We start from the raw sequence: 70,981 nt of genomic DNA on the forward strand, positions 1-70,981 counted from the left end.
CTGCTGACAAGGGTTTGGTCAATATATCAGTAATCTACTCTTGGTCTAGGATATGGACCACATGTAGTTCATTACTTTTGATCTTGTCTCGAATAAACTGTATATCAAGTTGGAAGTGCTTAATTTTGTCATGTAACACTGGATTGGAAACAAGCATTACAGTGCTTAAATTGTTACAGAAAATAGTTAAAAATGTCTGAAGTTGAACTTTCAATTCGAGTAACAAATTCCTGATCCAAACTGTCTCTGCTACACACGCTGTAAGACTTCAAAATTCAGTCTCTATTGAGCTCCTACTGACAGTGATTTACTTCCTACAACACCAAGACACAAAATTAGATCCTAAAAAAAATACAAAACCCAGTGACTGACCTGCAGTCTTCAAGGTCTGATGCCTAATCAGCATCAACGAATCTATACAATCTGAAGTCTGTATTCTTATGAAAGAGTAACCTTTGTTGTTTAGTACCTTGAAGATATCGAAGAACTCTCTTTAGAGCCTTCCAATGTGCAAACAAGAGTTTATGCATAAATTGGCTAAACTTGATGTCATCTACATAGCATAAAAGATATATGACATGATTAGAAATGTATTTCAAAAACAAAGAGGTATCTGATTTTACAGTGATAAAACCAAATGTTTCTAGAGTTTTGTTCAACTTTAAGAACCATTCTCGTGGTGCTTACTTTAGACCATATAGGGATCGATTTAATTTGTACATTAAGATTTTAAAATTGACTTCAAAATTCCTGGGCTGCTGCATATAAATAATTTGAGATAAATCTCCATTTAAAAATACGTTATTAAAATTAAATTGTCGAATAACCTAACCTTTGGATAAGGTTAAGCTTAGCACAATTATCACAGTAGTAGGCCTAATTATTGGACTAAAAACCTGGTCAAAATTAAAATCTTCACTTTGTTCAAAATTTTGTGCAACTAATCGTGCTTTATTTGTATTTTTGCACAGATCCATCAGGGTTCTTTTTAGTAGTGAAAATCCATTTAGAACCTATTATTTTAGCATGAGGTGGTGGCAACACTAGGTTTCAGGTATTAGTTCTCATAAGGGCAATATATTCTTATTTCATAGCCTCATACCAGTGTGGTATAGTGAGAGTAGTAGCTACAGTTTTTGGTGGTCTTTCTTCAGATTTCTCATCACTATGTTTAGTTAGAAAAATTTTGGATTTAGACTTGCCTGTCTTGAATCTGGTGTTCATAGGGTGGACATTAGTGTTTGGTGAAATGGGAGAATTTTGTGGCACACTATGACTGTGTTGTGAACTATCACAGGGTAACTGACCCTCTATAGCAGAACTAGGAATAAGAGTTTCATGGTGCAGAATTGAAGGAAAAACTTGATCAGGCTGAAAAATTTCTATATTAAAGCTAGTGTTAGTACTATTACTCGACTTATGAAGAGTTGAATTATGGGAGAGCTGATCATGAGAGAGTGTTTGTGTAAGTAAACCAGCATATGTTGGTACAGTAGGAATAGTCTGAAAGAACTCTGATTAATGAAATTATTATCAGTATTAGTCTTCGTATATCGTAAGTTATTAGATGAATTTATAAATAATTCTTTATATGAAAATATAGATTTATCAAAGGCAACATGTCTACTAATAAACACCTTACCAGTGGGTGACAAACACGTATAACCTTTGTGATTGGCTGCATATCCCAGAAAAAGACATTTGTGAGATCTATAATCAAACTTATGTCTATTATAGGGTCTCAGCAGTGGATAACATGTATTGTCAAAAATTCTCAAATGTTGATAATCAGGAATTTGATTAAATAACAATTCATATGGTGTCTTACCTTGGAGAACAGGAGTAGATAATCTATTGATTAAGTATGTAGCAATAATTACTGCTTCATCTCAAAAAGGGGAAGGGAAGCTGTAAAAAGCATTGTCAAAGCTGTTTCTATAACATGGTGATGCTTTCTCTCAGCCTTACCATTTTGTTCATGTGTATGAGGACATGAATATCTATGATGTATGCCATGTTTAAGTATAATTCTTTAAAATTATTAGAGCTATACTCTCCTCTATGATCAATTTGTAACTCCTTCAATTTATGTCCTGTTAAATTTTCAATGAGAGTCTTATATTGTAGAAATACAGTATATACCTGAGATTTAGATTGTAATAGATATAGACAAGTGTACCTACTATATGCATCAACAAATATAATATAGTACCTAAAATCAAGATGAGATATAATAGGGGCGGCTGAGTCCCAAACATCAGAATATACTAATTGAATGGGTGCAAAAAAAAGCATCTTCTGTAATTTTGCATAAACACACTTTTCACACAATAAATTATCAGAAGTTAAATTAAAGAAGTCAATTGTATTTTAAGTAATAATAGTGTATTTATTTAAGACTGTGTGTACAGTTTGTTTAGCAACATGTCCCAGCCTCTTGTGCCACAATTCAAAAGAAGAACATGTAATAGCTAGAACTTTAGGTACAAAATTTAAAGAAGAAAAATGAGGAATAGCAACATTAACAAATTTGTAGATTCCTCCTCTACGAAATCCTTGCATGAGAATCTTTTTGGAGAACTAACATTTAACAAAGCAAACAAAGGCATGAAATTCAAAGAAAACATTGTTATCTTGAGCAAATTTAAAAACACTAATTAAATTCTTCGTGATCTATGGTGTGTAAATTAACTTTTGTAATTGAAACCATCTATTTGAGTCTTGTGTATAAAGAATTGAATTTTCATAATGTTTAATAGACCAACCTAATCTATCACCTACAAGAACCTGATCTGGGCCAGAATATTCAGTACTGATAAGTAGGTTGGAGTGATTTGGGGTGACATGGTGAGATGCACCTGTGTCTAGGTATCAAGAAGTGTCTGCTGCTAATGAGGGAACAGCCATGTATGCCTCAGGATGATGAAAGGATGCTGTAGGTGGTGGTGGCGTGGTGGATAGTACTGGTGGTTGTGATTATGGTACAGAAGATGAAGGAAAAAGAGATTGAGGTCTGTAAAAGGGTGCATTGAGATTTGAGGGAGGAGGAATTTGTTGATCAAGTACATGATAGTAATGCCAAACAATATGACCCGTACGACCACAAACTTGGCATTGTGGTCTAAAATTTGAATTAAAGAACCTGCCTCCTCGAGAAAACCTACCCCCTCTGCCTTATCGTCCTCCAAAACCCTTTTCTTGATTGATGGAGGGTAAAAAATTGCCTTGTGTCAAATGAGCTTGTACCATTAAACTATCTGAATTTCGAAACTTATCTACCATATTATCATGAGTCATAATGAGAGTTTCAACTTCACTTAATGAGTACATTTTCGATTTTGCATCGACAGTAAAGATTAGCATTTGATAATCAGAATTCAAACCCTCAGGAAGTACTTCAATATGCTCTGCTGATGTAAGAGGGCTTCTTAAAGCCGCAAGAGAGTCAGTAACATGTTTGATTTTGAACACATAATCAAAGGTAGATAATCCATGTTTCTTGATAAGTTTCAATTGTGCCTTGAGTTGTTTGATTTTGTACAGGGTTGACTTAGCAAAGTAATCTTCAATCTTTTTTCAGATTTGAAAACTAAAAGCACTGCCTACCATTTTGTTTTTGAAATTCGGTTCAATTAATGCAAGCATCCATGACATGAGGTTGGAATCATCTTGCCTCCACTGTTTATAGTGAGCAGATTCTTTTCTAGCAATTCGATCTTCTTCAGAAAGATATTGAGAAAAAAATTTCTCTAGTAGAAGATGATTTTGTAAATCTTGCCAATAAATGGTATCCACAACTTGTTGTAACTAAGTCTTGTGATTATTTTTGCCAAGTTTGTCTCCAATCGGGGTGACTAGTCGTTGATTCAAGAAGGATGCAGTGGTAGGAACAGATGTGACGACATTTTGGGGGGTTATTGTTAATGTTGACAGAGTTGGAATTGGAAGGTGATTCAGCCATTGAAGAGTAGAAACTTAAGCTCTAGATACTATCTCAAGAGAATTGAAGCATGTAATTTTCAAGAAGAAAGATGAATAGAAAACAGGGGCATAATGATGATGTATACGAGCTAGATAGTAAAAACTAAGAAAGAACTTAGGATAACTTAGTAACAAAGACAATACAGTAAAATAAAATTGGAATTATGAAAAAAATGTATTACACCTCCTCATTTTAAAAGTAACAATTTTTTATTTATACTATGACTTATACTAACACTTTAATAGAGTTTTGTTTTTTTTAACCTGCACTAACACTATTACTCAAATTTGCGTTAGTGTCTAATACATTTTTTACAATGATAACTATTTTTTTTATTAATTTCTGACAACTTTAATAGATAAAATAACTGGTTTGAAGTTTTAAAATTATTATGTATCTAAATTAAAATGGAAATCCAACTCTCTGAAATTTAACTAAGAGAGAGGCAAATTAGAATTTATTTTTCACCATATATAATATCTCTTTTCTCTAAAAAAAAAAAATAGTAAATAGCGTGGGATGTAGAAAGTGTGTGTATATATTTGGCATGTTGTTGTAATAAACTAATGATACCAGTCAATAAAGATTTTTTATTTCTATCTACCATTTGCATATGTGTCATTTAATACGCATACACGTACGTTGATTTTCATATATTGTTTTGATAATCATTAACAGAGTGCCAACGAATTTGTTAACAGCATTAGGAGTGTGTGGGTGTGTTGTGTACTTAGGATTGGGGGTTGTCCAATCCACCGAGCAAAAAAAAAAATTATTTATATCTTTTATTTCTCTTTGCTATATGTGTTTTTATATTATATATGAATTATACTATCTGTATATTAAAAATTAATTAACAATCTTATTATATATAAATATAACTATTTGGTATTTTACAAAAAAAAAATTATATTATTAAAAATAAACTAAATTATAGTCTATTGCAGATTTTATTATTTTACTATGACAGATTTAATTATTATGATAACTGATTATATAATTAAAAAAATAAATATATATAAATTTATAGTAACTGATTTAGTAATTATTTTTTTTATATATTAAAAAAAATTATTTTTATATTTCTATTTTCTCCAACAATACGAAAAATACTTCTTTTCTTAAATTGATTGTGTAATTTTTTTTCTTTCTTTTAGTTGATGAGTTTTTTGCCTCGTATATCACTGAAAAAAGAAAAGAAAAAAAAAAAAAGGAAACAATGAGTTTGTTAGATATGACAAAGTATGCTGACTAACTCATCTCACCTTGCTATTTAAAAATGAAAAAATGGACGAAGGGCAGAATAATTTTGTTAATAAAATAAAATGCGTTGATTATGTCATTATGCTTGTTAAACTCATTTTTGGATGGCTAAGGGTAAAAAAGTTAATTGCATTAGATAGTAACAAAAGTGGGAAAAATGTGTATAATCAAATAGAAATAACTTTACATAAGTCTGGAGTCTGATAATTTAAATTTATCTCTTAATCTATTTTATGTTGTGATTTATGATAAGTGTTTTATAAAAATTTATTAATCTCATATAAAATTAGATATTGTATTTATATTTGACTTTATGTTTTGATATGGCTGTTACAAATTACGAGTTATAACTCGATATCATATGTTATAAATTGGTCTTATAAATCATAGTACATCTCAAATGATATAGTTCGAAATCCTAACTTCCGACCAAATATCATAACTCCTAATTTGTTATAAGTGACCTTCAATACAAATAATTATCAAAGAATGTAACCGATTTACTCTACACCATCTTTAAAGGTATGGCATTTTTATTGATGCAGAGACACACTTTTGAATACACAATACTAACTTAAGTATTGAAATACCTTTTGCAGGTAGATTCTTCTTTTTTTTTGTTCATACTCTCCACAGCGTGATATATTTCTGGACCAAAGAGCTCGGACTTCGAAACTTATAGCTCGGTGTTGAGGGCGACAACTCGACATCGACTCTCAGAGACCGACTTATATCCAAGTTATTTACCCAAGAACATATTTAAAAAGATTATTACGAGAAGTTTTAGGAATTTGTAAAATATATATATATTTTTAATTATTAAGAACAAATGTAAGATAATTTTATTTTGACTATTTTATGTGTATATTAAAATCAGCCATTAAAATTAATTATTAATATAAAATATATATTAAAATATAAATACACATTAAAAATAAATTAAATTATATATAAATATATTTTTAATAATTAATTTTAGTGTAGGGATAACATTTTTATTTTTATTTTTATTTTTATTTTTATGTTTATGTTGGCGATAGTTGATGGGTAGCCGATAGCATACGATTTTGTCCTACATTATGATTAACCATTAAATACTAAATCTGTTAACGTCTTTATTATTTAAGAAACATCAGAAAAATCAAATCAAATTTTTGATTATGTTACCACAGTGAATACATAAAGAAACAAAGAAGCAGCTCCAAAATCAATTGATATATTTTTCCGGCTTGTTCGTAGCATTTTTTCCCTCTCGTGTTAAAGGTTGCGGGTTGCCATATATTTCATCCTGATTTTTTTTTGTTGACAGAATATTTCATTGTGATGTTGATCACCTAATCAGAAGCAAAATATTATATTTGTAAAAATAGCAATATTCAAAAACATGCATTTCTTTCTTTATTCTTAAGTTGATGATTCAGCCATCATTTTAGACCACCACCTTCATAACACTCACTGACTCGCATATTAACGTTACAACTAAAAAAAAAAATATTTATGTTAATCTTAAATGTCATATATTTTTAATTTAAAGTTTAAAGAAAGGCGAAGAAATGAAAAAACAAAAAAGCAGAGAAAAAAGGGGAGTGAAGCAAAGCAAGAGCAATAAGAGACAAGGGTTCCTCTGAGTCAACATGAACAACAAACTTGACTCCAACCGCTTATATACTTGAATCCACCTTCACAAACCAAGCCCCCTCTCTCCAAACATGGGAAGAGGAAGAGGAAGAGGTGTCACTACTCTCCTCTGTTTCTTCCTTTTTTGCTTCTCCATTTTTTCCCCAAAACCTTGTATTTCTTCAGATACCTTAACAAAATCCCAAATCCTAAGAACAAACCAAACCCTCTTGTCCCCAAAGGGAATCTTCCAACTAGGTTTCTTTTCCCCCACCGATGATGATTCCACCTCCTTGTACCTCGCCATATGGTACAACAACATTCTTCCTAGAACAGTGGTTTGGGTTGCAAACAGAGACACCCCACTTCAGAGTTCCACAGGGTTTCTCCAAATAGCTGAAACAGGAACCATCAACATAGTTAACCATTCCTTGAAATCCATATGGTCTTCAAATCAAACCACACAACAACCTCAAAACCCAGTTCTCAAGCTCTTAGATTCAGGGAACCTTGTTCTAAGAGAATCAAACGAGAACGACGACCCACCAAAGTTTCTATGGCAGAGCTTCGATTACCCTACGGATACTCTGTTATCGGGAATGAAATTGGGTTGGAACTTAGACACAAACACGGAGAAGCACCTAACTTCATGGAAGTTCCAAGACCAAGACCCTTCAACCGGAGATTACTCTTTCAAGATGAACTTCCATGGCCTCCCTGAGATTTTCCTCTGGAACAAGGACAAGATAACATATAGAAGTGGACCATGGAACGGTGCGAGATTCAGCGGCGTGCCAGAGATGCAACCCGTAACGGATTCAATCAAATTCACGTTCCACGTTGATGAGCACCAAGTGTACTACACATTCTTCATCGGGAACGAATCGTTGTTCTCGAGACTGTTGGTGAGTTCTTCCGGAGAACTTCAGAGGCTGACTTGGATAGAGAGCACGCAGGCATGGAACAAATTCTGGTACGCACCCAAGGACCAATGCGATTATTACAGAGAGTGTGGGGCGTACGGCGTGTGCGACGCAAATGCATCGCCGGTTTGCCAGTGTGTGAAGGGGTTCAGACCGAAGAACCCGCAGGCATGGAACCTTCGGGATGGGTCGAATGGGTGTGTGAGGAAGACGGAATTGGAGTGTGAGAGTGACGGGTTCTTGAAGATGGGGAATGTGAAGCTGCCAGAGACGACGTCAGTGTTTGTGAATCGGAGCATGGGGATCATGGAATGCGGAGAAGTGTGCCGTCGGAACTGTTCATGTAGTGGTTATGCGAATATAGAGATCACCGGTGGGGGCAGCGGATGTGTCATGTGGATTGGCCCCCTCTTAGATATCAGGCGCTATCCTTCCGGTGGTCAGGATCTCTATGTCAGGTTAGCAGCTTCTGATTTGGGTATGTCCATTCATTTCTTTCCTTCTTCTTCTCTTTCATTTATCTATTTCATATGAACTCAATAAAATCCTTCCACTAAAATTGGTTACTATAAAAGAGTAAAAAATTTTGATATGAAAATAAAATGAGTGATATACTTTAACATGACAATTTTTGGTATTTTTTAAAATTGTGGGAGTACACAAATCGGACCCTCCGATTTGTGTTTAAAAAGTTAAAAAAATTCAGAGTACACAAATCGCATGGTCCGACTTGTGGTTAGGCAAATATGAATTTCGGAAGCTAGAAAACGGACCCTCCGAATTGTTTGTTATTATCAATTTTTGTATGAAAGGAAGAACTCGCATGGTCTGAGTTTTATTCACTGACACCACATGACTGTGAAGTACCTGTATTTCCCACATCTGAATCCAACACCATTTTTTCTTCCATATTCAAATTAAAAAGTGACTATAAAATATATATTAAAAATAAATTAAATTATATATTTTTATATATAAATATATTAATAACTAATTTTAATAGTCGATTTTAATGTATAAAAAATATTTTTTATTTTAGGAAGTGTGCATTTAGTTTGTGGATAAAAAATTATGGGCTTTTTAATTTTAAATTAAACCAAAGAAAGACTAGACATTTCCAAAGATGAGATAGACTTGGACTAGAATAATGCACAGAGAAAGAAAAAACAGCACGGAGAATAGGAGTTAGAAGTAGAATTAGAGTTAGCTGGGGTAGGAGACCATCAAGACTCTTAAAATAGAAGTTTCTCTGTCCATCAAATTTCATAAGCCTTGTTTTAGTTATTATTCTTTCATTCATAAATTGACCCCCTTTATTGTTTTTTTTTTTTTTTATAAAAGAAATACTCATAAATTTCTTTTTATGTGAATAGTAACTCATACAATTAAGATATCAAATTATAATAACTGAAATATATCGTTGTTTTGGGAAAAAAAAAACATCGCCTTGTCATGTAAACATGTTCTATTTACTCAACTGGTCTTCTGGCTATAAGCTAAGGGTGCAGCAATATTTCATTCGTTTGTGTTGAAAATGTATATATGTAATGATGACATGATATATAGCTTTTCGAAAGAAATTAGAGTCAAAAGGTTGGTGAAATATTAAATGGAATCTTAAATATAATATACCACTTGTAGTATTTTTTTTTTCTTTTGGGGTGAGTGGTGACTATACCACTTGTAGCATACTTTACTGGCATTACCCGTCAATAAATAATAATAATGTAAAATCTTGAAATTAAAAGGAAATGTACTAAAATCTCAATGTCGCTTAAGAGACATTAAATTTTACTAAAAAGAAAAGTTATTGACATGTAAAATACAGTTGTGTTATAAACAAACTCTTACCCAAGACTAAATCGTTTTTCTTTTAATATAAGGAATATTGTAATGAGAACCAGTTTAGAAAAATAAAAGCTATTTTTAATAATGATAAGACTGAAAAAAAAAAAAACAGATAGTGGCAAAGTTAGAAGACTGAAAATATTTGTTTATTGCATTGCATTGCATGTCATGTGAGTGAGTGAGATTGTGAGTGAGGACAGAGCAACGCAATGAGATGAAACGAAGGACCACAGCGCAAAATTGCTTGCTGCGTTGTAAATCTTGTCTTCACCACGTGCTCTTCAATGTTTTCGGGTCCCATGCATAATGCATTGCTTATAATTTATGAATATTTCGGGTCGGGCACTTTTCATTTTTTTAAAAAAAAAGTTGGTACACATAAATATGTGATTAATTGTATAATTTCTATCATGCATGCGATTTCTAACAAAAAAAGTTGCTATCTTGCTATACCAGCAAAAGCAACAATATTCTTTTTTTTTTCAATTTTCCCTCAACATGTGATGGAATAAGCTTTATTTTATTCTCATAAATTAGCATAGATGAACTACCTTCCAAACTCAAGATAAGGAAACATTGATGAAACACACTAGAAGGCAACTAAACTCAGATACGTAGCTGTTTGTCTGCGAATCACGAAGAGAAAACAGAAAAGTGCGTAAACTGCATTGACTCCAGTATATATTCATGTCGGTCCATTTAGCCTTGATTAGTTGCGTAAGTTAATGGGGCTCTCCAAAAAATGTTTAGTGGGCCCACTACCTAATAGGGCCTCTCCCTTAGATTGCTATCCAGGACGGCAATATGGGCCCACCCAATTTTAAATGTTCGGCTCTCAAACGTTCTGTTCTGGCCAACCTTTTTGACTTCTGAGGTTTTCTTGGTTCACACTTCATAGCACACACCCCTTTGAGATCTTCATGTGTTAGTGTTTTACACGAATATATGATGCAAAAAGGACACTTTTATTTGTTAATATATTCTTCATAGGATTTTGTTTTCATTTATTTATTTCTGCATGCAATATCACTTTCCCATTTGTGGTTCGCCTAAACTAAATTAAATAGGGGGACTTCTTATTATCACTGCACGTATTTTGTTTAAAATATAATGTGACCATACATGCATTAAGAATCTAGCTGTATATGTTAGATGGAGCTAGATGAAAAATAGTTTAAGGAAATTTCAAAAGATTACTAATTAAAGAAGAATTTAATTTTGATATATTGTCAGTGTAAAATAATTTTAAACTAGATAAATAATCATTCGAAAAAATAAATAATTGTATGATTATGTAAAATATTAAAATTAAACACATTAAAAAAAAAGTGTTAAAAGAGTCACCTTAAAATTATCTTTGGTGAAAGAAATGGAGCCTACCACCTTCTGTGGTGGGACTCAAAAAAGGTCATGTTATTGTTTTTTTCAAGCCATTTCGGTGGGAGTTGGAGCATTTGACACCCCTTCTCTCTCTATATCCCCGTCCCAATTTCCTAACTACCCTTTTTGTGATCCATTTTTTTATAATAGTGAGTTTCGCTTTACAAGTGCAAAGTAATCCAAAATGAAAAAGAACCTTTTGAAATTGATTGGTTTACATTCCCTTGGCGGTGGTGCTTGTAGCAGAATTATATTGCTAACTTTGTCACATGATCTTTTTTGTTACTTAAATTCCATGCAAGCACCATATGAATGTTCCTTTGTACTAGCTTCTTTTATGAGCTTGTGTTTTCTTTTTGCAACTGAATAACAGGTTATATGACATGCCTTTTTTGTCCCTAGTCCCTAGACTAATTTACTAATCTAAATAATAATAACCTTTATCTTGTAGCAACTAGACCAGATATAAAGTGCATATCTTAACTTTCTCTCCTTTTAGCTGACACAGAATCTGGAGATGGTTCTCACAACACAGCTAAGGTTGTTGGCATTATAGTTGGCGGTGCAGCTCTTATACTTTTGGCACTGGCTATCTGTTTCTTGTTATGGAAGAAAAGGAAATTCCCATGCATGTTGGAGAGGGAGACAGTGCACAGAGGTAATTCACAATTAGTATTGTGCTACAAATGAATGAAACCAATGCCTGTGCACTTGTACTGTTTGATGAAACGTTTTTGCTTGCCAGGTTCTCTGGAAAGGAGTCAGGATTTGTTGATGACTGAAGTAGTCTTTTCAAGCAACAGAGAACAGTCTAGTGAAAGGAAAATTGATGACTTAGAGTTGCCATTGTTTGATTTTAATACCTTAACAATGGCTACAAAGAACTTCTCTGAAGAGAATAAACTTGGACAAGGAGGATTTGGTGTTGTTTACAAAGTAAGTTGTTATAGTGTGCCACCAAAATGCACCCTATCACATTCATCCTAACAACAGTAACTATGATTATATCAGGGCAGGTTGATGGAAGGCCAGGAAATCGCTGTGAAGAGGCTATCAAAAAATTCTGGTCAAGGAGTTGAAGAGTTTAAGAATGAGGTCAAACTGATTGTCAAACTTCAACACCGGAATCTTGTTCGGCTGCTTGGTTGCAGCATTCAAATGGATGAAAAGATGCTTGTGTATGAGTACTTGGAAAATAGAAGCCTTGATGGGATTTTATTTGGTAGTTATTTCAACATTCTTACTCATAATATTACTTGATGTTATCTCATTCATACTTTTAATGTGTAATTCAATATTTAATGTTTGTAACCATCATGACATCATTTCAGACAAGGCAAAAAGCTCCTCATTGGATTGGCCAAGGCGCTTCAGCATTATTTGTGGTATTGCTAGAGGACTTCTTTATTTGCACCATGATTCCAGATTTAAGATTATCCATAGAGATCTCAAGGCAAGCAACATTCTACTTGACAAAGAAATGAATCCAAAAATATCAGATTTTGGGATGGCTAGAATTTTTAGCACAAATCAAACAGAAGCTAATACAATGAGAGTTGTTGGAACATAGTAAGTGGCACCACAACAAAACTAGTACTCTCCAAAATATTAAACATAGTAACCTCTCTAACTCTAACTACAAACACTTTGATTATGTGCAGTGGTTACATGTCTCCTGAATATGCTATGGATGGGATCTTTTCAGTAAAATCTGATGTTTTTAGTTTTGGGGTATTAGTGTTGGAGATCATTACTGGAAAAAAGAATAGAGGATTCTACTATGCAAATGCTGAACTGAATCTTCTAGGGCATGTAAGTGAAAAATTTTCTTTTATTAGTATGTTATTACATAGTTGATGCAAACCATATCCTTAAATTGTATTGTTGTAGGCATGGAAGCAATGGAATGAAGGAAATGCATTGGAATTAATTGATTCGTCAATTGACAATTCATATTCATCATCTGAGGTTCTTAGATGCGTACAAGTGGGGCTCTTATGTGTGCAAGAGCGTGCAGAAGACAGGCCAACAATGTCTTCAGTGGTCTTGATGCTAAGTAGTGAAACTGCATCAATGCCGCAGCCCAAAAACCCTGGGTTTTGCCTGGGAAGGAATCCAATGGAAACTGATTCTTCTTCAAGTAAGCAAGATGAAACGTTCACTGTGAACCAAGTCACAGTCACAATGCTAAATGCCAGGTAGTGAAAGAAGCACGACCTTCATCTAGATCTAGCACAGTTTGTATATTCCCTGAGCTATATAGAAAAAATCTGTTAATTTTTCCTTTCTTGGTGATTTTGGGTAACTTGGAGATCAAGTTTGGTCTTGTTTCATTGTAATATGCAAGAGATGCTTCATCAATTATTTTTACACAGTTTATAGCACTTTATCTCAAAATTTTTTCAGTTTGATCTTGTTTCGAAACAAGTAGCTTAACAATCACTTCAGTATCCGAGCCAGTTGCATTACAAATTGGCAGCGTAGGCTTGCTCTTGAAAGAACTTAGATAACTTATCTACGTACTTCAAATAATAAGAAAATATATATACCAAACAGAAAACCGAAAAGCCAATAATTGGGAGGAACTTGACAATATCTGAATTGTCAAAGTGCTAATGTGACATGCAGCATATCTTGGCCTTCAAAACTTGGAAGAAGCCCAACTTGGAGTAACAAAAGAGTTGTTCCACAAAATAAATTGAGGAGTACTTCATGGACCACAATCACATTCTTTTAATGTGTGTTGTGTTAGACTTAGTCTGGAACCTGAAAACTCCATGGACTGCCAGAGTGCAAGTCTTTGGTTTTTTCTTAGTTTCAATTTTGACAAGGAAGTGTGCTTTCCTGATCTGAAAACAAAAAGTTTATAGTGTGTAGTTGTAAAATGCTGTGAAAAAAAGTTGACATACAGAATCTAACTCTAATAGAGACTAGAAGAGAAGAGAAAACAACCTCAGCCACCAACAAAGGAAAGATAGTGCAGAATCAATCTTCTTGTCTTGGTTTTCTCAGCATGACTTAAACCAGTGAGTCATTATTGCACTGACAAAATATCAAATTGAAGTATGAACGTGGCAGTTGCATACCAACCTATAAGATGCATCAACAACGAGACTCCCTTATACTGCCCCGTAGTGAGGAAGTGAGGCAGCTTTGAGAACAGAAGAATAAAACTCTTGAAAATGTCTTTTGACTCTATGAGTAACCGGGAACCTTCCACACAAGCCCTATTAAGAGGTTTAGTCATGATCAACATGAAAAACAATCACATCTGACATCACCATGCTCAATAGTCTTTACAGGATAGTCATTAATATAATAAAGCCTACTTTTAAACAGTGATAATTAAGCTAGGAATCTTTCAAAAGAATATTGAATCATATGTGCCTTTATCCTACCAGAAATATTTCCATATTTCGCAAGACTTGTAAACGCCTAATAAAGACTTATTATGAGCAAATGACATTTATCTAGTCTTGATTACGTGCGGATCTCTCTGGACTAAAAGTCATTATGCTTTCAGATATTTGCCCACCTTTGGTGCAAAAATTTATGCTAATTAATCATTATATAGTTCATAGTCTTCAATTTAATTATATAAATTTGTTGTCTTTTTCTAATCATTGAGAGATACTTAGCTAATAGCCATCCAAATAGAAAGCATGTGTCCTAACTCCTAAGTCAAGCAGTCTACAACTGTTTCACTTCAGTGTGAATACACTTTATCGCTTATGTCTATTTCCCTTTCCCTTGATGAACAAAGAGAATGAAGCAGAAACTCCATGTACTCTGCCTTATCATGGGTCAAAATCAAAAACCAAATTTACATTGCCATTATTGGCTGCTAAGTTCTTTGACATTAGTCCTTCTTAACATCTCATTTGGCTCTTGCTTTGACACCATATCCACTGACAAAGCCCTCAGAGATGGTGAGATTCTTGTTTCTAGGGACAAGACTTTTGCTATGGGATTCTTCAGCCCAGGCAGGTCCACTTCCCGTTACATCGGAATCTGGTACAACAATCTGCCACAACAAACTGTTATTTGGGTTGCAAACAGAAACACTCCCATCAATGACACATCTGGGGTTCTCTCAATCAACCAACATGGAAATCTAGCACTCCACCATAATCATAGCATTCTTCCAATTTGGTCTACCAATGTTTCAGTCACACCTTCAGACACAAACAAAGTTATAGCTCAACTCACAGACATAGCCAACCTTGTTCTGATCCTTAACGACACCAAAACTGTCATCTGGCAAAGCTTTGATCAACCAACAGATACTTTGATTCCCCACCTGAGATTAGGATTTGACAGAGGAAAAGACCAGAGCTGGGTCATCCAATCTTGGAAAACAGATGATGATCCTTCACCTGGTGACTTCACATTGAAGTTCAGCACCAATGGTATGCCACAGTTGTTTTTATACCACAAGAATCTTCCATGGTGGCGAGGAGGGCCGTGGAATGGTGAGTTTTTCATGGGTATACCCAACATGAAACGAGATAACAACATTTTCAATGTTTCTTGTGAGGAAGATGAGAACCATGCAGCACTCTCATATAACACCTATGACAAATCCGTTCCCAGTTGGGTGGTGGTTCAGCAATCTGGTTTCTTTCAAGTGTTCACTTGGGATAACCAGAAGAATCAGTGGAACCGGTACTGGTCAGAGCCTACTGGTCAATGTGATAACTATGGAACATGTGGACCTAACAGTAACTGTGACCCTTTGAACTATGAGGATTTTCAGTGCACTTGTTTGCCCGGGTTTGAACCGAAATTCCCGCGTAACTGGTATGAGAACAGAGATGGATCAGGAGGGTGTGCGAGGAAGAAAGGTGCATCTGTTTGTGGGAGTGGAGAAGGGTTTGTGAATATTGAAGGATTGAAGGTTCCTGATACATCTGTGGCTATAGTTAAGGAGGGTTTGAGTTTGGAGGAGTGTGAGAAGGAATGCTTGAGAAACTGTTCTTGCAGTGCTTATGCAGTTGCTAATGTGGCCAGTGGTGGAAGTGGATGCTTTGCATGGCATGGTGATTTGATGGACATAGAGAAGCTTAGTGATCAAGGCCAAGAAATATTTGTACGTGTTGATGCTGTTGAATTAGGTACTCTCTTCTACACAATTTTTCTCTTTTTTTTTTTTTTTCATCTGAAATGAAAGTGGTTCTGCTTCATTATGTTTGTTCTTGTTTTTTATTCTCAGCTAATTATTACAAGAAAACAAAAGAAGCATTTGGTAAGAAGAAGATTGTAGGGGTTCTGGTAGCTTCTTTGTTTGCAGTTCTCCTTATTCTGGCCTGTGTATATCACTTGCGGTTGCAGAAGAAAAAGAAAGAAGGTATGTGATTCAAGATTACTTTCATGGATGATGCTATTGATTTTACACGGGACTTCCATATGAAATGCAATGAAGAATTGGTTAAGTATTAGAATTCATGAGATGCTTTCGTAACCTATATAGGTATAGTAGTTTCATACCTTGAATTTATTTCAGATAAAATGTTGCGGCAATTGAATCAAGATTCTCCTAGAGAAAACAGTGATATTCAAAGTAAAGGAGATCCAAATCTCCCCTTCTTCAGCATTAAAATAATCATGGCAGCCACAAAAAAATTTTCTCCTGAGAATAAACTTGGACAAGGTGGATTTGGCTCTGTTTATAAGGTAAACTAAAACTCTTTTTACTTTCATTTTCTTCTTTCAAGACACTTAAGAAAACTAATGGGAAAATAGAGTAACAGTGTCTTAAGAGTTGTTAAATATTTCAGGGTCAGCTATACAATGGACAAGAGATAGCAGTGAAAAGATTGTCCAGAGATTCTGGACAAGGGATAGAAGAATTTAAAAATGAAGTTACACTATTAGTTAAACTTCAACATAGAAATCTTGTGAGATTGCATGGTTGTTGCCTTGAAAAGGAAGAAAGAATGCTTGTCTATGAATACCTTCCAAACAGAAGTTTGGACTTCTTTATATTCGGTAAATCTTCTATTCACTCATATAAGCTTTTATTTAGATTAGCAGCTATCATGGTTACTAAATTAAAGAGGGAAAATTCTCTCCATTTTTTTTTGGACTGGAAAAATTCTCTCCATTGAAGAATTACCTTCTTCCATTCCACTTTTAGAAGCAGACACCAAATCTGGGCTGTGGCTACTCCATTTTACAAAGAAGCTTGTCACAATTCTAAGGGGGGAAAAATCCTGTTAGTTCAATTTTTCAATCAGAAATACTAATATATACAGCAAACATATTTTTTTTAAAAAAGGGTATATTCCTTTTCCATTGTAGGTTTTTATACTTTCTTTGAATTTAAGTTAGAGCCCTATATGTGCTTAATATTTCATACAGTGGTCATTCTTGGAAATCATGGTCATATTTCAGATAAACTCCAAAGGTCATTGTTAGACTGGGATCGGCGTTTTGAAATTATTTATGGGATTGCTCGAGGTGTATTATATCTTCATCAAGATTCAAGACTAAAAATAATTCACAGAGATCTCAAAGCTAGCAATGTTCTCCTTGATGCCACAATGAATCCGAAAATCTCAGACTTTGGCATGGCTAGAATATTTGGCGAAGATCAAATCCAAGCCAGAACGAGAAGAGTAGTAGGAACGTAGTAAGTATTAGGAACTTAGAATAACCAAGACTCACGAAATTAATTAATATTATTTATAATCTAATCGTTTTATGCTTTTGTAGTGGTTATATGTCACCCGAATATGCAATGGAAGGACGATATTCAACAAAATCTGATGTCTTTAGTTTTGGAGTCTTACTTCTAGAGATTATTGCCGGCAAGAGGAACACAGATAGCAGCGACAAAGAAAGAGCCTCCCCAAATTTAATTGGATATGTGAGTAAAGAAGAGAGATAAGGAAAATAATTTAAGCAATGGTGAATTTGACTCATACAAAGATTTTGTTATGAATTTCTAGGTATGGAAATTGTGGACAGAAGGAAAGGCTTTGGATATGGTAGACACAACACTAGACCAATCTTATCCTCCTGAGATAGCTTTGAAGTGCATTCAAATTGGACTATTGTGTGTGCAAGAAAATGTGAACAAGAGACCTTCCATGTTGGAGGTTGTTTTCATGTTAGGGAATGAAGCACCTATTTGTCCACCTCAAAAGCCAGCATTTTTATTCAATGGCAACCAAGATGACTTGCAAGAGTCATCAACATCTGGAGGAGGATCTTCAATTAATGAAGTAACAGCAACTACCATCTCTGCTAGATAAAATCTAGTTATATGCAATGGTTACATAACTTTATAGGATGCCTGAAAAGTTGTTTATAGTCCTTCAGAAACTCATACTGTTTCTTCGCCTTTTTGTTTCCTTAAAAGAAATTATAATTTCAACAGTTAAATACTTAAATATGAGAGTAATAGGTTGGCCACTTCATGAGCCAGAAATTCTTTGGATGAGTTTTTTTGGCTTAATTAGTCTGAAAATTTTCAAGTCCAAGTTTTCCCGTTGTTCAAATCTTTACTATTTTAGTAATTGACTCACATTTTGAGTTATGTATCAGTATTAGAGAACTTATTATACATGTCTATTCTTAACCGAAAAGCAATTCTCACAAAACAACTGCATATTAATTTAATGGCAAATTAAAATTTTAGTTATAGGCTTGATACTCATGAACAATTTTTGGCTTCATTTATGCAAGAATCCAACTCCATTTTTAATAAGAAATCTAATTAGTATTAATGGTAGTTAAGGGATGTAGGCTTGAATAACCAAAAGAAGTTTCAAATAAAAAGCTAACTTCCAATAACTAACTGCACGACAGAACAAAACTAATGATGCTCAATTTCTCAATGTGAAAACAATGATGGATTATCCCCGCCACTTGTTGTAAAGATTATCCTTTGCGTAATGCTTAAACACGGTGATAACTGATAAGATTGAAAAAATTGGAATCTTTTGAAAGTTGTATCATTTGTTTTCAATGGGTCTTGAACCTACTAAGAGTATTAAGCTTAGTAATAGTTCATAAGCTGTTATATTACCTAAAAGTGCAAATACGTGGTAGTGTGGGTCTCTTAGGACCATAAAGTCAATTTTAATCTTAGAAATTTGTACACCGCCAAGCCCGGTGCAATGTACCAAATGGACAGCAGCCTCTGACCTATAAGTCATGCTAGCAATAATTTGTATACGTCCTAGTCTCATAGACTTCAACGTTCATTAGAAGATAGAAAATTTATTGATAAGGTGTGCTAATAATCCATGTATGTACAAGGAAGGGTGACATGAGACATTTAACATATTTAAATACATTCACATGTGTAAGACTTGCTTCAAAAGATCCTTTCTTTCTTGTGAATGGCCCAAAACCATTATTCTCTGCTTAGTTCTTTGAGTGTAGTCCTTCTCAGCATCTCACTTACCTCATGTTCTGATACAATTACCATTGACAAAGCCCTCAGAGATGGTGAGATTCTTGTTTCTAAGAGCAAAACCTTTGCCATGGGATTCTTTAGTCCAGGCAAATCCACTTCCCGTTACATCGGAATCTGGTACAACAACTTGCCAGAACAAACTGTGATTTGGGTTGCAAACAGAAACACTCCCATCAACGACACATCAGGGGTTCTCTCAATGAACCACCATGGAAATCTAGCACTCTATAACAACTATACCACTCTTCCAATTTGGTCTTCAAATGTTTCACTCACACACTCCAACAACAACGTTGTAGCTCAACTCTTGGACACAGCAAACTTTGTTCTGTTCCAAAACAACACCGGAACCATCATATGGCAAAGCTTTGATCACCCTACTGACACCTTCATTCAGCACTTGAAAGTTGGTTTTGACAGAAGAAGTAACAAGAGCTGGTTCCTCCAATCATGGAAGACAGATGATGACCCTGCTCCTGGTGCATACACGTTGGGATTCAACCCCAATGGGAAGCCACAGCTGTTCTTGTACAACAAGAACCTTCCATGGTGGCGAGGAGGATCATGGAACGGTGAATTGCTCATGGGTATACCAAACATGAAACGAGACATGCTCAAATTCAATATTTCTTATGAGGAAGATGAAAACCATTCAGCACTCTCATACACCATGTTTGATGAGTCCATTGTGAGCAGAATAGTGGTTCAGCAATCAGGTTTCTTTCAAGTGTTCACCTGGGATTTCCAGAAGAGTCAGTGGAACCGGTACTGGTCAGAGCCAACAGGTCTATGTGATAACTATGGAACATGTGGATCTAACAGTAACTGTGACCCTTTGAACTATGATGAGGCCTTTCAGTGTAGTTGTTTACCCGGGTTTGAACCCAAGTTCCCACGAAACTGGTATGAGAATAGAGATGGATCAGGAGGGTGTGTGAGGAAGAAAGGTGTGTCTGTTTGTGGGAATGGGGAAGGGTTTGAGAAGATTGAAAGCTTGAAGATTCCTGATACATCTATGGTAATAGTTAAAAAGGGTTTGAGTTTGAATGAGTGTGAGAAAGAGTGTTTGAGAAACTGCACTTGCAATGCATATTCAGTTGCTGATATTAGGAATGGTGGGAGTGGGTGCATGACATGGCATGGGGACTTGATGGACATTCAGAAGCTCAGTGATCAAGGCCAAGATCTTTTTATCCGTGTCGACTCTTTTGAGCTAGGTATGACTCATTTTTTTCTGTTAACTTATTCTAAGTTTCAAAATGATGACGAATATTAGTATGTTTGGTATTGTTTCTTATTCTCAGCCAAGTACTATAAAAGACCAAGATTGTTTGGTAAAAACAAGTTGGTAACGGCCCTGGTAGCTTTCATGCTTCTGGTTCTCCTTCTAGTGTCCAGTGTGTATTACTTGTGGAAGAAGAGTAAAAACAAAGGTACGTGATTTACTTTCATGGATACTAACAAGGTGCTTCATATTGAATAAAAATAATATCATTAGAAAGAATAGTTGAAAACTGGGTTTATACTTTATACCTTTTGGAACTGATGTAAAGGAAGTTCACCAAGACCAGAGTAGCTTTTTGAAAGAACTAGTTTCCCTAATTCTAAGCATCCCCTGTTGTGATATTTCATCATTATCAGCAGTTTGATTTTGGATCTCTTCTTATGTTGCAAAGAAAAACATATAGTACTTTAAAGTAATATTTATCACCCTCTAAAGACAACAGAGGTTGGAACTTGGTCCTTTAGTTCATATAGAAATGGCAAGTACTACAGTTTCTTAAGGATTCTGGTCATATTATTTTAGAGGAAAAGAAATATTCTGTTCAATTTGAGCCTTACGTGAAATCTTATGAAATTTGAAATTCCAGAGAAAATGATGTGGGATTTAAATCATGATTCTCCAAGAGAAGAAAACGATGTTCAAAGCAAAAGACATCCAAACCTTCCCTTATTCAGTTTTAAAATGATAATGGCAGCCACAGAAAAATTTTCTCCAGATAATAAGCTAGGCCAAGGTGGATTTGGCTCTGTCTATAAGGTAAATGGAAACTCTTAATAATTAATGCATGAGAATTCTTATTCTTTTAGAAGCTAATGCAAAAATTGTCTAAATTTGCAAATATTTTAGGGTCATCTATTTGATGGACAGGAGATAGCAGTAAAAAGACTCTCCAAAGATTCAGGTCAAGGAATAGAAGAGTTCATAAATGAAGTTAGGCTGCTAGTTAAACTCCAACACAGAAATCTTGTGAGGTTGCTCGGTTGTTGCCTTGAGAAGGAAGAAAGGATGCTAGTTTACGAATACCTTCCAAACAAAAGCCTAGACTTCCTTATATTTGGTATGCAACTATGCATTTTTCTATTAACTTATTAACTCTCCTGCCTCTGTAAATTTTGGGACAAGGAATAGACTGTGCACAAAAATAGCTCTCATAGCTTTAATAGATGACCTCCATTGGAATCACCATCTACTATTCTCCATTTTCACTTCAATATCTTCTAATTTAGTAAGAAATGCTACATATCTGCTGACTAGATAAACTCCTCTCATTTTGGCATTTATTGATAAAATAAAATGTGAATTGTAACTAATATTAACCATGGCATTCCAATTTTTTAAAATACCAATGGTTCATTGTAGATGAAGTTCGAAGATCATCGTTAGATTGGGGTCAACGCTTTAAAATTATTTCGGGAATTGCTCGAGGTGTATTGTATCTTCATCAAGATTCAAGATTGAAAATAATTCACAGAGATCTAAAAGCCAGCAATGTTCTTCTTGATGCTGTAATGAATCCCAAAATCTCAGACTTTGGAATGGCTAGAATATTTGGAGAAGAACAAATCCATGCAAGTACAAAAAAAGTAGTTGGAACCTAGTAAGTATCAATACATATACCAAGAATAGAAAAACTAATTGCATTTTAATAGTCATCTAATCATTCTAAACAATTACAGTGGTTATATGTCACCTGAATATGCAATGGAAGGACGATACTCTACAAAATCAGATGTCTTCAGTTTCGGAGTCTTGTTATTGGAGATTATTGCTGGAAAAAGAAATACAAATTGTGAAAAAGGAAGAGCAGCCTCCTTAATTGGATATGTAAGTAAACAAGAAGTATTCTTAAAAATGGCAAACACATTACTGACACAGATTTTGTTATGAATTTGTAGGTGTGGAAACTTTGGACTGAAGGAAGGGCCTTGGATGTTGTAGATTCAACACTAGGCCAATCTTATCCTCCTGAAATAGCACTGAGGTGCATTCAAATTGGACTCTTGTGTGTGCAAGAAAGCATCAACAATAGACCTTCCATGTTAGAAGTTGTTTTCATGCTATGCAATGAAGCACCTATTTGTTCACCTCAGAAGCCAGCATTTTTATTCAATGGCAACCTGGACATGAAAGATTCATCAACATCTGGAGGAGGATCTTCAGTAAATGAAGTGACAGTAACTACCATCTCTGCTAGATAAAATCCACCTCCAACATTTGTACACTTACTATGTTCCAACTACTCTTCTTGTTCTTGCTTGAATTTGATCTTCACCAAATATTTTAGCCATTCCAAAATCTGAAATTTTGGGATTCATTGCTAGCTTTTAGATCTCTATGAATTATTTTTAGTCTCGAATCTTGATGAAGATATAATATTCCTCGAGCAATTCCAAAAATAATTTCAAAACGTTGATCCCAATTTAGTAATGATCTTTGAGTTTCATCTGAAAATGAACCATTGAATTTCAATTTCTTTTTAGTAAATGAACGTAATAGAAGAATAACGTTAACAATCAAAGAAGTCCAAACTTTTGTTCGGAAGATATTCATAAATCAACATTCTTTCTTCTTTCTCAAAGCAACAACCCAACAGTCTCACAAGATTTCTGTGTTGAAGTTTCACTAATAGGGTAACTTCATTTTTAAATTCTTCGGTTCCTTGACCTGAATTTTTGGATAATCGTTTTACTGCTATTTCTCTTCCATCAATTAAGCAACCCTGAAATATTTGTAAATTTTTTAATTTTTTTTTTTAATTTTCAATATTTGTTATAAATTATATTCTTTTAATTAAGCAACATGTTAACTAGTTATTTATAGGGGTGGCAGCAGCAAGCTTATTTGCGGGTACCCAATCTGGTCGGAAGAGAGTAGTTTACAGGTTATTAATAGATTTGATCACGTTATATGTTAGGAATGACGTAAAGTAAGAAATGAATTGACCAAAATTATATATATATATATATATATATTGTGTGGGCCTTTTCTATAGAAAAAAAATTCTATTAGTATTTTTTGAGTGGGTAACACTAAAAATTAAAAACTCATTACAATGTTGGGTCAATAAAACTTCTTAATTATTAATCTATTATCTATTATTTATTATATATTACTAATTTTATAAAATCAAAATATACAATATCACCTTCTTTAATTATAATTAAAATTAAAATTAAAATTAAAATTAAAATATTGAAATTAAAACATAGCTATATTATATTACTAGTTTAACAACCAAAATATATTGCATGACATTTTTTTATTAAAATTGAAATAAAATATTTTTTTTCAAAAATTAATAAACTTCTTTCTTCTATCCTCTTATCTATCTCTCTCCCCTTCTTTATCCTTCCACTCTATATATAACTTATAATTTATATCTTATATAACTAATTTTACAAATGAAAATATGTCATAAGATATTCTTTCATTACAATTAAAATAAAATATTTTTTTAAAAATTAACAAACTCTCTTCTTCTCTCCTTCTTCTTTATCTTTCTCTCTCTTTTCTCTCTCATTTTCTATTTCTCTCTACATTTGTGTTCAACAAAAAATTAAATTAATAAAATAATATAATTCAAATAAATTCACAAAACTATAAAAAATATATTAAATTTATAATTAAATATAATTAAAAAATAATTCCGTAATATTATTGACATAAAAAATATGTTATTATTATTATTATTATTATTATTATTATTATTATTATTATTACAATCCCGCTACATTACCAACAATATTTCTGCCAACTTCTGCCAACTCTTGTTTATGACTGTATTTAATAGAAGTGTCTTTACGTATGTGTCTAATAAAAATGTCTTTTTTATAACTGTGTTTAATAAAAGTGTCTTTATAGATGTATTTCCTAGATGTGTCTCCTTATACATGTGTTTAAAATATAATAATTAATTATTATTGGTAATAAGTTGGCAGATAATGTATTAGTACCCTATACTTTTTCTTATTATTATTATATATTTTTATTTTTTTTAGTTTTAAAATTTTACCATTTATTTTTTTAATATATATTTGTACATTTCTTTCTTTAAATATTTATATATATAATTTGAAGAGAATACTAATATTGTAATTAATAATTAATTAATTAGAATAAAGATTTAATTATTTAAAAAATTAATTTTAAGTTAATTTTATAACTATTAATATAACTATTAATTAATTTTATATCTCTTTCTTTAAAAATTATTTTTTTTAAATAATTGAATCTTTGGAGGGAGAGAACACTCTAATTTTAAAGGAAAAGATTGAATTTCAATTGCAATAAAAGAGTGACATGTGATATATTTTGGTTATAAAATTAGTAATATATAATAGATAATAGATAATAAATTAATAATTAAAGAATTTTTATTGATCCAATATTTAATGGATTTTCAATTTTTAGTGTTATTCACTCAATATAGTTTTTTTTTTTCACATAAAAAGCCCACTACTTTACCCTGCAGTAATTCCTAACATGTAACGTGATCAAACCCAACCTGTATGTTACTTTTCAGTCTCCACATATCATATATTTATAGGTCAATCAAATTTTAGCTATTCTTAACTACTATAATCTTAGCCACTAAAGACCTCTCCTCTATATATATATATATATATATATATATATATATAAAGAAAAAATATAGGTAAATAATTTTTAATTAACCAATTTTAAACAATTACAATTAATAATCATTAATTTTATATTTTTAAAAATAAAATTTAAATATTCATTAATTAATGATAATTAATTAGTATAAAATGTAATTCAAAAATATTTATTGGTTTGTTATGGCTAGACTTTTATTGATTACCTAGTGAGATTGGATATATAAAATGTGTTAGGGGTGAATCTCAAACCAAAAAATTTCATTTATATAAAAAGTTTTTAACCATTAAGTTAAGATCATTAATTAAAAATTTAATACTTTTGTTTATATAAAAAACAAATCTGTTTAATTAGTGATATATAAATATCAAATCATAACTTTAAGATCTCATTAGGTTATTGAATATTATATTTTTTTATGATCCGTGAGTAGTAGGATTGAATATTTACAGATTAAGGGCGAATAAAGTTAGAATTAGCATATTATAAATCTACAGATACAATAGTAGGATTGAGTTTTAGTGAAAAATTCAATCCACGAATAAAATTTGAATTGGATACGAACCCTACCCTACTGTACCTATTGCTATCCTAATTATTTATTTTCTATTCTCATAAAAATATTTCAACCTTTCTATCTATTAGTTTTTCATATAATATATATATTTAGCTTACTATTTAAATAAGTTAAAGTTGTTTTCATATAAATATAGTAGTTAAAATATAGACACATATTATATTAAATTTTATTTAAAAATATGTCAAATTATATAATACACGATCTCAATTTTCATTTGAGTAGTCACTATATATATATATACTTATTCAATAATTTTTTATCGATGAAGATTAAAAATGAGACAACTTTAATGGAAAAAAAATAGTTTGCTAATATTTTCTCTAAACTTAGCTTGATTAATCTACATAAGTTTTCTCTGGCATTTTCTATGGCGATGTTTAAATTTAGAATTTCATATCTAATATATATTATGAAATTGAGATATGTTAAAGAAGAGATACCTTATATATTATGAAATTGAGATATGTTAAAGAACGTCTCTTCATGATAAGGGTTACAAACGGAATTCGACCCGCACCTTCTGTAGTGGTCACACTCTTCCCGTGGACCGTTCCAGAGCTCGAACCACTTCCCCTCGTGAGCTTGCGATACTAACCGCCTTAGGTACCCGGTTTCCTCCAGCACAGAGATCGAAAGCAGGTTTGGGTCGTTCACTCTGTAGATTTATGAAACCTCGTTTGAATCGTCGATGAAGAAGAAGCTGAAGATGAAGTCTTGAGTCATCTCCGCTGCCCCGCTCAATCTTAGACCCGTCCACGGCCCAACCCGCATCAAGGGAGCATTGTTCGTGTATAGAAATAGTTGCGGCAGCAACCCGGTCCGGTCCATCCTGTATGTAGCGTTACCGGTTACCGGGTCGTTCCGGGATTTCCATGACGTTAGAAACCGGTTCAAGCCGGTTTTACGGTCGAATCCGAGTTTCATGTAGGGAAGGTAAGTGTTGCCAGGGTAATCAAAACTCTGCCACAAGACTTGGTCGCTGTTGTTGTTGTTGATGGTCAAAACCAAATTTCCCGTGTCTAAGAGCTTAGCTGAAGCGTTGGTAGATATAGATGGGACAGAAACGTCTGAGGACCAAAGAGGGTTACGGTCGTGGAGTACGAGGTTTCCATGGTTGTTGATGGAGAGAAGACCTGAAGTGGTGTTAAGAGGGGTGTCTCTGTTGGCCACCCAAACAACGGTTTGTTGTGAGATGTTGTTGAGAATTTGGAGGGCTGAAGAAACCGAGTGCAAAGGTTCCTCTTCCTTGGGAGACAAGAAGGTCGCCGTCTTTGAGAGGTTGGTTTGGTGTTATGGTGTGAAGTGAGTTGCAACAAGGAGTAATGACAGTAGAAAGAAGGGACTCATTATTATGATGTTGGAGTTTAGTGTCTGTCGGCTTTGGAAACTCATACCAAGAAAACCCATTATGCTGTGCACTGCTAATTAATTTGATCCGAAAATTGAGGAATAATGTAATGAGAAGTCAATGGCAGGGAAGGACTACGAATTCTTTTCCGAAACTAGCATTCATTTTTTCTCCGCAGACATAGAGGCCCCTCATGATTCTAATGTGCCCCGCACGTACAACAAGTTGTTGATGATAAAGTAGTATAAAAATGCATAAATAACTCATTTTTATTTAATGTTTTATGTGTCATGAGCTGACAAAAACGCAAACATACAAGAGAATTGAAAATAATGCTCATCAAGGAGCCAGAGGAGTCAGCTAATAATATAGAGATGGATGCCAGGTATGAGAATGGAAGGAAGCTCTAATTACAGCTAAGCATAACCATCAACATACTCTTCAACTAACTATTATCCCTTAGCTTACAATATCCACTTTCTTTTCTTTAACTCAAATCATTACCACGAAAGTACGTCCCAAATACCAAGGGGAGAAGGTGTGTAGAGAATAAATAGGAATTTTGTTTTATGAGAGAGAAGGCCAATCACATTATACATGTGAATGTGTTTATCATCGACCCGTGATGATAGTCGTTGTTTTTAGTTAGTCCTTAAATTTGTACCAGTCTTTCAAATTTTAATTATCTTTATTTACTCTTTAAATTTTGTGAATATAATTTATGTTAGTTCTTGAAATAATGATCAATATACATATGTTAATAGAACGTTATTATGGACCACAGGGTGCTATGTTAGACACTGTAAAAGAATATCATTTTTGTTTTGACACTCAAATAATTCAAAAACAACATCATAAATAATATTTATTGAAATTTTATCTAATTGCATTATTTTATGGGTTTTAACATAATATTTGGCTATTTATATCAACGCTTCATTAACATTTTTGTACTGAAAATTATCCCAAGAACTAATGTAAAACACGTTTATAAAATTTGGGGATTAGATAGAGAAAATTAAAACTTTAAAAACTAAATTGAGACTCACGTATAAGTTTAGGAATCAAATTGAATATTAACTCTTTTATTTACTGAAGATCCTCCACTAGATGTTGCTTCTTCTTGCAAGACACTAAATAAATAAAAGCAGGCATTGGTTATCTAGCCCTCAGGAATTATCATCCGCTACTCAGATGCTTCGAACTCATGTCGGGATTGGCCATTAATTTTGAAAAGTCCAGCCTTATACCGGTCAGCTGTGAGAGGATGTGGGTCCGGAGGATGTGTCGGTTACTGGGTTGTAAAGAGGCTTCATTACCAGTCAGATATCTGGGCATTTCCTGGGAGCAAATCCGAGACTGGTTAAGACATGAAAACTGGTGATTGATAAGGTGGAAGACAAACTGAGTTTGTGGAAAGCAAAAACTTTTAACAAAGCAGGTAAGCTGGTCCTAATTAAGGCGGTTCTTAGTAGCTTGCCGATTTACTACCTCAATTTATATAAGATGCCAAAGACAGTGGCAGAGAAGCTAATTTCCCTGCAACGACGGTTCCTATGGAGTACTGAGGATGGGAGATACGGGGTACCGCTCGTGAAGTGGGAAGTGGTTATGGCTCCAAAGAAGGCAGGTGGGTTGGGAGTTGGGGATGCGGTGATTCGAAATACTGCATTGCTGTTTAAGTGGTGGTGGAGGTTCTCAAAAGAAGACTGTCCCTTATGGAAGAAAGTGGTGTGCTCTTGTAATAATATGCATCCTGCAAGAATGGTGGGAGGACAACCTACTCCCACGCGAGGGGGTCCTTGGAAGGATATATGCCAGCTACAAGTTAGTAAGCCGGGGCTGAGAGATCTGATTATCAGTGGGTTGTCGATGGAGTTAGGGAATGGCAGAACAATCCGATTCTGGGAAGATAGATGGCTACCGGCTGGAGTATTGAAAGATATGTTTCCTAGGCTTTTCTCGGTCTCAACTCTTCATGAATCTGTGATAGCAGACTGTGGCTTTTGGGATGGGCTAGTGTGGATTTGGAGTTTCCAGTGGAGGAGAGAGTTGTTCCAGTGGGAGTTGGACTTAGTACACCAGCTTCATGAGATCTTACAGTCATTCAAGCTTACAAATGGAAGGGAAGATAGTGTGGTATGGAAATTTGATAAAACAGGTGACTACTCAACAAAATCCTTTGTGCGATGATGCAGGAGGAAGTCCTACCGGAGGAGGTTACCAGCTATAGCTTCACTAGTGCAGTTTGGAAAGGATTTGTCCCCCCGAGGGTTGAACTCCTTTCTTGGTTTGTGTTAGTCGGAAGGGTCAACACAAAGGATCGACTGTGCAGATTACGGGTTATTGACCAGCAGGACAATAGGTGTCTTCTCTGTGGTAAGCCTGTGAAAACCGCGTATCATCTGTTTCTTAGTTGTGAGATTACATGGCAGGTGTGGTGTGCTTGGCTAATGGCCTTTCAACAAAGGTGGAGCTTTCCGGGTACTTTGAAGGAACATTTTGAGAGTTGGACGAGCTTTACAGGAAGGAAGGTAGATAGGAAGAGATGGTTCACTAGATTCTTTGCTGTTATCTGGACAATTTGGCTAGAAAGGAATGACAGGCTCTTCCGAAATAAGAGTTCAAGAGTAGGGGACATTATTAACAGATCGTTTACGTTCTACGAAGAATGGAGTGGTGCTGAGCCCTTTGGATGTTGATGGCCGGGTCACAGTGTCTAAGAATTATATGTTATCTTGTTTTATTCTTACTATAACTTTACTATCTGCTCCACTCTGCTGTGTTGAGCTCCCTTTGATTAAAAAAAAAAAAAAGCATTACAACAACTTCTAATATGGAAGGTCTACTACTGTTCACATTTTCTTGCACACACAATAATCCAATTTGAATGCACCTCGGAGAGTCAGAGCCATTTCAGGACGATAACATTGCCCTACTAGTCCTGATGAATCCACTACATGTGTCCATAGCATCCATCCCTAAAACCTCATACTTTCTCAATGCATATATATACCACATCACTTACATACCACTAAATCTCATAATTATATTTGGATGATACTTTACTGTTGTTATTTGTATATGTGAAAATTAGAACTATATCAGAAATATACGCTAAAATTAGTTATCAAAATTAGTTATTAGTATAAAAATATATATTAAAATATAAAATATATTAGAAATAAATTAAATAACGTGTATTTATTTATATATACATAATGATTAATTTTGACATACGTATAACATTTTTTATGTCTCTATAAATTGTGATTATGTTTATAATAAAAGAGTTACAAAACTTCTGACCGATAATCCGAATCATGCATGGTTCATTGAGAGTGTGGTTACATTCCAGGCAAGTTCCACAATGGGCCAGGGCAAAGTATTTAAGGCAGCGTTTGTTTTGAGGTACTGAGATAGGGACTGAAAGACTGAGATTCAGTATCGTGTTTGTTAGTTCAGAGACTGGTACTAAAATTTCTGTCTCTCTAAAATTTCAGTATTTCAGTACCTCCAAAAAGTAGGGACACAAGGGACTGAAATTTTTAGAGTTGGAGATTGAAACTTTAATAACATTTTATACCTAAAATTCTTTCATTTCAATTAATTAATTCCAATTTTACTTTTTGTGTAAATTAAATTAGAGTTTCATTCTTGTTTCAATTCTTGTCTCCCATTTTGCACCAAACAGAATACTGAGATTTATTTCAATCCCTGTCTCTTAGTCTCTGTCTCCCCGTCTCAGTCTTTTCGTCTCTGTCTCTCCACCAAATGCTACCTTATAAAATGCAAGCTTATAGACTACTATATATTTGAGCTCAGATTAAAGAAAAACTTATGCCACTTAAACTAAGACTCATCGGCGTTTGAACAAACCATTTGAATATAGTTTTATTGATAAATGATAAATCTGAGCCAAATTTAGAGATCTTTATGGAGTAGGATTGTAGAGTCTCCAGACCCACTAGTTAGTTTGCTTTCTTTTTTTGTGTTGGGCTTAGGCCCCATCAGATTACCAAAAAAGTTATTTGAGCTCGGATTACGTCCGAGGACGATGTGTTAAGTTGACCAAGTTGGGGCTATGGATTGAATATTTATTCCTCAGAAATGTTGCAGATGCAGGATCCAACTATCCCTGAGATGAAACTACTATCAAGGGATATTGGTTACGTAGCGTTGATGTGAAATCATTGCAGTGACATCTATTTATTTGATTACTATTTTAAGATTTAAATTTTTTTTTTTAATATTACAATGATAAATGTGTCTTATCTTGATTTGGTCCTTCAAAAGTTTTTTTTTTATCCCTTCTAGTTTTGGCTTTTCATTATTAATATATTCTTTTGGTCCATATTTAGATTCAATGTTGAGCTATAAATTATTATCTATAAAATTAAATATAAACAATTAATTTTTAATTAGTCAATACTAATTAATTTTTATTGTAAAATTATTTTTGTACGTTTATTTTTTTAATATGATTTAAAATTTAGAATTAAGATTTAAGATTAGAATTTAGCAAGGTTCTGAAAACCGAACCGATCATCGAACCGTTTTAGTTACTGGTTTACTGGTTTATAGGTTCAACCGGTTTGACCGTGATTGAACCGAAAAAACCGTTTTATAATAAAATAATAAATAAAATATAAATAAACACACTAAAACATAATTATAGTCTAATATAAATTTTAAAATATCATCCAAATTAAAAGTACTACATAAACCAAAATGTTATAATCTCATTCAAATACATACTCAAAAATCAAATAACAAAAACAACCAACCAAACATAAAATGACAACATCTAAGTTTATCATCAATCATCAAAATCCGCTATAACTTGCTGCAGTTTTGCTACATTAATCCCTCACTTATGTAAACCCTTGTGGCTTGCGAGACTTGTTTGTGGATATGCCTAACAGAACAACCAGAGGAGATGAGAGGCCTTGTTATGAATGCCAATAATGAAATGAATTGAGTAGGTTTAACATGACAGGTTTAACATGGCAAGAGTAGGTTTATCATGGCAAATTTTCATCTTCCACTCAATGAACAACTTATTAAATCAACAACAGCAAAACACAATATAAAAGTCAAAAGGTCAAGAACAACACCAAAACAATAATTTATCAAATTAACAAGTTAATAAGATCAATCAAAACTGAAAATTAAAATAGCAAGAACAATATTCAATTATTTATTCAATCACTATATCACTATATCAGTTCACACTTCACAGTTCACAAAAAAACTATATCACTATATCACCATTTCAGTTCACGGTTGAATTACTTGAATCAGAGTTCGCATAGCTTCACTACATACATGTTCTCACTACAATTACTCTTGTTAAAAGTTAAAACCCCTTCTTTGTCATAGATTTTATTAGAGCTGTTTAGTTCGATTAAGCATATACTGTAAGTTTCTCTAGATCTATGTAACAAGCATGTAGGTTATATAAGTATCCTCGGATATTATTTCTCTAAGTATATGTAACAAGCATGTAGGTTATATAAGGGGATAAGTATCCCCGTTTATTATTTCTTTTTCAAATCTGTCGATTGTAATTCCATGTCTGATTATAAATTTCAATTTCAGTTTCAATTCTATGTCTTTATATTTATGTAACTGTTCTATTGAAATCCAATTTGGTTGATCGAGTTCTCATCAGATTAGGGGAAAGATTAATTGAATTTTAGTAACCATGATATTAAAGAGAAGCAATTTGACCACATATCAGATATCACTATAAAAGAGACAATGGTTGCAGAAGGATCGACAGACAAAGACAGCGAGAGAAGCAAGTATGTATACCTCAAAATTCAACAAAGTAGCAAGACCTCTTCTGCAATTAAGCTCATCGTAATCACTGAGCTAAACTTTCTCAAAACATAACAATTATCAAAATTTATCACAATCTAAACTCATATTTAACAAATAGCTCAAAACTCCAGGCCATCAACACATACCAACACAGGCAACAAAGATCAAACAAATCATCAAATTGCTGTGTGTAATAGTAACAATGCATGTTGCAATTGCTCAGATACATTCTTTTAACTTTGACAAAAACTTCATTCAACTCAAGAGAGGGATAATAAATCTTGAATCTTCCTCAGCAAATCCAAATCAGCCATAACAGTAATACTAAATTGTACCTTCTGATTTGGCAACTAATAAAAAAATCAGAACAAAAAGTTCAAAGTAAAAAAAATAAAATTAACAACCCAACCAAAGAACAAATCAGAATCAACAATAGGGAGGACGACGGAAGAATAAAAATAAATCAGAATCAAACCAACAATCAGAATAAAAAAGTTCAGAATAAAAACAGATCAGAATCAAAATCAAACAGAGGCTCAATTACAGATTCAAATGCAAGGAAGGATGACGGCGCTGGAAACGGAGAGCTGGCGACGGTGGAACAAAGCTTCGCGACGGAGGCAGGAGACGAACCCAGCGACTATGCTTCCACTGCTGAGAGTCTGAAACGTTAGCTGAGTGAGGGACTGAGTGAGCTTCGAAGCTCCAACCAGCGACGGCGTCAGGAGTAGTCCGGCGGCTGAACGAAAAGGAGGGACTGAGCTCGCCGACGTTGAGAGGAACGGTTAGCTCGAGGGTGATGGGAAGGACGAGGGAGGGTCTGTTGCTGCGCCGTTGGAGAGAGTGTTGGAGTGAGTTAGGGTTGGTAACGGGTAAGGTTGGGGTTACTGAGTGCTAAACGACGCGTTTTGAGAGTTTTTGGGCAAAGTGAAAAAAACCGGCCGGGTCCCGGTTCGGTTCGACTGACCGGTTACCGGCCGGTTTAGCGGTTCAACAACGGTTTTCATTTTTTTCGGTTTTAACATATAACCGAATCGTATTTCTCATCGGTTCGCGGTTCAACCGGTTCGACCGGCCGATTCGAACCGATTTTCAGAACATTGGAATTTAGAATTCAAGATTTGTGATTTAAATTTAGAATAAAAAATTTAAAAACTAATTAATATTAGTTAAAAATTTGATTTTTTAGTTAAACTCTTTATATAAAATTATAAATACCAAAAAAAAGGAGTTTTAAAATCAAATATGAAATTACGAGCTAAATATATATTTTAGCTTAGTAGAGCATCTGAATCCTTGAAACTTATCTTCAGTTTTTTTTTTGGTGACTAAACTTATCTTCAGTTAAATTGAGGGCTCTTAATATATAACAGCGGTTTCTTTATTTTTATTTGACATTTTGATGAGCAACGCAGATTGCAGTATTATATATGTTTCTGTTCCCAATTCAAAAGTGGTGCCTTTTTTTTTCTTCATTTGTGGGACTGTTTAATAGTAGTAACAACAGATGTAGCGGATCGTCCAAGAAATTGTCAATGCAGATAATGATACTTGGCCACAATTATGCTCAGCAACTAACTATTACAAATTTCGCATTTTTAAAAAGAGAATATTTATTTGTTTATAATTAAGAGCAAACGAATTTCTATGTATTAGAGCTTACCAAAAAAATATATATATATATAAGTAGATAATAAAAATATTAAATAATGTGAACAATAGATATATCGAATGTTCATTTCACTATGTGTACGGATAGTTATTCTAATATTAAGATTTAAGTGGGTAATTCGGAGGTATAATGTGATTTTATTTGATTGATGATTGTTCATGGTGTTCGAAAAAGTTGTGTAGCAAATGAGTATATACTTATTTCTATACCGGATTATTGTATGAACGGAATTAAAGAGCGTTGTGGGGCCTTTAGCGAGCTTCAATGATGGTCATACTTACGTCGTTGACTGAATAAACACCGTCACTGGTCGATGGATCTGAACTCTCATAATTTTTGCCCCTCTTGAAAATAAATGCTGGATGTTTTGGAGAAGGAAGGGCTGAGTCATTTCCCATCATGGAAACAACTGCTGCCATTGATGGCCTGTCTGTGGGGTAATCTTGAACGCACAAAAGTCCAATTTGTATGCATCTTTGGACTTCATGCTCACAACATGACGACTCTTCCAATAAACATTCATCAACAATCTCCATGGCTCTCCCATCTTTCCACAGATCCCATATCTGCATTAATTAATTAATTCAAATTACTAGTTGATCAATATAGTTCTGATATGCACACTTTCTGTTAAAAGGTTTAAGGCTCCTTCTCAAATTTAAATTGGAGCCATGATTCTCGTAAAATTAAACTTACATGGCCGACTAAATTTGTCGTAGTAATGTCGTCGTATTGACCACTATTCTTTCTGCCCGTAATGATTTCTAGGAGCAAAACTCCAAAACTATATACATCAGACTTAATTGAAAATTGTCCTTCCATAGCATATTCCGGTGACATATATCCACTTTAAAAACAAAATATATAAAAGATTTTATCAGTTATCCGAAAAAGAAAGAGATAACTAACAAGTAACCGTGCAATGAAATGAAGCTAATTTTAATGTTTTTGGATTATGAAGTAATACTTACTAGGTTCCAACAACACGGTTAGTATTTGCTTCAACTTGATTTCCGCCAAATATTCTTGCCATTCCAAAATCGGCAATTTTAGGATTCAATTCAGAATCTAACAAGACATTGCTAGTCTTTAAATCTCTATGAATGATTCTTAGTCGTGAATCATGATGAAGATATAACATTCCTCTAGCAATTCCACATATAATTTGAAATCGTTTCTTCCAATCTAACTGTGACTTTTTAGATTCGTCTGTACTCAAAAGCCAAAACGTTAAAAATTGTGTAAGTGAAGCATGTTGTTGGATTAGGAAGTGACAGGGTTTTCTCAAAGTGAGAACTGAAGTACTATTCAAACAAAGGTAAGAAGAAGACATTACCAAAAATAAAAGAATCTAAGCTTTTGTTAGGCAAGTATTCGTATATTAGCATCTTCTCATCTCCTTGAATGCAACAACCTAAGATTCTCACAAGATTTCGATGTTGAAGCTTTGAAATCAAAACAACTTCATTTTTAAACTCGTCTATGCCCTGTCCAGAATTTTTAGACAATCTCTTCACTGCAATTTCCTTTCCATTATTCAATAGCCCCTGAAGTAATTAGTAAGAGTCAGCATGGTAGTTATTAATTGCTCTACCTAAAATTTTCAATCTACTTAGAAGAATTGTATAACTTAAGAAGAAAAGAAAGGGTACCTTATATACAGAACCAAATCCACCTTGACCAAGTTTATTGTCAGGGGAGAAATTATCTGTTGCAGCAGCTATTGAGCTTAGATCAAAGAATGGTAAATCTGAATTTTGCGTACTATCAAATTCTTGTAGATTGGTAGAGTCCTCAAAACTAAGACGAAATGAATACTTGCGATCCGTTCTTCTCCCTGCCATGATGAAATTTGAACAACTTGAAAAGTAGGCATGAAGACAAGTTTGAGCAGAATTCTTAACTTACCTTGTTTCTTGGATTTCAGAAAGCAATAGCCCAACATGACCACCAGAAACAAGAATAAGAAAGCTGAAACTCCTGAAAGTGCTAGCATCCCCTTCTTGCCTAGAGAACCATGGCGATTTTTCGCATATTGAGCTGCAAATAGTGATTATTAGTGAAGAAACAAGGCAAGTGTGAAGTGTGACATTCTTGCAAAAGAAGCAAAGGTACCTAATTCAATTGCAGCGACACGTACGAACAAATTTTGGCCGACTTGTGTGTAGGTCCTAGTATCCTCCATGTTAGCATGCCACGTAACGCAGCCAGTGTGAGTAGTCTCGTTGGCACTCGTATACGCCGCACACGAGCAGTCTCCCAAACACTTCACCCTGCAATCCTTCATGCTCAATCCCGCATCTACACGCGCCTTCGAAGTATCCGGCACCTTCACACGCGCCACTTCAACAAACCCCTCCCCGCTTCGACACGTGGACACGTTAGCCTTCCTCACGCACCCACCTGACCCATCTCTAAGGTACCACTCTCTCTCGAACCTGGGCTCGAACCCCGGCAGGCACTTGCACATGAACTTGTCCTCCTCATACGGGTCACAGTTGGTGTTTGAGCCGCACTGCCTGTAGTTATCACACTGCTCCTTGGGCGCGTACCAGAATTCGAACCATCTTAGCTCGTGAGCTTGCCACGTCATCCTCCTCACGTGACCCGTCTCGTCCAGCACCATCCTGGAGAGCACGTTGGGGTCCTTCACTCCGTACATTATGCTAACTTCCTTTGTGTCGCTAACAAAGCTAATGTTGAAGATAAAGTTCGGAGTCATCTCGGGCACTCCGGTCAGCCTTTCACCCGTCCATGACCCGACCCGCCATACAGCTGTCTTGTTCTTGTACAGGAACAGTTGGGCGAACCCTGTCGGGTCGATCCTGAAAGTGAAATTCCCGGATCCCGGGTCGGTTTGGGACTTCCATGATGTGAGGAACCGGTCCAAGGTGGTTTTCCGGTCCAATCCGAGTTTCATGAAGGGAAGGAGTGTGTTGCCGGGATAATCAAAACTCTGCCACACAACAAAATCGTCGCTATTGCTATTATTGTTGCTGCTTCTTCCTCTTTGGATTAGAATCAAGTTTCCAGTGTCGAGAAGCTTGGCTGAAGTGTTGGTAGATGAGAGAGTGACGTTGGAGGACCAAAGAGGGTTGAGGTTTGGGGTGGTGTTTTGGTGGTGGAGGACGAGGTTTCCATGGTTGTTGATGGAGAGAACAGCTGAAGTGTGGTTAAGGGGAGTGTCTCTGTTGGCAACCCAAACAACGGTTTGTTGTGAGATTTTGTTGTACCATATAGCAAGGTAGCGGCTTGTGGAATTTGCGGGGCTGAAGAAACCGAGTGCGAAGGTTCCTTTGTCTTCGGAGACAAGAACGTGGCCGTCTTTGAGGGGTTGGTTTGGTGTTATGGTTATGGTATGAAGTGAGTGGCAACAAGGGATGAAAAGGATCATCGTGAAAAGCAGGAGTTTATTAGAAGAAAATATCGTCATGATTCTATATATTTTGGTTGAAAGTTGAAACTAGTCTGAAAACAAGGAGTTTTCTGATGATAATGTTAAACCTGTATATGCATTGTGAATGATATTTATTTGATAATTAAGTTTAATATGTGGATGTATGCGTAAATGGGGAGTTTGATGGAACAGGCAACTGAAAATTGAATAGATGGTAGTTGCATGGCATTAAAACCTTTTTGCTTTATTTTTCTACGTGGCTGGCAACAGATACAGATAACATCCTTCTTATCCCGTACGTGCTTTAATTGCCTTGATGAAAAACACGACGATCCCAGCATGCTTGGATCTTTATTAAGTCAGCATTACCGGATTTTTAGTTAAAAAAATGGATAATTGATTAATATTGACTACTATTCACATGTCATTTGTGCATAAATTTTTACATGAAAATGTATAAAAATAAAAGACAGACAATGATTTTGTGTGAATAATGTGAATAATAAATTCTAAAATTGGTCTAATAAAATAAAAATACATTATATTCTTAAATTATTTACTTAAATTTTAATATTAAGATAATCATTCGCACACCTATTGAATTGAACATCCGATATATTCATTGTTCACATTGTTTAATATTTTCATTGTCTACTTATACTTTTTTAAAAATAAATAATCACTTATATACAACTGTTTTTATGTGAAGTTTATAAGTGATAATGATTAGATGATAATTTAGTCAAATTTATTAAATTATGTAATAATTTTTAAATATTAATTTTAAATAAATACAATTACATGTGAATTTTTATCATAAAAATAATATATAAATCTTTTAAGATGTTGATAAATATATATTATATTAAATAATTTAATTAAACATAAACATGTCAAATTATTTAGTTATTTTCATCCATTATTTTCCTATGAAATCATTTTAATCTGAAATGTGAATATATATAGTTATTTAAATCTTCTCCTTTCTTTCTCTTCAATTCGCATCTAAGACCACACAAAGAATTGAGAGATCATCTACTAATAATGACTCCAAGGGCCTCAAACACGCTACTTCTCAATTAATCATATGGAGCTTTTGAAATCCCGTTAAGAAAATAAAAAGAGTATTTACTCAAATTGATCCCTAAAAAATTTTGAAGTGGACGTTTTGGTCTCCAACAAAATTTAATTATGTAATTAGTCCCCAACTTTTGTAAATGTTCGTCATTTTAGTCCTTCTGTTAGTTTCTTCCGTAAAATTTTAACGATAGAATCCAACGTGTCATGTTAAGGTGTTGAGTTAGCTGTTAAACATCACGTGGGATGAAAGACAAAATAATCCCTAGAAATACAACTACAAATTTGTTCTTGTATGATGCCCTAAATCCTAAAATAATGGTGTGAAGGTCATAATCATCCTCGTGTGCTACTCTGAAAACGTGTAACCATGGCAAGTGGAGAAAATTCAGCAAGTTCTTATCGTCAACGAGTTATTAGAGGTAGCGGAGATGGTAGTGCTAGCAGTGCTTCAGGTGGCCCCAAATTTGAAATTGCAAGAGGGGAGAATCCAAGATGCCACTGTGGAGCTTATGCCATTGTTGTGGAATCTGGAACAGATAAGAACCCAAGAAGACCTTTCTTTGGTTGTCCTTATTATAGGGTAAGAAACATTGGGTATGGTATCTTCTTTATGCATTGCAAAATTCATGGGTTAACTCTGATTTTGTGCATTTTCCCCTTCAATGTAGGAGAATCTTCCACACTGTGAATTTTTTATATGGTTTGACAAAATTTTTTCCCATGAAATGCAAGATAGCCAGCATAATATTGTACTGGAAGAGAGGGTGAAGAAGTTGAAAGATTTGGTAGATGAATTAGAGAAGACTAAGAATATAAGTAAAAGGAGGGAGTGGAGCAGTCAATGAAAAAATGTGTTCTTTTTCATGCTAGGTTTTTTGGTTTGTATTTTTTTAGGAAAGATATAGTTAGGTAGAAAAAAAAGGGAATTAAGTGCTTATTATGTATGGATATATTGTAATTGAATAATTGATCAAAGTGTAATTGCTAATATTATAGTCTGTCAGAATTGTGTAATGAAATTTCTTTGCCCAATATTAGAATCATATGCATTCACAAAAATAATGTTTCAAAAACCTGATTTAATACAAATCACATCACTCATAATTATCAAAATAGTCTAATAACCATAATTTCATATATTTGAAATCAAGCATCAAAGTTCTGAATATTCCAACAAAAAACTTACTCCTAGCTAGTTTATATCTGTTGCTAGCATTAAAGATACATTCCAAAAGCATAGCTCAAAGTTGCATAAATGCACTACATAACCATAATCTGTTACAAAAGGATCTTAATAAACTAAACAACATAACTACAATCAGCATGATATCATAGAGCAATATCATTTCTTCTTTTGGAGGTTGAGTCCTAGTGTAGGCATGAACTTGAATATTCTGGCAGCAGTTCCAGAGCTTGTAGCAACAACTGTTTCCGGAGAGATTCTTGGTATCTGATTCGGATGGAGTGACCTAGGCACTGGAGCAAATGGGGCTGTAGGTGGAGGAGTTAAATTTGGTGGAGGCAAAGGTCTTGGAGCCGAAACAAGCTTCATAGGAGGTGTTGGGGTAGTGACCGGAGCTACATGAGGTCTCAGAATTTGTTGTTTGGGTCTTAGAGGCCTAAAACTTGTTGTTGATGCAACTTGGTTGGATGAGTTAGTAGTTTGCTCCTAACACAAGACGAAGTAACAAGACAAGTAAGTACATGAATGGCATACAAAGCATCGAATATAATCCAATTTAGAAAGGTACCTGTGGCTGTAGTTGAGGGGCTGATAGGATTACTTGTACTTCTTCCTGTGACCCTGCTGCAATGGTGGATCCATTTCCATTACCTTTTTTTTTACCTTTATTCTTTGGTGGGGGTTTAGGCCTTGGTGGTCCCTTGCATGTTTTTGCATTGTGGCCAGATTCGCCACATTTTTGACAGGTAACCTTGAATGTTCGTCATCCCTTTGTTCCATCACACGCGTCTTCAACAGGGTCCGCCTTCCTTTTTTTCTTCGTGGGGCGGCCTGCAGGTCTCCTAATGATGGGTGGCTCTGGAGATAGTAGTCCAGTCTTCACCCAATACTCTTCTGTGTATTTCAGTGAGATAATCTCTCAACTTTCCATACTGAGCCCTCTCATTCCCAACATACCTTTCCCTAGCAACCCTTAAAGCTCTATAAATCATCTTGCCACTGCACACCACATTAAAGTCTATCTTAATATGATCAAAAGCTTCTCCATGAGTCATGTGAGGTTGGGTCAATAACCTCTTCTCTAATTTATCAGCCACCTATTTCTGATCAGCCATGTTAGACCCGAATTCCCTAGCACAAGTATGTTTAGGCTCATACGTCTTAATCTGGTAGCACCCTATAGCACTATTCCAGGCACAATAAATCAGCCAGGGACATTCGTTATCATCACTGCTAGGGACAATAGCAGTTCCATTCTCTCCAGAATTATCCACTTCTGCAGCATCAGTCTCTTTCCTTTTAGCCTTACATTTAGCCTTGAACTTTGCCTTTGCAATCATAGCCTTCTCTTCCCCACTTGCACACTTGCATCTAACTCTTCTATTATCATTTTTAACATAAAAAATCCTCCTTCCTTCAGCAATAGTATAGTCCTTTAAGGCATGCTTGAATTGCTCCAATGTGGCAAACTCCATGTTCAATTGGAGATGCACATCACCAAAGTCTGCTTCCTCATTGAATTGGGGCCAATCAAAATCATCTCCTTTATTGTCTGATGATTGAGGTGTATCAAACCCCTCTGACTCAAATCCTAAACCATCAGACTCATCACTAAAGATGTCATCCCCTTCCTCTGCTATACCCGGTCCAACACCAAATTCTGACCCACCAGCAGTAGGACTAGGCCTAGCAGTAGGAGTAGACCCATTAGTAAGAGTAGGCCCAACAGTTATATTGGGCCCATATTTGTCATTGGGCCTAGTAGTCTGTTTAGGCCCACCTTTCTTCCTTGCATTATCCCTTTTTTCAACAGCCATCTTCCTTGCATTATCCTTTTTTCCAATAGCTTTCTTCTTACCCTTATCTCTTTTGCCACCTTTTCTCTTTGTTTTCTTCATGAGTTCTTCATCTTCAAAGCTATCATAGCTATCATCGATGTCATCCTCAAATCCTGGAGGTGGGGGTTTATACGCCTCGTCTTCAGCACTTTCATAGCTATCATAGCTATCGTTGTCAAAAATTGGTTCATCAGACAAGACCTTGGCCTCACTATGCTCATCAGTATCATCGCTATCTTCAAAATCAACATCTTCCATAATTGGATGATCAAAGAACAGACACAATTCATCCGTCTCTCTGTCCTCCCTCTTTTTGTCACACATCTCTCTGATTTCCTTGTCTCCATATATAGGATGTAGGCCTGCTTTATAACTAGGAGCTGTTGGGTCATACCAATACATCTTTTTGTATGCATGGTAGCCAAGTTCTTCAAACATTTTCTTCAAATCAAAATAATTCACTAAATCAAGATCCAAAGGAGGAAATCTCTTTACATTCCCATTAATGTAAAGTAGTTCACCCTTGTTATCTTTGACAAAACTTCCCCCATGTTGAAAGACAGGGATAACCCAATCAGTCATCCGCAATCCATAAATATGGAATAAAATGTCAAAACCAGAACACAAACTTATACAAAGCAATTTCATATTAAACAACAACTGCTCAAACTTTAATTTCCTAATTGTGATAACTAGATTAATTAATGTATAAAGTGTATTTACCACAAAATATTGAATCTTTTTAATGTTAAACTCATATATGCATGCATTACGTCACTTATCAGTAACTGATTTTCATAGTAATGAAGAACTTAAAAACACTTTCTTCAGTAACTAATTTCTACTGCCAGAAACAGATACACAAGGTAAACACATTCGAACAATTGCAACGATGATCAACTATACCATCCGCATCATAATAGAGAAAAGATATACTAACCTGACCGGTGAAGACCGATAGACCGGCAAAACCTTCTTCTACAATAACTTCGTTTGGTACAAAGTCTTGAGTCAACAATGTCAGCGAGGTCGTCGGAAGACTGACTACCGGTTCACGTGGTGGTGGATTTCTTTGTAAAACTTAGGGGAAGAGAGGGTGCTTGTTGTAATTTCGTTTTGGGGGAGGAAGACAAAAATGGACCTTTAAAGCCACTCAGCTAACGAAACGACACACACCCTCGTGCCCTACTCCCAAAACGCCGCGTTTAGCATCATTCAGAATAGGGACCAATTTGTCTTGATTGAACATGTGGCACTTAACGGCTGACTCATCACCTGAACGTGACACGTTGGACTCTACCGTTAGAATTTCACGGAGGAAACTAACAGAAGGACTAAAATGACAGACGTTTACAAAAGTTGGGGACTAATTACATAATTAAATTTTGTTAGGGACCAAAACGTCCACTTCAAAATTCTTTGGGGACCAATTTGGGTAAATACTCAAATAAAAAAGAATAACTTGTCATTTATTGTGGTTCTAGTTAGTGAATAGTGTGTGACTATATGCTGTGAGCTTCTATATTTGTGTCAAATTTTTTCTTTTTAAATCTGTCATCGTATCTCTCTTAAGATAATTATTTAGCTAAGCTAAGAATTTGCTTTAATTTGTGTGTGCCTTTTTTTCAAATTAAATGAGCATGCTGAGGTGTGTGCCATACATAGACCTGCATTGCATAGTATTACTCTTTCTGAATAATTAAATTCATAAAGAAAAAAGTAGATCTTTTATTAAGAGGATATCACATACCAATTATGAAAATTACAACAAAGAATAAATGACTATTTGTACTCATGAAAGATAAAAACGTTAACATTTATATTTATAGTAGATCGAAACTGAACTTGTACCCACGCTAGATGTCCTCCGTGTGACAAAAATGTCCTGTCTTAATTCTGTACTTGGTTCGTGGTTATCCAATCCTACGTGACACTCCAACCCTCTAAAACCCTATCTACGTGGAATTGAACGTTGCTTTTCACTAAGGATTTGGAAAAAAGAAGTGCATTTCTCGAGAGAATCTGCTGTACCCTAGCAGAGGTTTATCATCGCCGTTGCTCCATTCCCAAGTCGAAGAAGACGACCGGAGCACTCCCAATCCATCACCACGAATACATAATAAATAATGGTGCATAGATTAGCGAGCAGAGCCCTCGTTGACAGCGAAGACGTCAGTCTTTTTTATTCGTGAAGAACAGAGGTATGTCGTGCCACTAATGATTAATTTCATATGTCGTTGCTACTAGTTAGACAAATTCTGTTACCTTACCAAACCCTGTGATTAGATTTTATATGTTTGAGAATTGATAGAATAGTTGATTGAGGGTTTGTGTAAGCTGCAGTTACAGACAATATTTTTTTATTGTATTGTTTAATTTTACTTTCAGGGATAGCCACCATCCATATAACTCTGTCTATTAATCATAGATGACGATTTGAGAGAGGATCATGTGGGAAGGTTAGTTACATTGGTGGAAAAGTAATAGAAATTGAGAGGATTAACGTTGTTACCCTCAATGATTTTTTTATATCTGATTTGCTGAAGGACATTGGATATACGTCTATTACTGATTTTTACTGGCTAGAACCTGGGAAGGAGCTTGATCATGGGTTGAGGTTACTAAGGGTTGATATGGACATAGTTAAAATGTATGAGGCAGCCGTGAAGAACGGTAACAAAATTAATGTCTACACAGAGCATCCGATGGATCATCCTGTGCTAGTTGAGGAGAATGATATGACTCCATCAAAGATGAGAATAAAGAGCTGTGCTAAAAGGGTTCCAACTCCAAAGAAGAGTCCAAGAATAAGATTGATAGTAGTGGAAGATGATGACGATGCTGAAATAGTAGGTCATGTCCAAGTTATGAAGGAGGCCCAAAAAAGAGGTGAGGTCCAGCCCAGGAAAGAGGCCCATGAAGAAAATAACCAGGCTGATGTTAAGGCCCAAAATGAGGATGGTGTCATAATGTCCCAACAGATAGGAAATCCAACACCTTCATCATCCCATGAAGCAAGACAGATTTTCCAACTTCCTCCAACACCTGTCCTACCGGAGGAGCCACCATCAACTCAGTCCCAACCTTCCCAGCCACCTATTGAGCATGACCAACAACCATCCCATACTGATGGTTCAGACCCAGTCCCGCCCTCTGAAGTCAATGTCTCTGAACCTCTTGCACCTGAACAACTAACCCAATACATCCCACAGCTGTATAGAAATCCACTTTCACAGTCAATCCCTGAGTCAGTTCCACCCTCTAACTCCAATAGGACTCTCCAAAATAATCAAACCAATCCTTTAGATGAGGTTGAGGGATGGCCAAAGGTGAACGAGAGAAGATCAACAAAGAGGCCTCTCCCTACTAGACATGTCTGTGCTACTTTAGCTTACTAAAACAGAAGACTCGAAGAGTATGCACATAACTAGCTCACCATGGGTGCATATAATGCAGCGTATCAGTCTTCAATGCGTCCAGTTCCAAGCCAGGAGTTCTAGAAGCACCTTGACACCCTACCCATTATGCCATCACGGTACAAAAACTCAATTGAAAGACCTACACTCAAGAGAGACAAGAGAAATGATGTCCCTAAAGCGAAGAGTGACCCTCATAGAACAAAGAGGAGGATTGGAACTATTGTATGCAAATACTGCCTCCAGGTATGTGAATCCACCAATTTTAGTTGAAATTATTTCAACTCTATAATTATTGATTCTTGTGATCATACTGTGGAACTTGAGCTCTACCTGAAATTCATGTTGAATTTACAATGAGTACTTTGTTTTTTAGGCTGGTCATAATAAGAGAAGCTGTAAGAAGAGAAATGAAGCAATGGCTGAAGGGAGTGCTGCATCGCAAGTACCTGCAGGTGATGAAGATGAGGATATGCTGACTGAAATATATTAGGAGGAGACATTAGAAGCTGCAGAAGCTGAAGCAGCAGCAACTGAAGGAGAAAATGGTTCCGCAACACCCCAACTTGCACAGGTAAGTGCATTGCATTATTTAATTTGTTAATTTTACTTGTTTAATTATTCGCACATTTGATTTGGTTTTTCTTTGGAATTCAGCAACCTCAATCGATGTCACCACCAGCAATAATACAACCACAACCTCCAACAAATAATGCAACAACCAAAAAACAAGTTAAAAGGAGAAGTGTTAGGCGACCTCCTCCGACTGCACAAACACCTACACCATCTGCCAACCATCCATCTACAACCTCTTCTACACACAACTTTCAAACAACACCTCATTCACTGCAAGGTGCTAGTGCAGGGACAACCACACGATTCGTGCAGTTCATGCCCACACCTAGTGTGACTCCAAGTGCTAGAGGCCGAGGCACATCTGTTAGAGGCAGAGGTCAAGGTAGAGGTCGAGGCAGGATAAGTGCATCAAGCGGAGCAAAAAATGGTGTCTTAAGCGGGAGCAGTAACTCAACCCCAATTTCATAGACTATGTGTTTTGATGAGTGGGTGGACGTTCACAAGAGAGGAATTTGATACTCTTAAACTGTTATGTTTTCGTATTTTGATGTAGTCAACATTGCTCGTGGACTACTTATGGTTGCTTTTTGTTGTTTTAGCATACTAAAGAGAGATACAAGACTCTTGTATTTTGTTATACATTTCCATAGTCTGTTTAAGGGTAGAGTTAGTTATGCTGATTTTGAGGTTGTGCTTTGAGTTGTCAATATTTGTCTTCTTTAGTTTATGTGACAATCAATGGAACTTGCAGCAACTATATATAAGTGTTCTCAAACAACTTATTGTTAATTTTATCATTCTTCTAACAGCACCTTGTTCTGATTTTGGAAGAAACTCATATATTGAAAACCAAAACCATCAGGTTCCTATGTTACAGATTCAGCTTATTATTGGATCCTTAAGTAGAAAAGAGAGATTCATGTACATTTCGATTGGCATTGTCTAGAGATAAATTTTATCAAAATCAACTTAGATGGCAGCAACAAGTTCAAAGCATGGGTGTCTATGTTAATGTATCATAAATAAATAAATAAATAAAAACAGAAAAATGTAAGAAACACATCATGTCATGCTGATATCAGGAAAAAAATTCACTATCTGATGTTTAACAAAGATCCCAAATTATACAAATCTTATATTTTCATTACCAAATACAACTCACACAATAAACAAACGCTACCCCCAATGCAATGGTTGAAAGCAACACTCTAATTTTTCTGATTTCACCCCTAATTTCAACCCTAAATTTGTCTATCTTCCTAGCCAACATTGATGATGCTTGCTGGTTTTCCCTAACTTTAGTGACAGTTAATCCATCATCATGCCTTGCATAAGAATGCTCCGAATTTCTTTTGGCTAAACATCTTGCTAGGCCCTCTCATTCTTCTTCGATTTCTTCTACCTAAACAAAGTATTTGCAGTCTCTTATATGAAAAAAAAAAAAAAAAAACGCACCCAAATGTCAACTAAAATTCAAAAATAATTTTCTCACCTCAATAATAATAGCGTCTGGCCCTTACCGCTCATAAAGGACATCTGATGAACCATCTATTAGGGTTCGTCATCGTGCCAGACTCCATCAACGCAATCTCCCTCCCACAGAAGTATCTGCTGTCGAGCTTCTTCTCCTTCATCTTCTTCGAACTTGAAGAATTGCTACGATTTTCATCATTTACAGCAGAATTAAATCTGCGCAAAGACATTCCAGGAGTTACGAGATAATTCTTTCTGACCGTGGGTGCACTTAACATTATATGAAATTCAACAAGATTCGATTTTTGGGATATGGTTCGAATTAGGAAAGATAACTTGCTAGGGTTTCGATTTGATGCGTAGAACCCTATCCACTTTCATATACCAACGTTTCCTTCCACATAGATAGAATTTTGGAGGGTTGGAGTGCCACGTAGGGTCGGATAACCACGAACCAAGTGCAGATCCAAGACATGGCACTTTTGTCACACAGAGGGCATCTAACGTGGGTACAAGTTCAGTTTTGATCTAGTATAGGTACAAATGTCAGCGTTTTCATCTTTCATGAGTACAAATGGTTATTTATTCTTACAACAAATATATAAGGTGATAATAAATTTTAATTTGCAACAAACCAAAAAATGACTATATTACGTATACACTAAATTAAAATCAGCTATTAAAATTAGTCATTAATATAAAATATATGTTGGAATACAAATGTATATTAAAAATAAATTAAATCATATATATTTATACATAAATACATTAGTAACTAATTTTAGGGACTAATTTTAGTGTACAAATATCATTTTTAACCAGAAAAACATGCCAGTGCGAAACATATACGAATTTTTTTTTTCCGCCGGGAGGAGGAGGGGAACTTGAAGGTTGCTGGGTCACTCAATTTTCTTAATAATGTTTTTTAAAGACTGGCATGGCATAACAAAAGTGGTAGGTCATACTTTCAATGATACATTTGATGTTATGTAACTACCCATAAACCTTTTCAATGCCAGCTAAATGCTAATATCCTATGAGAACAACACAAGCCTATAATATACGTAGGCCTCAAACAAGAAACCTAAAATTGAAAGAAAATTAAACTACATAGCGGTGTATGTGTGTGAAATCTATAAGGGTGTATGTGAACCGTGGGAACATGATGAGAAAAAGCTTCTATAATGCTATTCCCTTGAAGCCCAATAATAAAAAGAACCCACCACAAACTCATTTAAGAGCTATGATTGCGGAGTAGAATGTTCAGTGGTCCATCCATTATATATATATATTCACAAAGTAGGGTAAATAGGAAAAGAAAGAAACAAAACAAGAAGCATCTATCTATTTGAGAGAGAAGACTTTGGTGTTTTTTTTTTTTTTTTTTTTTAATATTTTAATTTCCTTCCAAGCAAGCAATATACTCTAATACATAAGGGGACATGGCATTCGTGGAGCAAAAGCCATTAGCTTTTCTAGCTTTGCTTATGCAATTGTGGGTCCATTCAACGTTGCTTTGCTTCTTTTAGCCTCAACATAATTCTTACTATCAAATCTTGCATTGCAATGAGTAATGATATGCATGGCATGCCAATCAGATTAAGAATCAAGCTTAGCTTCTTCGACACTTATTACATATTGAAAAACAATAATTTTATGACAGATTTTTTATTTGTACAAATAAGTGAATAACAATAATTCAAGCAATGTAAATAGTATTTGATCCATTTATTTTTTTATGATTTAAAAGTCTATCATTCAAATTATTTGAGTTGAATATAAGTTTTGTGGTTCAATTTCATGTAAACAAGTATGATATATGATGATGAAGCTAGTTAATATATATTGCAAGAAACAGAAGAGACACTAGACTATAGGCTGTAATCAAGTATATATATATAATTTCTTAAAAATAATCCTAGGTTGTAATTACATATCAAACATGAAATTTAAAATTGAAAGCTAAGGTTGAACTCTATTATTTAATTCTAGCTCCACATGCGCATCGAATAATTTTATACACAATTCAACCATCAACTATATAATATAATATAATCAAAGTTGGTGTCTGCCTTCGGACTTTCACGTTAGAAAACAAAGAAGAAGAAAAAAATTGGTGGACGCTATGATCACTTGATCAGATCTGGGATTATACATGCACATATATATATATGTCTGGATTTCATTGTTAACATTTTCTGTTAGGAATTACTGTTTAGGTTTTGACCGAAAATAAAGAGTCTAAAGTATCAGAATATTATTCACTACCATCCACATACGTATCCATCATTACCACCCCAAAAAGAAAAGAATGACTTCAGTTCAGCAGACACACATAATTACTTCCATTAATAATCAGTGTGTATTAAACGTTAGAAACACATCCAGATTACAAAACCCAAAAATACTATTGTGCAAATCACAACACATTATTATGAAAATATAATATTTGAATGAATACATTTAAAAATACTCGATAATAATACACATTTAGAAATTGTGTATTACTTTTGATCCGTCACCTTATAACTCGATCTTTATTGTGCATTATGAGTTACAACTCGACGTTAATTATCATTCATTCATTACTTGTAACCGACACCTTCATCATCGACTTAATGACCATCATTTCAATCTTAATGACCAAACGGTCATAACATGGATATCATTTATCAATTTTATGCCTATAAAAGGAACCTTCTATATCTAATCTCAGGGGCAACATGATAAGTTCTATAAGTTCTATATTATGTCTTACATTCTATATTCATAGAATTATTATACACAACACATAATAACTTCTATTTCATGTCTTACATTCTATATTCATAGAATTATTATACACAACACATAATAACTTCTATTTCATGTCTTACATTCTATATTCATAGAATTATTCTTATACCTCTTAAACACTTACTGACTTGAGCGTCAGAGTGTCTTTTGCGAGAAGCTTGAAGACATTCATCGAGTGTCTTTTGCGAGAAGCTTGAAGACATTCATCGACGGACGAGCTATACACAGGCAGCAAGGACAACTTTTAATTAATTATTAGAACTATAAATATATGTGTTGAGACTTGAGATTAGAACATTTATTTTATATATATTGTGATGAGGAACAACATATTTGATTTTCTAAAGACTAAATAAATTAAATATAGATTTCATCACATATCAAAATTAAACTAGGATATATATTGGTGTTAATTTCTAGTTTTCCTTTCTTATCCCTGCTATATTAACTTTACGAGACTTTTATAATGATGATAAAAAATGTTGGTCCCTAACAGCACCTAACCTTTTTCGTTGTGTTATATTAGGCAAATGTAGGGAATCTGAACCAGAAATAATGCAGAAACAACCTTATTTTGCGATCCTGTATAATTATAAGATAAAACATTATAAACCAGATTTTATACCAAATTATCAGTGACTGATTATCGACGTGACTTGGCTTCAACTACTCCACTGACAATGATGCAATATTATAAGAATTGACCCACTAATTATGCATCATTCTTAATAATGATAATATGTATTTAATATGTTAGGTTTAGTAGTTATAATATTTTTTTAACATTACATTTTTAATCCTTATACAATACAATATCTGATACTAATAAATATTGGAAAAGTCTACAAATTAGACTATATTAAAAGGAAAAAAAAGTTTGAAATTATCATAAATTTATTGACGCAAAATATTTAAACTCATTTTCTTTAATAAAAATCAAAATTATATTTAAGATGAGTACAACATAAAGACCCCAAAAGTTAGCCGCCTTTAATTATTATTATTAAGACTGCAGTTCCATATATATGTATAAGACAACGACAATAAACAGGTAGATGAATAAATAAAATCGATGATATTATTACATGATTAGTTGAAATAATTCAACGTTAAGCAAGTTTCTGGATCGGAATCTTGGTAGATAAAATAAATTTGTGTTGAATTATTTTTATGCTATCCTATAATTTATGTTAATAAGCTAAACTGATTAGTATCAATAATAAACTCCAAATAATAATAATAATAATAATAATAATAATAGTAATAATAATAATAATAACTCGTTTTTTTCATTGGTAAATGATCATTTTTATTTTTTTCTATAATAATGAAATTTTAAAAATGGTCTAGAACGCATCTTTTATTTTCATTTGGCGTATATATATTAAAAGTAAAATATATGTTTCTAAAAATGTTGAGAGTGCGTAATTAATAGTAATCCATTTATTAATGCAAATAGTAATAGTTTGATCAATTAATTAGAGATTTATTTATTAGATTTTTTTTTCTTCTAATATTAATACACTCTAAAAAAAATAAGGAGCGTAACACTTTTTTAAAAATTAATTTTATTATTAAAATAAAAATATTTTAAATCATAAATTTTAAACTTTAAATTTGAATCATTATTAATATAAAATATAATAAATACAAAATTAAAATTTATTTAATTAACAAAAATTAAATAAAAAAATAATCGATTTTTACTAAGAAACATTCTTAATTTTTTAATGCATTGATTAAAAGTTGTTATTATTGAGAATTTTTTTAATTTTTTTAATAAATACAATTAAAAGCATATTAAAAAGTTTTATTTATTTTTTCTGTAAAATGTTAAGTACTGGTTTTAGAACAATTTAATAAGATTTTCTTAAAAAAAATGCTTGATAATAAGATTCAGAGTTTGTTTGGTGATCTTTTAAAAATATTTTCGATTTATTTTTTAAAAAAATCTTATAAAAAAATAAAAATAATTTTTTGTTTAGATATATATCTCATGAAAAAAAATTATTTATCAATTATATTTAAATATATAATAATATAAAAATATTATTTATTTATTTATTATCTAAAAATCTTTTTTTTTTTAAATCTTCTAAAAAAGTATAAATTATAATTTTTAAAAAAATTATTTTTTTATTTTTTAATATTTTTTTAATTATTAATTTAATAGTGTCCAAACACCTACCTAAAAGAGAAAAAGAGTATATATAATCAAAGGTGCCCTGTCAACGTTTTCATCTACCAATTACAAACACACACTCTCTTTTCGTTTCTTCGTCGAAGAGCTTCTTCTCCCTCACTGTGCTCAAGCCACGAGCAACATCGATCAATGGCTCCTACTAAAGTTTACATTGTGTAAGCTGTTCTATTCTCCCCCTCTCTCTTTTTCTTCTTCTATCTGATGCTATTTTCATTGCCTCATCATTCTTTCTAACCTTTTTATTCGCCAAGTCCAATAATTTCTCACTTGTTAGCTTCATCTGAATCTTGGGTTTCATCCAATTTCTCCTTTTTGACATATCAAGGCATCAATTTTATTTCTTTGATGAGAATCATCTCTCTGAAAACATGAGAAATTGAGGTGTTTGCTGTTTGTCTTGTTAGGCGTCGTTTTTTGCAATAGATTGAGAAATTGGACTATGTAGAATCAATTGAAGCCAAATTACAGAATCATGTGAACTAGATGACCTATAAATTTTAACCTATTTGAGCTTGTGGATAAAATTGTATACTATTCAGTCCTAGAAGTAGAAGTTTTGACACATACTCATGTCTGATTCTGGTTTAATTGCTCATTTCTTCAAGCTGTTATCATTTATTTCCCCTTTTTCTCATTTTGGGGAAACATGCAAGGTTGGATGTTAGCTAGAAAAAACTGAGGAAACATGGTTTTGATTTTGAGGAATTTGCTATTGGGAAAAGTGGTGTTTTTTTTAATTGGTGGGAGGGGTTGAAGGTCATTTTGCTGGATCTGCAAGGAAATTTTAAAAAAATGATGCTGAAGCCTCTTTACCTACCTTTTTTTCACAATAAGGTTGTAAAGAAGAGCAATAAGCCTTTGAAAGAATAGTGCAAGCCCCACACACTTATAGAGTGTGGTCCTATCAATTCATCATTATTGATGACTATTCCAGCTACATACACCTTGAAGATGATTTATAAGGATTTTGGCTATTTGGTTATCATTGCCTTGAATTTCTAATAAAAACATTTAATTTTCTTTGAAAAATGTTTCTTTAGTCCCAACCAATTTCTGTTGTTAATGCAAATGATGGAGCCTTTGTTAAATGGGTTCCTACTGTGGAGATGAGTGTTTGTCAATGTCATTATGTCTTGTCTGTTATTAGCATGCTCGTGTTTTTTTCTTAGTGATAGCATAGTGCCACCATAACCCTCTGTTCATGCTTTAGTGGTTGGCATTAGTATAATCCTGAATAGGTAAAATCTCACTTTAGTTTGGGTTGACTTTGAGCTTGGGTATTATTGACTCAAATTTCAACATTAAAGGTACCTTTGATTTAGGGGATATATTTACAATACAAACCACGTAGGTGCAATACGCAATCTAATAGTGATTGGAAGTGAGTCATACTATATGTGTAGTATTATGATCTGGCACTGGCATGAATCTGATTAAAATTATATGGCATGTTTAGTTACTATTCCATGTACGGCCATGTTGAGAAGTTAGCTGAAGAGATTAAAAAGGGGGCTGCTTCTGTGGAAGGAGTAGAAGCAAAACTCTGGCAGGTTTGTATTGAAAAATCTATCTTGTTATAAATCCTTTCTTTAGAACTCAATTGTTCTGAGAATTTTTGGGGAATTTGCATGCTGCAGTTATAATATTGTTAACACATGCAGGTACCTGAAACACTACCTGAAGAGGTACTTGGGAAGATGGGAGCACCTCCGAAGAGTGATGTGCCGATTATTACACCCAATGAGCTACCTGAGGCTGATGGTTTATTGCTTGGATTCCCAACGAGATTTGGACTCATGGCTGCTCAGTTTAAGGCATTCTTGGATGCAACTGGAGGCCTATGGCGTACACAGGCACTAGCAGGAAAGCCTGCCGGAATCTTTTACAGCACCGGTTCTCAAGGAGGCGGACAGGAGACCACCCCGTGAGTTTACCTGTCCAATTTTGCTTACATTACTTGCCATTTTCCCCCATGAGTGTCTTTTTAATGCTGGTTATAGACATTTGTGAACTACGTTGCCTTATTTTCTGCATACATTACACTTAGATCTTATCCCACAGGTAGATGTGGGAGTCAGATCTCAATCTAAAAATAAGTCTGATCAAACTTAATTATTAATTGTTTTTCCGATTGTGAAATTGTACAGATTGACATCCATTACTCAGCTCGTTCATCATGGGATGATCTTTGTGCCGATTGGATATACATTTGGTGCCGGGATGTTTGAGATGGAGAAGGTGAAGGGTGGCTCCCCATATGGTGCTGGTACGTTTGCCGGGGACGGCTCCAGACAGCCGACTGAGTTGGAATTGGCTCAGGCTTTCCATCAGGGGAAGTACTTTGCTGAGATTGCCAAGAAGTTAAAGGGATCTCAGTGACTTTCTATTCTCCATTCATCTCCCATTTGATATGTTTTATACTTAAGCAAAAGAGTGTTTGTGCATCGTTCAGTATCCAGAATTGTCATACATAGAATAAGTTGCTAGTGAAAAATGAGAAAAAGCAGGGGAGAGAAATAATTGTTGCTTTATGTCTATTACAGTTGTTACCACTCTTCATGTTGTATCCCTAAATATAGTGTTATTGTTAATGACAATTTGGCAATTGTTACTATTTTACATGATTTTATCACATGTTAGTTTTCATTATTGAATGTTTAGTATGGGATTGAGAGGCTTACAAAATATCTAGTCAATAATAAAATTCAATACATGATTTGTCATGTGAAATTTCATATTAAATAATTCATTTATGTAGAACAATACTAATCATTGAATTTGAACATATTCTATCTTTCCAATGCAACAAATTGATAGGGGATGAGTTGATGACCTTGATTATTCAACTAATTGCAAAATGATGACAATGAGTAGGACAGCCTAACTTTATTTGCGCAATTCTGTTATAAGGTTTCATTTATTCATCAATTTAAAGGAAATAAAGAAGGGAGGAGTTGGAAGCATTGCATTTTCTCCCGACAAAGGCATAATGTAAAGCGAGGACATGTCAATTTTCGAAGGGAAAGTATGAGGAGCCAATGGAATATTTATACAATATGTACAATAAAAATTTAAAGAGTATTATAGATATAATCATTAATGTTACCTATTGGAGTATTATAGATATAATCATTAATGTTACCTATTGAACGTCCAGTCCCTGTTACTTTTGGAGTTGCTTATGTTATTGACCTCTCATTTCAACCAATTTCACTAGAATGTCTAGATAAATTGCTTCAATCCCCATTTCTTATTGGTAATCCTGTTCTCATTTCCCAAGGAAGTTTGGCCATCAAATCAAGTTGTGTTATACATGTATATATATCGAGATGATTAGTTTTTGCATTTAACTAACATGTGTCCTACCAAAAAATACGTGTTAAAAGTTATTATTAGTGATTTTTTTTTTGAAAATAAATGTATAACACTGGGTATTGATGTGCTTTCATTTTTTTTTTCAGTAATTTTTTTAATTTAAAAAAATATGTGAAAATGGTAAAATTCTTTTTTTTTTTTTACTTCCACCTTTTGTTTCTTTTTACAAAATTTGAAAAATACTAAAAATTAAAAAAAATAAAAAATAAAAATACAAACCAAATGCACCTTAATTATTATATATTTTTCATAAAAAATTTTCTAATTAATAACTTTAACAACGTAGCTTTAACTAGAATCCTTGGATAAAATATGAAATTTAAATTAACTAAGTTCCCCATCAGATTAAATGCCAGAAGAGAGTTAATGGACTTAGTACAAGAAAGAAAGAAATGAGGCTAAAATATGATTTTAAATAAAGGTGACTACTCCAATGAAGATTTTATGATTGTCATCATGTGAAGATATTTTATTTTGACTATTGAATGATAAGTTGTAGGACTTGATTTTTATTTAAAGTAAAAGTGTTACTTTTGTTTAAAATATTGCTAAACAAATAAGTCACACTTTTTAAATAAAGATTATTATAAAAAGATATTTTTAGCATCTTCATTGAAATAGTTGACTTAAATAAAAACAAGAGTTTCCGTGCATACATCATGTCGTAAGTCGTAACCCCACAGGTTAATGTCTCTTTGCTGTTGTTCTTGTCTCTCTATCTATGCATTATGCAATGAGCGATGATGTATCGCCTCCAACGCAAACGTTATTTTTCCAATCCATCATTTCATTGTTGGTTATGTAAATAACTTGACGTAAGCTTCGATACTACGGTTGATCTTTCAATGATATGCCATTCTACCTCTTTCTTTCTTTAATTAATTTTAATTTTCTTCTAATCAATGAATGATACTCAGTATTTTAGGAGGAGCACGTCTAATAATGTCGTTATCAAAACCAATTTTGGTATTCATAAATCATATACAGGTTTTTATAACCCAAAAAAAAAAATAATTTGGTAAAGCTTTTCGAACATTTCGTTTTGTATTTCTTTGATAAATTAAAAAATTCATATGTTTGTGTTTGTGACTTTTAAAAATTAGAAGTATTTTTAAAAATTTATTTATACTTATTAAAATTAAAAAATCTAATATAACCTTATATATTAATTAATATCTAAATTTAATTCTTATATTAATGTCTATTATAATATTTTTTAAATTTTAAAAACTATTTTACCGAATACACTTATTGTTATTTGTATTTATTAAAAGCCATTTTAAATTAAATTTATTAAATATAGATGCTATTGTTAGAAACAAGAGACTGAGAGAGTAATCTGAAAGGTGTATTATTGAGTTGTCATCAAAAGTACAATATACAAGAGGTATTTATAGGTGCTAAATGAATCAGAGTAATAAAGGCATAGAATCCTATAATTAATATACAGATATACTACATAAATATAGACGATACTAATTGATCCTAATTGATGCTAATGATTCTCTAACATCCCCCCTCAAACTCAAGTGGGAGCTAAGGATACCAACTTGAGTTTGGAAAACGAGTCGGGTGATGAGCTTTCGTGAAGATATCAGCAGTCTGATCTAGTGTTCCAACAGCAATGAGACGAATAGCATCAATAAGGATACGTTGCCGAACAAAGTGACAATCAAGCTCAATGTGTTTGGTGCGTTCATGAAAGACATCATTATGGGCGATTTGAATAGCACTGCGATTATCACAAAAAACATCAGTAGGGGACGACTGAGGAGCACCCAAATCTTCGAGAAGCCAACGAACCGAGACAACTTCAGCAGTGGTGTCAGCGAGGGCACGGTACTCAGCTTCTGTGCTTGAGCGAGCAGTGAACGTTTGCTTCTTAGCACGCCAAGAAATGAGAGCGTCGCCAAGAAACAAACAGTAACCAGTAGTAGAACGACGATCAGTGGGATCACCAGCCCAATCAGCATCGGAGTAAGCCTGAAGAGATAAAGAGGAATGGGCAGAAAAATAAAGACCATGAAAGAGAGTGCCTTTGATGTAGCGAAGAATGCGTAGAACTGCCGCATAGTGAGTAGTACGAGGAGCTGACAAGAACTGGCTAAGTACATAAACCGGATAGGCGATGTCTGGTCGGGTGACAGTCAAGTAGACCAGAACAGTGCCATCCATAGGGGTAAATCGAACATTAGGCTCAAGAGGAGTAGACTCAGTGCGACTATCTGTAATCCCAGCACGAGCAAGAAGATCTGAAGCATACTTAGCCTGAGAGAGATAGATGCCATCATTGGTGGAGATGACCTCGAGACCAAGAAAATAGCTGAGAGAACCAAGATCTGTCATCTCAAAGGTACGGTGAAGTGAGGCCTTGAGAGCAGAGATACCATCAACATCATCCCCAGTGATTATCATGTCATCAACATACAAAAGTAGAAGAACAACTCCACGTTCGCTTTTACGAATGAAGAGCGCATTCTCATGAGGGCTAGAAGTAAAACCAAGACTGCATATGGTAGTGCTGAACTTGTCAAACCATTCACGAGGAGCTTGCTTAAGTCCATAAAGTGCCTTGCGAAGGAGACAAACCTTATCAGAAGGACAAGGATATCCCGGAGGTGGTTTCATATAGACTGTCTTTTTCAAATCCCCATTAAGAAATGCATTCTTCACATCCATCTGACTGAGAGACCATTTTTTAACCGCGGCAATGGCAAGAAGAGCTCGAACAGACGTAAGGCGAGCGACAGGGGCAAAAGTCTCTTCATAATCAATACCATACTCTTGCGTACAACCTTGAGCAACCAAGCGGGCCTTATAACGGTCAATAGAGCCATCAGAGCGAGTCTTGATCTTGTATACCCATCTACTACCCACAACTTCCTGATCAGAAGGAGGATCAACCAGATCCCAAGTGTGTGCTTTTTCAAGTGCTTGTAATTCTTCTTGCATTGCTTGTTGCCAATTTAGGTTTGAGGAGGCTTCTCTGAATGTCTTAGGTTCATGTTGATGAAGAATAGTAGAAAAGCAATGGTAATCAAGAAGATGAGGAGGTGGATTCCTTACCCTAGAAGAACGAGCAGGAGGAGGAGGCATGACGGTAGGAGCAGGATCATCGTCCGGTCTGGAATCATCGGGAGATGGAGAAGGCGGAGGAACAGGAGGCTGTGGAGGGTCACTCGAGATAGAACCTGTAGAATCATCACTAGGAAAAAGATCAACATTGGGGTTAGTAAACAAAGGTGACTGAGTAGTAGGAATCGACTCAAAGGATGAGAACCGAGAAAACATGTGGTGCTCCCAAAAGACAACATGACGAGATATACAAATACGTTTAGAAAGAGGATCCCAATAACGATAACCCTTGTGTTCAGTGCCATAACCAAGAAAACAACACATACGAGCCCGAGGTTCAAGTTTACTATGTTCATGAGGTTGAAGAAGAACAAAACATACACAACCGAAAACTCGAAGAGAACTGTAATCTGGGGGGTATGATAAAGACGCTCAAAGGGAGTAACATTACCAAGAACAGAAGAAGGGAGTCTATTGATAACATGAACAGCAGTAAGAACAGCTCCACCCCAAGTACGCTCAGGACACGAAGAGGAAAGGAGCATTGCACGGATGGAGTCAAGAATGTGACGGTGTTTGCGTTCAGCTCTACCATTTTGTTGAGACGTACCAGGACAAGAAAACTCAGACAGAGTACCCTGTTCTGCAAGAAAGGCTAAGAGTTTGGAATCACGGTATTCCATAGCATTATCACGTCGGAAAACCTTAATGGCCTTGGAAAACTGAGTTTTAATCATAGTAGCAAAGTTGATATAGATCTGAGGTAACTCATGGCGATTAGTCATCAAATAAACCCAAGTAAAACGGAAATAATCATCAATGAAAACAACAAAGTATCGAGCTCCGCCCATAGAGGCAGTGGGAGCGGGGCCCCAAACATCAGAGTGAATGAGATCAAAAGGAGAGCAAGCAAGAGATGAATTATTGTGAAAAGATAAAGCAGGTTGTTTGGCAGTTTGGCAAGAAATGCAGTCAAAAGATTCATTCAGAACCTGACCTAAAACACCCTGAGATACAAGAGGACGCAGTTTTCCTAAGGAGGTGTGGGCAAGACGTTGATGCCATAAGTGAAGGGTAGAGGGAGAAGAAGCAGCACAGAGATTTGGTACAGGAGGAATATGAAGACTTTCGAGTTCAAACAACCTTCCGACCTTACGTCCAGTCCCGATGATCTGTCCCGTCCGAGGATCCTGTACACGACAACCAGAAACAGAAAAGGTGACGTCAAAACCCAGATCAACAAGTTGACCAACAGAAATAAGATTGAAGTTTAATTTGGGAATGTAGTAAGTATCAGGAAGATTAAGAGATGACTGAGATATAGAACCCTTGTGTGTTGCATGCAAGAGGGAGCCATTTGCAGTATTGACAGAAGGTCCATTTGTAGTTGCAGACATGGACGAGAAAATATTACGCAACGGAGACATGTGATTAAAGCAACCCGAGTCAAAGTACCATTTAGAAGTACCTGGAGGGCTCGATAAAGCAGCAGGGGTATTACCAGAAACAGAGAGAAGACGCTGTAGAAGAGATGCAATATCAGATAGAGAGACAGTGGTAGGTTCAGTAGTAGCAGCAACAGCAGAAGCAGGCGCAGGACGTGGTGGACGAGTAGGACAGGTAGTAAGCAAATGTCCCGAGAGCTTGCAATAACGGCAGAACAACTGTGAACAATGGTAGCTAATATGCCCTTTCTGGTGGCATGTGCGACATTCAACAGAGGGACAGCTGGAGAACGGGTGCCCGAAATGGTTACAGTTGCGACAGAAGGCCCCCTTTCTGTCTGTGGCAGCAAAAACATCTGACTTTTCCATAAAAGAAGTCATAGAGAACAAGGAGAGGAGAGAAAAACTGCAATTTCGGAGCAGAAAATGAGGAAACGGATGGCAAAATCGGAAAGAGCTCACCAAAAAACCTTAGGGAGGGTCCCACTTGTCTGCCACGTCAGCGCCACGTCAGCGCCACGTCAGGGCAACGGAGACACGTGGCAGCCCGTGAGAGGATGAGGAGGACGAGCTGGCGTCGAGGTGGCGGCCGGGTCAGCGCACGGGCCGGGTCGGGTCAGGAGCGGGTGCGTGGGTCGCAGGGAAGGCTGGTGGCGTGACACGTGGCGGCTTCAGGATCGTGGGATCAACAGCAAGATCCAACGGCTACTGAAGCATCTCGGGGGAGGATCAATGGAGGTGGACAGCGATCTTCCAGCGGCGCGTCCGGGGGCGTCTGGCGGCGATCTTGACGGCGTTGGAAAGCTGACGACGAGAGGATCACAACGGTGCCGGAGGTGACGAACCAAAGCGTCAGAAACAGGTCGAAAAAGGCGAGCAAAGAGGCACGGGTGGTAGCTAGAAGGAAGAGCAACCTGGTCGTGGCAGCGTATTTCGGCGGCGCGTGGAGGCGCATCTGACGGCGGATGGCGGTGGTTCTGATTGCGTTGGAATCACGGAGACAAGACGAACAAGATGGTTATGGGGGTGACGAACCAAAGCGTCGAAAAGAGAACGAAAAAGGAGGCCAAAGAACACTGCCGGAAAGGAAAAACAATGGGGCTATGAACTAATATTTATTGAAAAAAAAAAAAGGACCTAAGCTCTGATACCATGTTAGAAACAAGAGACTGAGAGAGTAATCTGAAAGGTGTATTATTGAGTTGTCATCAAAAGTACAATATACAAGAGGTATTTATAGGTGCTAAATGAATCAGAGTAATAAAGGCATAGAATCCTATAATTAATATACAGATATACTACATAAATATAGACGATACTAATTGATCCTAATTGATGCTAATGATTTTCTAACAGCTATAAACTATAATTTTTAAAAAGAGTATTTATCCATTTTGGTCCCAAAGAATTTTGGACCAAACACTTTAGTCGTCAACTAAAATTAATTATTCGACTGATCATTAACAATTAACTTCGTTAATCATTTGGTTCTTTTACTCCGTCAACTCTAACGGGAGACAAAATGGTCCCTGACAACTCTAACGGAAGACAAAATAGTCATTGCCCCCTGTTCGGAAACGACACCGTTCTCTACCAATTTCTATCGTATCTTGCATAATCCTAACATTAATACTCTCTTTCTTCACCTTCACAATTTTCTTCTCCATCTTCTCCTTCCTCCTTTTCAGCTCCAAGATCAAGCCATGGTGCTGTCACGCATGTCGCACCTACCTCAACATGTCATGAACTACACACTTTCCAAATTTCGGTGACTGATATACCCACCTCCTTCGCACTTCACCCACCAGAAGCATCCACCTCCAACCCCGGCAACGTTCAACACATCCTCAAGACTAAGTTCCATGACAACCCCAAGGGCACGCTTTTCTTCACTTTTCGGCAAGCAATATAGATTGTTAGATATTAGGATATCATGAGAAAATTCTCCTTCAACATCATATGCAAATTCTCATTTGGAATAGACTCCAAATGCTTCATTCCTTCTCTCCCAGAGACCAAGTTGGCAGACAGCTTCAACCTCGCATGCAAGCTACCAGTACAGCGAGCAATTTGCCATCACCGCTCATATGAAAATTGAAGTGATTACTGAACATTGGTTCGGAGAAGAAGTTAAAGGAAGCGATCGGAGTGGTGAACAATGTGCGTGGCCATGGAGATGATAAGGTAGAGGAGGAGGGAGATGGTGATGACGACAACAGGTCTTAACAAATCAGACTTGCTGTCTAGATTCATGGGTCCATCGAAGACAACAAGTACTTGAGAGACATAGTCATTAGTTTCCTGAGTATGAATTGGTTGAGAACAAGTTGAGGTTTTTTTTCTTCTTGTGAACATTGAAATTGTAGAGTGTACATTGTGTAGTTTGAAGTTGCAGTGTTAGACTCTTAGGGTTATGCGAGATAGGATGAAAATTGGGGAAGAACAGTGTCGCTTTCGAACAGAGGGAGTCAATGACCATTTTGTCATCCGTTAGAGTTGTCAGGGACCATTTTGTCCTCTATTAAAGTTGACGAAACAAAGAACCTAAGTGACTAACGGAATTCATTGTTAAGAATCAATCTAGTATTTAATTTTAGTTAGAGACTAAAATGTTTGGTCCAAAATTCTCTTTAAGACTAAAATGAGTAAATACTTTTTAAAAATTTATCTTTTGAAAATTAGCACTTATATACTTAAAAAAAAAAAAATTTATCAAACTAAGCCATAATCTACTACGGGTCAATGTTTTTTATAAATAAAATCATCGGTCAATGTGTTTTTTTTTTTTTTGTATTAACCATCAGTCAATGGTTATTAACTTATGATTCCCCCTTTTTCTTTTCTTTCCTATTCAATAGCAACAAACAAGGCCTTTGTACTAAAAATATGACCCCAATTTTAAAAACAAGGCCTTACATTTTTGTTTTTTATCTTTACTTGTAAAATTCCAATGGGACTTCAAGGTGAGGATAAGCGAGAAAAATTTTCTCTTGTTTAATTAAAAAACATGGGCCTTGAACCTGTTCATTTAGATTTTTTGTTATAAAAATTTAAAGCAGATTACAAAAAAAAAAAATAAAGCATCCTCCTAGCTTTTAGTCTTTTACCGAGAGTTCAATTCATCTAATCGCGCGGATGTGACCTTTAAGGCTTTAATGAAGAGGTTTATAATTCAAAATTTCAAATATCTCTTTGGACATAAAAAGCATTTTGTGGTCACCACCCGTTTATTCTTAAGTGGATGATCTGTGACGAAGAGATTAATCATTGTATTCGGTGGTGGATATCTTGGCAAACAAACTTTTTTTTCTCCTTTTTTTAACTCTATGGTTTGACACAAAATGCTGAGCAAAGTTTTGAGTTTGTTTTCAACCCCATCTTTGGTTTGGCTACAACTTATATCAATATTGGACATTATTCTTCCTTATTAATTATTATAATCACTTTGGGAATAATCAAATGTCAACTAGCATTATATTATATGGTTAAGTCAGTATCTGAACGTCTTTCACCCCAAACCAAAATCCTTTTTGTCTGCTCTCAAAACGAGAACATTTCATTCATATCTAACACGCATGCAGAGCTTGACAATACTAAGAGGGTATATATGTTTGGATGGAACACAATCAAGGATATGACACATTTACTATACTCGCCTCTAATTTGTTGGACAATGCTTTTCTCTTACTAGTCTAAATTTTCTTCCATCTCATTCAAATATTGTTTCAAAGATCACCTTTGTGTAACTTTTGATTCCAATAAAATATAAGGGTAATGAACAGTGCCGGAGCTTAGTTCAGACAAGGGGCCATAGCCCCCCAAACTTTTTATAAAAAAATTAGTAGTACTTTTTTAAAAGATAAAAAATAATTCAGTTGGTTTAAATCTTTACTATGACTTAAAATACCCAATAAGTTTAATAAACAACACTCTCTCTACCTTTAAGTTCAAATATAAAAAATTAGATATTTTTTATTTATTTAATTTAATATTATTTTATATTTTACTATTTATTTAATTTAATTTTTTATATAATAAAAAATAATAGAATATTTAATAAATATTAATATTATTGTATTTGTATAAATTGATAAAAAAAATTCAATAAATATTATAAATTTTAATATTTGTCCTTCTAATTTCTTCTTTACATATTCTACAGGATATATATTCAAATTTTTATATAAAATAATAATAAAAAATCAAAGAATTGATGCATTTTTTAAGAGGAAGGCTAATATTTTAAGAATGAGAACATATAATTTTTACAATATCAACACCTGTAGATAGTTCTTCTACTTTAATGAATCACGAAAAAAATGAGATGCAACTTTCAAAAGTTCAAAAAATTACATCTGATAAGTTTGACCTTAATTTTTTGGAACGAGACCCTGAAAAACGGCTTTAAATTTGGCAATATCACCCAAACCAGAGAGATGATATTAGACGAGCTTATCTTAAATGGGGTTTATATCAAAAGTATTTTAACAATTATCTTTTATGTGACCCCCCAAAATTTTGTTTCAAATTCCGTCACTAATAATGAACACAAAAGGTTTAAACTTTAAAAGTATACAATTGATTAAGATTTACATTCTAAACCAAGGATAGAGCTAGGCTGAAATTAAAAGAGGTGCCAAAAATTAATTTTACAATAAAAATGAGATTAAAATAAAAATTTTAAGATGATTAAACTAAAATTTTACATATAAATTATAACAAAAAAAAAAGTTTGGGGACCATTATCTCGTCCCCTCTAAAAAGCTCCGTCTTTATTCTAAATTCGTTTTATTTTCCAAATTAAAAATCATAAACACACTTTAGATCCCAAAAAAAAATAAGAATAATAGATATATTCGAAATAAAAAATAATAAAATATTATTTTTATTCCAAACATTTAAATTTAATTTTAATGTTATTTATAATATTTTAAATATTTTACTTAAATGTCTAATATTTTAAAATTGTTATAATATTATCCTATCATTAATTTTGTTAACAATTCTATAATAGAGATGCACGCGCAGATGTTAATATGTTATTGGAAAGCAAAGAATAGGTGTGTCTTTGGGAAGCTAATAAGTCCAGCACTGCACTCGAGATAGTGCAAGAAGTCAGGTTTAGTGCGTGAACTCAATAGCCATACTTGGATACTGCTGATTTTTCTTTATTCTTACTTTACTCTTTTTTTAAGCTATTTATCTTCCAATCATATTTGGTGATAATTGAAAATACCCTGTTTCTTTTATATTTCTTTATGAAAATAATCTTATTTTATAATAATAAAATAATATCTATTTTTAAAAAAAAATCTACTCATATTATTGTTAATGCAAAAATAAAAAATTAAATAAATATAAAAATTAACACTAGCAATATAAAATACTAATTACATTTTGTTCTCTCATTTGCTAGTATTATTTTTTATTCTTTCACTAACCGCAATATGAAATCATTTTTCCATAATGAATTATAACGTCTATATATAATCTCCGCCAAAAATTAAAAAATTGAAGTGATTCTGAAATTAATTATTATATTATTAAATGAGTTTGACTAACATGTGTTTTAAAGGTACATAATAAAATTATTAATAAAATATTTTTATTTAATAAATAATAAATAAATACATTAAAAATTTAAATTTTTTATATTTTTTTAAAAAAAAATCTTAATTTATCATCTTAACATGTGCCTTATAAAGATACAAGTTAGATAAATCCTATTTAAATGATATTACTCGGCTTTTCCACCAGCCACGGAAGAATCTAATATTTAATATTTTGATTAATTAGCTAGATCAATGTTAATTGCTAACTCTAAGGAGCCATATGAGTGTGTGAATGAATGGTGGAAGATTGGATTGAAAGGTACCAAAAAAGAAGGAACCCTTTTGAAGCAGGAACAAATCTTGTGTCATAAGATATAGAAATAGATTGTCATTGATTGATTAGCCAAAACAAGGAAAAAAGAGAAAATTTTGTAACAAAGTAAGATGTGTGAGGAGTCATAATACATACTCTCATACTTTAATAATACCACAATGATGCCTCATATTCTTTTTGGTTCCCCCGCTTTATGAAATTCCTTTATGTACCTTCTTTTATATGTATTAAGTAATCAACCATAACTTTATATAGAAAAAACAAGATTTCATATCCATGGAGTACTCCAGATCGAGAGAATGGTAACAGATATGCTCTAAGGTAATGGTTATTTAGTTTAATAATTATCATTCGATCTCAATTGGGAAAAACAAATCATTAATAAAATTAAAGTGACAAGAGGGGTGCCAACAGATACCTATCGTCAATTGGATTTTTTATTACTAAAGTTGTACTTTTTTCATGATTTGTCACTTCCTATAAAAAGAATTCTTCAGCTTCAAGCTTAATTCTGTTTTGTTTAATTGATTATCAGCCGTAGAATCGGTCCACCGTTATTATGTGCAAGTCTCTTGTAGAACTTTACCAACTCCATTGATAGATACATATTCAAATTTATATTTTTTGAATTTTAATTATCAATAAATTAAGTAGTAATTTATATATTTTTATATTATTTGAAATAATAATAATAATAATAATAATAATAATAATAATAATAATAATAATAATAATAATAATGAGATAGTACTATTAAACTAAACAAATTGACCTAACGTTAAACATTTATTAATTTTGTAAGTTAATCATTTTGTTTACTTTTTCATATAGCATATACGCTCATTCAAAAGAAGAAATTGGATTGCATCATGTTCTTAACAAGTTTAGAGACAAAAATGGACATAATTTAGAGATATAGCGCAGTTATTTTTCTTGCTAGTATATACAACAGTAGTGAACAAAATCTTAATAAAACTATGGAGTGAATATATCAATGGAAGTTCTTTTTGAAAGTCTAATAAAGTGTACATGACTTGTAATTTGGGAGAACTTTAGTCCCAACAAAAAATTCCCAAAACAAAAAAAAATGTTTTAAGCTTTCCAATTTGAAGTATAAATTGAAGAATAAATGATTAAATTAGTTTCTGAAAAATTATTCGTTTTATAAATTAGTCGTCGGAATTTTTTTTAATCAAATTAATTCTTCAAATATTTTAAGTTAGTCATGTTAGTTTTTTCCTTACTTCTATTGATAACGGTATCAGAATTTACTTATGTGACATATTAAGTGACACTACAATATATCTAGCAGTCTTAATTGATGGCTAACGGTATCAGAATTTACTTATGTGACACATTAAGTGACACTACAATATATCTAGCAGTCTTAATTGATGGCTAACGGTATCAGAATTTACTTATGTGACACATTAAGTGACACTACAATATATCTAGCAGTCTTAATTGATGACTAATATGATAAGTTTATGAAATTAAATCAAATCGATTCTAAATGAAGGGATTCCAATACTTCAAAGTTTTTCAATTAGATTTTAATTTGATTTAATTTCATAATTTTATCATGTTAACAAAAAATTAAGACTTCTAAGTGTGTAGTGTAGCGTCACTTAATGTGCCACATCAAAAATTTTTGACACTATATGTCAACAAAAAAATGATGAAAAGACCAATGTGATTAACTTAAAATATTTAAAATACGAATTTAATTAAAAAATTTCGAAAACTAATTTAAATAACGAATAATATTTTAAATATGAATTTGATGATTTACTCATAAATTAAAAGGCGGTTTTCTTTGCACTGATTTCATTTTGACATTTAGTTAATCTGGATATAGTAAAATCTTAGTTTTTATGTTATAGGAGCTTAGATCGAGGATGAGAATCGGAACTTTATTGCTGCATTTATTGCTTATTTCTATAAAAGTTAAGGGTTTAATCATCAGTTACTGAAAAAAATATATACTCATGCACACTTGAAACTGAAAGGCATGCTTTGTCTTAGCTTGCTTGCATATGATAAAGTGATATTATTCTATTTTTGACACACATTTAAAGGGGCAATTGAAAACTAAGTGGAGTTGTTTTTTTTTCAGATCGGATAATTGGTTTTGAGAATACATGCATGGATCCAATACCTGCCTTTTACTGAGTTACAGTTAAATAATATTACCTCCTAATGATATATGAGCTTTTGATCAGACATACAAAAATGACCTCTCTTTTTCTCACATATTTTTCTCTCAATACATAATATATGGTGAATAATGGTCTTTTGTTTGTTTGAGTTTGACAAAGAAAATCTTTACAAATAAATGACATACCCTTACTAAATTTGTATATACAATATGTTCAACAAGTAAACTTTTGGGGGAAAGAAAAGGTGAAACATCAAAAAAAAAAAAAAAAAAAGTAACCCATAAAATGAACCGGGAAAAAAAAAAAGAGCAAAATATTAAATAGTCAAAATTATTACCATATATATACTTCTTTGCATAATATAATTAGCATAGGTCCCATATCGACATGGTTTCAACTTTCACGGCTAGGCTAAGCTTTATAGATTTGAGACATGCATTTTGATTTTGAATTTGAACTATACAATTGAGCTAGAGTCTTTCAAGTTTAATAGTAATAATTTGAAAAAAAATACATATCATTTTTAATTGATAAAAAAATTCAGAGGAATACTAGGGGACAGCAATTTTTGTGATTTGTAGCCATCAAATAGCCATCAATGATGGTTTTAATGATGTGAGATTTCATTCAATGGCTCACTTTTCTTTGCTGGTTACATGGCCAGAATTTAACAAAGTTACTGCTCCTAGACTTTTCCAAAAATTCACATACAATAAGTTGTTATCTTCTTAAATTAAAAATTTAACAAATGGTTGAACTTGTATAGCATTACTGCATTACTTCTGATAATGATAAACAGGTTTATTTTTTTGTACAAAATAAAAATATAATTAAGTTAAACAAAATAATAATAATAATAATCAGTAGTAATAAAAGGAATGAGCAGGAACAAAAGGCAGCTTATTAACTACCCCATCTGCTAAATTCTGCCCCTCAACAACAACAAAGTTTAATAATATTAATATCTATAATCTAATGTTAATTGTGGCTGAATTTAGCACTTGTTCCTACCCCGTGTCACCGACCATATATAGTGATGGTGGTTATTAACCTTAAAATGTTTGAGTGGTCACTAATCACTTGGCAGGCTACATCATTCTGCTTGTATAGTTTGGCCCAGCATTTTGAAGGGTCACTTACTTTAATTTCTTGTTTCTTTCTCACTTTGTTGCTTTCCCTTCTTTTCTTTCTTTTCTTCAACAACCTCTCTCCGCTGCCTCTCACACATCCAAAATTGTTTTTTCTCTCTCTATCTTAGAAGTGCTCCTCCCAATGATAATGTTGGCGTCCAGAAATCAGCACTCACCTCCGTAGTAACCGGGAATGTGCTTGAAATTGGTACCAAACATAGCCCTCGGCTTCTCAAATCTCCTTTTGCCCCTTCTGATGACTCTTTCCAATCATTACATTCCTTGAAATACACCGCAACAAAGTTTCATCAGAATTTATTGTTTTTGACTATCAGTTAATTATCAATATAGGATAAAATAAATTATTAAATTAATAGACTAAAAAAATTGAATAATGATGCCGTTAGCATTTCTCTTTAAATAATACAAGCTATGATAAATAATTTAATAAGACAAAAGGTAAAGCATTATACATTAAAATACCTGATTGGGTTGAATGGAAGCTCCACTCTTCATATATGGAGTACTCAAAACCTGAATTTATTAAAAAAAGTGAAGGATTAATAATTGATTATCTTAATTGAGCATGTTTTTCGAAAAAAAAAGCTTTAATATAACTTGGAACAATTTACGTACGTCTATTAAGTTAACTAATAATGATTAGGGTTTTATTCAAATTACATACGCTGACTTGATCATGAAGAAACTTGATGTACTCAATGGCTTCGTGGAGAACGGATGCAGTGTCGGTCTGATAAGATGAAGAAACAAGAATACGGCATATATGTGCGGTCAGTTGATTTTTCCAATTATTAAATTTGCAGCTTTATTTTAAGAAAGTAAAGGTTGCAAATAAGTGTATGATATTATATAGAAGTAGATGCTGCTAGAAAGAAAAAAAAAAAGGTGAAAGAGACATGCATGTTGGGAAATTCACCTTTCCGAAAGGTGAAACCAGTTGCTGAAGAGCAGTAACTCGGTCCCCTAACTTCTCTTTCCGAACCTGTCCTTACATATATAAACTTGTTCGTTAAAATCTAGCCTTATAATGATTATCACGCTTGAATCAATTTTATTCTATCTTTTCTATGTACGTACCTTAAAAGTTGGTAAAGGGGGTGGAGTTTCAATTCTTGGCCTTTTGAATGGAGGTGGTGATGAGCAAACATTATTATTTTTCTTT

The 70,981-nt window shown here is 34.1% G+C and overlaps 7 protein-coding genes and 2 long non-coding RNA genes across 15 annotated transcripts in view; 5 read left to right on the forward strand and 4 right to left on the reverse strand.

Moving 5' to 3' along the window:
• Positions 1-6,535: 6,535 nt before the first annotated feature.
• LOC112728636 (receptor-like serine/threonine-protein kinase SD1-8) lies at positions 6,536-13,418 on the forward strand. Of its 4 annotated transcripts, none has more exons than XM_025778859.3 (7): positions 6,536-8,263; positions 11,522-11,671; positions 11,759-11,949; positions 12,025-12,235; positions 12,345-12,582; positions 12,675-12,825; positions 12,904-13,418. In XM_025778859.3, the coding sequence occupies exons 1-7, from the start codon at positions 6,955-6,957 to the stop codon at positions 13,213-13,215; spliced, it is 2,562 nt and encodes an 853-aa protein (XP_025634644.1). In that variant the 5' UTR covers positions 6,536-6,954; the 3' UTR covers positions 13,216-13,418. The 4 variants fall into 4 exon arrangements, with proteins under 4 accessions (XP_025634644.1, XP_025634643.1, XP_025634646.1 ...); XM_025778858.3 differs by having other exon boundaries at positions 6,541-8,263; positions 11,513-11,671; XM_025778861.3 differs by having other exon boundaries at positions 6,703-8,243.
• Positions 13,419-14,444: 1,026 nt separating this feature from the next.
• Positions 14,445-18,457, forward strand: LOC112728638 (G-type lectin S-receptor-like serine/threonine-protein kinase RKS1). Of its 2 annotated transcripts, XM_025778862.3 has the most exons (7): positions 14,445-16,127; positions 16,226-16,360; positions 16,517-16,686; positions 16,791-17,001; positions 17,407-17,644; positions 17,728-17,881; positions 17,964-18,457. In XM_025778862.3, the coding sequence occupies exons 1-7, from the start codon at positions 14,780-14,782 to the stop codon at positions 18,267-18,269; spliced, it is 2,562 nt and encodes an 853-aa protein (XP_025634647.1). In that variant the 5' UTR covers positions 14,445-14,779; the 3' UTR covers positions 18,270-18,457. The 2 variants fall into 2 exon arrangements, with proteins under 2 accessions (XP_025634647.1, XP_025634650.1); XM_025778865.3 differs by lacking the exon at positions 16,226-16,360 and having other exon boundaries at positions 14,651-16,127.
• Positions 18,458-19,195: 738 nt separating this feature from the next.
• On the forward strand, positions 19,196-23,174 carry LOC112728640 (G-type lectin S-receptor-like serine/threonine-protein kinase RKS1). Its single transcript, XM_025778866.3, has 7 exons — positions 19,196-20,655; positions 20,743-20,871; positions 21,310-21,479; positions 21,570-21,780; positions 22,083-22,320; positions 22,400-22,547; positions 22,619-23,174. Exons 1-7 carry the CDS (start codon positions 19,362-19,364, stop codon positions 22,919-22,921), a joined length of 2,493 nt encoding a protein of 830 aa, XP_025634651.1. The 5' UTR covers positions 19,196-19,361; the 3' UTR covers positions 22,922-23,174.
• On the reverse strand, positions 22,347-27,791 carry LOC140177156 (uncharacterized). The gene is made up of 2 exons (XR_011868964.1): positions 26,361-27,791; positions 22,347-23,167 (listed from the first exon to the last, which is right to left on the reverse strand). It is a non-coding gene; the product is annotated as an uncharacterized lncRNA (long non-coding RNA).
• Positions 27,792-29,460: 1,669 nt separating this feature from the next.
• On the forward strand, positions 29,461-29,970 carry LOC140176903 (uncharacterized). The gene has a single exon (XM_072208465.1). It carries the CDS (start codon positions 29,461-29,463, stop codon positions 29,968-29,970), a length of 510 nt encoding a protein of 169 aa, XP_072064566.1.
• A 1,960-nt stretch (positions 29,971-31,930) lies between these two features.
• LOC112728641 (uncharacterized) lies at positions 31,931-33,999 on the reverse strand. Its single transcript, XR_003166291.2, has 2 exons — positions 33,639-33,999; positions 31,931-32,186 (listed from the first exon to the last, which is right to left on the reverse strand). It is a non-coding gene; the product is annotated as an uncharacterized lncRNA (long non-coding RNA).
• A 750-nt stretch (positions 34,000-34,749) lies between these two features.
• On the reverse strand, positions 34,750-38,368 carry LOC112728642 (G-type lectin S-receptor-like serine/threonine-protein kinase RKS1). The gene is made up of 7 exons (XM_025778867.3): positions 36,882-38,368; positions 36,675-36,806; positions 36,419-36,603; positions 36,103-36,313; positions 35,738-35,975; positions 35,463-35,613; positions 34,750-35,332 (listed from the first exon to the last, which is right to left on the reverse strand). The coding sequence occupies exons 1-7, from the start codon at positions 38,197-38,199 to the stop codon at positions 35,018-35,020; spliced, it is 2,550 nt and encodes an 849-aa protein (XP_025634652.1). The 5' UTR covers positions 38,200-38,368; the 3' UTR covers positions 34,750-35,017.
• A 14,360-nt stretch (positions 38,369-52,728) lies between these two features.
• LOC112728644 (NAD(P)H dehydrogenase (quinone) FQR1) lies at positions 52,729-55,347 on the forward strand. The gene is made up of 4 exons (XM_025778869.3): positions 52,729-52,883; positions 54,185-54,278; positions 54,390-54,652; positions 54,876-55,347. Exons 1-4 carry the CDS (start codon positions 52,858-52,860, stop codon positions 55,105-55,107), a joined length of 615 nt encoding a protein of 204 aa, XP_025634654.1. The 5' UTR covers positions 52,729-52,857; the 3' UTR covers positions 55,108-55,347.
• A 14,070-nt stretch (positions 55,348-69,417) lies between these two features.
• LOC112728646 (transcription factor bHLH112) overlaps positions 69,418-70,981 on the reverse strand; it is a 3,164-nt gene continuing 1,600 nt past the window's right edge. Inside the window, exons 3-7 of one of the 3 annotated variants that reach the window (XR_011869040.1) lie at positions 70,897-70,981; positions 70,736-70,801; positions 70,435-70,549; positions 70,282-70,332; positions 69,418-70,079 (exon numbers count right to left, since the gene is read on the reverse strand). The exon at positions 70,897-70,981 is cut by the window's right edge and continues 32 nt beyond it. Coding sequence is in view for 2 of the 3 variants with exons in the window: in XM_025778870.3 (XP_025634655.1) it covers positions 69,918-70,079; positions 70,282-70,332; positions 70,484-70,549; positions 70,736-70,801; positions 70,897-70,981 (430 nt within the window). In the remaining variant the exon portion in view is untranslated. The remainder of the gene's footprint in view (positions 70,080-70,281; positions 70,333-70,434; positions 70,550-70,735; positions 70,802-70,896) is intronic. The other 2 variants (XM_025778870.3, XM_025778871.3) reach the window with 2 other exon arrangements.

Source organism: Arachis hypogaea, chromosome 12, assembly GCF_003086295.3.
Source record: "Arachis hypogaea cultivar Tifrunner chromosome 12, arahy.Tifrunner.gnm2.J5K5, whole genome shotgun sequence".
NCBI lineage: Eukaryota > Viridiplantae > Streptophyta > Magnoliopsida > Fabales > Fabaceae > Arachis > Arachis hypogaea.

Coding starts and splice junctions, on each gene's coding strand:
- LOC112728636 (XM_025778858.3), top strand. CDS start 6,955: ATGGGAAGAGGAAGAGGAAGAGGTGTCACTACTCTCCTCTGTTTCTTC. Junction 8,264..11,512: donor GTTAGCAGCTTCTGATTTGG/GTATGTCCATTC, acceptor CTCTCCTTTTAG/CTGACACAGAATCTGGAGAT. Junction 11,950..12,024: donor GATTTGGTGTTGTTTACAAA/GTAAGTTGTTAT, acceptor TGATTATATCAG/GGCAGGTTGATGGAAGGCCA.
- LOC112728638 (XM_025778862.3), top strand. CDS start 14,780: ATGAAGCAGAAACTCCATGTACTCTGCCTTATCATGGGTCAAAATCAA. Junction 16,361..16,516: donor GCAGAAGAAAAAGAAAGAAG/GTATGTGATTCA, acceptor AATTTATTTCAG/ATAAAATGTTGCGGCAATTG. Junction 16,687..16,790: donor GATTTGGCTCTGTTTATAAG/GTAAACTAAAAC, acceptor TAAATATTTCAG/GGTCAGCTATACAATGGACA.
- LOC112728640 (XM_025778866.3), top strand. CDS start 19,362: ATGGCCCAAAACCATTATTCTCTGCTTAGTTCTTTGAGTGTAGTCCTT. Junction 21,480..21,569: donor GATTTGGCTCTGTCTATAAG/GTAAATGGAAAC, acceptor CAAATATTTTAG/GGTCATCTATTTGATGGACA. Junction 21,781..22,082: donor CCTAGACTTCCTTATATTTG/GTATGCAACTAT, acceptor GGTTCATTGTAG/ATGAAGTTCGAAGATCATCG.
- LOC140176903 (XM_072208465.1), top strand. CDS start 29,461: ATGCAGGAGGAAGTCCTACCGGAGGAGGTTACCAGCTATAGCTTCACT.
- LOC112728642 (XM_025778867.3), bottom strand. CDS start 38,199: ATGACGATATTTTCTTCTAATAAACTCCTGCTTTTCACGATGATCCTT. Junction 36,604..36,674: donor TCTGAAATCCAAGAAACAAG/GTAAGTTAAGAA, acceptor TCATCATGGCAG/GGAGAAGAACGGATCGCAAG. Junction 36,314..36,418: donor GATTTGGTTCTGTATATAAG/GTACCCTTTCTT, acceptor TAATTACTTCAG/GGGCTATTGAATAATGGAAA.
- LOC112728644 (XM_025778869.3), top strand. CDS start 52,858: ATGGCTCCTACTAAAGTTTACATTGT. Junction 52,884..54,184: donor CCTACTAAAGTTTACATTGT/GTAAGCTGTTCT, acceptor TGGCATGTTTAG/TTACTATTCCATGTACGGCC. Junction 54,653..54,875: donor GGCGGACAGGAGACCACCCC/GTGAGTTTACCT, acceptor GAAATTGTACAG/ATTGACATCCATTACTCAGC.